The sequence below is a fragment of the Gossypium raimondii genome, chromosome 3, assembly GCF_025698545.1.
Source record: "Gossypium raimondii isolate GPD5lz chromosome 3, ASM2569854v1, whole genome shotgun sequence".
NCBI lineage: Eukaryota > Viridiplantae > Streptophyta > Magnoliopsida > Malvales > Malvaceae > Gossypium > Gossypium raimondii.
The window spans coordinates 18,974,708-19,046,796 of record NC_068567.1 but is presented as its reverse complement, the minus strand read 5'-3'; the positions used below and the strand labels follow the sequence as shown (position 1 = coordinate 19,046,796).

General features: G+C 34.0%; 4 protein-coding genes and 1 long non-coding RNA gene across 10 annotated transcripts; 3 read left to right on the top strand and 2 right to left on the bottom strand.

Moving 5' to 3' along the window:
- Window positions 1-18,930: 18,930 nt before the first annotated feature.
- LOC105795738 (uncharacterized) lies at window positions 18,931-19,527 on the top strand. The gene has a single exon (XM_012625398.1). The coding sequence runs from the start codon at window positions 18,931-18,933 to the stop codon at window positions 19,525-19,527; it is 597 nt and encodes a 198-aa protein (XP_012480852.1).
- A 17,091-nt stretch (window positions 19,528-36,618) lies between these two features.
- On the top strand, window positions 36,619-40,787 carry LOC105793791 (sugar transporter ERD6-like 6). 4 transcript variants are annotated; one of them, XM_012622637.2, is made up of 19 exons: window positions 36,619-36,773; window positions 36,962-37,270; window positions 37,353-37,415; window positions 37,493-37,582; window positions 37,664-37,723; window positions 37,795-37,860; window positions 37,949-38,014; window positions 38,108-38,183; window positions 38,266-38,330; window positions 38,428-38,520; window positions 38,603-38,683; window positions 38,765-38,849; window positions 38,931-38,977; window positions 39,060-39,122; window positions 39,253-39,312; window positions 39,425-39,490; window positions 40,000-40,059; window positions 40,291-40,405; window positions 40,479-40,787. In XM_012622637.2, the coding sequence occupies exons 2-19, from the start codon at window positions 37,076-37,078 to the stop codon at window positions 40,589-40,591; spliced, it is 1,464 nt and encodes a 487-aa protein (XP_012478091.1). In that variant the 5' UTR covers window positions 36,619-36,773; window positions 36,962-37,075; the 3' UTR covers window positions 40,592-40,787. The 4 variants fall into 4 exon arrangements, with proteins under 4 accessions (XP_012478091.1, XP_012478094.1, XP_052484135.1 ...); XM_052628175.1 differs by having other exon boundaries at window positions 36,757-36,773; window positions 37,011-37,270; XM_012622638.2 differs by lacking the exon at window positions 36,619-36,773 and adding an exon at window positions 36,780-36,929 and having other exon boundaries at window positions 37,011-37,270.
- A 479-nt stretch (window positions 40,788-41,266) lies between these two features.
- LOC105793790 (3-ketoacyl-CoA synthase 4) lies at window positions 41,267-43,358 on the bottom strand. The gene has a single exon (XM_012622636.2). It carries the CDS (start codon window positions 43,036-43,038, stop codon window positions 41,491-41,493), a length of 1,548 nt encoding a protein of 515 aa, XP_012478090.1. The 5' UTR covers window positions 43,039-43,358; the 3' UTR covers window positions 41,267-41,490.
- Window positions 43,359-46,305: 2,947 nt separating this feature from the next.
- Window positions 46,306-54,580, bottom strand: LOC105793789 (uncharacterized). Of its 3 annotated transcripts, none has more exons than XM_012622635.2 (9): window positions 54,438-54,580; window positions 54,190-54,261; window positions 54,042-54,116; window positions 53,425-53,505; window positions 47,893-47,962; window positions 47,726-47,817; window positions 47,061-47,102; window positions 46,903-46,983; window positions 46,306-46,663 (listed from the first exon to the last, which is right to left on the bottom strand). In XM_012622635.2, exons 1-9 carry the CDS (start codon window positions 54,462-54,464, stop codon window positions 46,592-46,594), a joined length of 612 nt encoding a protein of 203 aa, XP_012478089.1. In that variant the 5' UTR covers window positions 54,465-54,580; the 3' UTR covers window positions 46,306-46,591. The 3 variants fall into 3 exon arrangements, with proteins under 3 accessions (XP_012478089.1, XP_052484137.1, XP_052484136.1); XM_052628177.1 differs by having other exon boundaries at window positions 54,190-54,275; window positions 54,438-54,525; XM_052628176.1 differs by lacking the exon at window positions 54,190-54,261 and having other exon boundaries at window positions 54,438-54,531.
- A 2,776-nt stretch (window positions 54,581-57,356) lies between these two features.
- LOC105793788 (uncharacterized) lies at window positions 57,357-65,488 on the top strand. Its single transcript, XR_001133575.2, has 7 exons — window positions 57,357-57,604; window positions 63,659-63,799; window positions 63,888-64,132; window positions 64,214-64,414; window positions 64,495-64,587; window positions 64,662-64,763; window positions 64,918-65,488. It is a non-coding gene; the product is annotated as an uncharacterized LOC105793788 (long non-coding RNA).
- Window positions 65,489-72,089: the final 6,601 nt, after the last annotated feature.

Here is a 72,089-nt window from a genome sequence, read left to right as displayed (position 1 = left end):
GAGAAAATTATTTAATTAAATATAAATATTGATGTTTGTTTTGGGAAATAGAAAAATAGAATCAAGGTGGATCAAATTACAAAGTACTGAGTCGAAAAGTCCTGGAAATATTCGTAATTAGACATGATGTGAGAGATGACCAAAATCCCCTCATGGAATATGAAGGGGCAACAATCCTAGTAGGAATACTAGGGGTGTGCTACCCACCCTAATCCTACTCTAAGTAGGAAATGTTTTTCTAATTGAAATAAACTTCCCTAATTCAACAAGGGTATTACCTTCTCTCCCTATAAATAGATGGAACTGGTAGGGCTTTTAACACAACTTTCAGATATTATTATTCTATCCGAAAATAGAGAGACTTTTATTCTCTAATAATTAAATATATTTTCTGAAATAATGATTTTTTCGGTTTCTATTTAAAGAGAGAATTTATCTTTTTCACCAAAAAAAAAACTATTTTGTATTTTTTGTGTTTGATTGGAATTGTTCGAGTGCACACTTGAAGCAATTCGTGGTACGAGAATAGGGAAGAAGATCATTTGGTTGAAAGTCAAGAACAATAAGGATCCATCAATCTGAAAACGCGTGTATGATTTCGGTCTAGAGTTTATTGCTATAAATATCACAAACCGGGTCGATTTTTAAAATTTTATTTTCCGCTGTGCAAAAAAATCATTTTCGAACAAGATTTTTTCTAGCAAACTGTGTGAGTATAATTTCTAGATAGGATTAGTATAGAAATTATGAGTTTTAGGCTTTTAATTCGAGTTCAAAACATATTGCATTTGATTTTTAGGGTTAATTTTTATTATATATGAGCCCAATATTGTATTTATTAGGTTTTATTATTTTATTATTTATTTATTCTAAAATTTAGATATTATTTAATTATTTTAAGTTGGTTAGGGTTTTATTTTTCTTAGTCAAACAAGAAAGTTTAGTTTAAAACTACTTCGTGTTTAGACTAATTAGGGTTTCAATATACTTTACAGTTTTATTTTGATGTACTTAGTTAGCCTATATAAAGGCTTATTCATTGTTCATTAAGGAAACCGTGGATAGTTAGAGGATTTATGTTGTAATTAAACTATTGATATCATGAGTGGACTATTATGGACATAAATTAAATGAAGTTGTGGTTAAAAACAAAAGGTTATAAAAGTAATAAGTAAAAGATGTATCATCTTCAACCTTGGGTGATACCACTAAAATTGAAGAAAAAGAAAGAACATTTAGGGCTTGAAAGCATTCGTCATCTCTCCCTCTTGCATGTAAGCATTTTTCATCTCGTTTTTAATGATTGTTATGTTTTTGGAGTCATTGTAGCTTAATCTAGCTAGCCTAGGGACTAATTTGAAAAAATGTTAAAAGATTAGGGTTTTCCATGAATGTATTCATTTTTTTAAAAGCTTGATGGAAGAAAATGAATTTTTGTTGTTAGATAAACAACTTTTGTAAAGTGAATTTTGTTGAAAATGTCAAATAAGGATTTATTTGTAAATGTGTAAAATGTGTGGTGGAAATTGTGAAATAATGAAATGTATGAGTTGCTATGGTTGTATATGAAATTTGGCTAGCTTGGGTAGGGATGAAATTGCATGAATTTTAATTTACGAGCTTAAGGACTAAATTGTAAAAAAATCAAAACATTATGGGCAAAAGCATAATTTTACAAAAATATGATATTTGGATTGAATTGAATTGAATGATTATTGAATGAATTGAATTTGATTATTTAGATCAAGTTAAGCATCGTACGAATTTAAATCAAGGGAAAGAAAAGTGTCGGACTATTCGATCTTATTTCTTTGTTTGTGATCGAGTAAGTTCGTACGTTTAAATAGCATTTTTTATATCTTTGATTTAAATGTTATTATATTGTTTATTATATCATCTCTCAATGGAAAATCCAATGATGTCTTGACGACTATCGAGCCCCGTTTGAACATTCGGAATGTATAGGATACAAATGACATGTCATTAGGGTTACCATGTCTCGGGTGCTGGTCATGAATGTCCTACTGGTGGCTGAGTTCCGACATGTGTTGCGGATACTTGATAGCTTGTGTGAGTAGCACCATGTAGCTATATTCCGACTGATAACTTGTGTGAGCAGACCCATTTATGGCTCGGGAGAGAGCATCTATGTAAAGGAAAAAGAAAGAAATGGTTTCAACCATATGTTAGCTCACATTGTGTGAGATTCCCACATATCTGATATTATTCTAAGTGGTTCAGCGGGCATATAAATAGAAGGAATGATAAGTGTTCCAATTGACAATGTCATGGAAGTATGGAAATGTATGAGTGGTTGATGATCAAAGTGTGTATAGCCATGTTCATGAAAAGTATGAATGCTTATATGCTATATTCATTAAAGTTATTTTATCATGTGGTGATTTTTGCTAAGTTATGAGTTTAATCACTAACTTGAGTTTTTGTTGATGCTTAGGCTTGTGCCAAGCTATGTTGGATTAATTCATAATTATTTTTAAGCTTATGCATTGAAATGGTAAGCATTGTTGATGATTTACAAACTTACTAAGCATTATATGCTTACTTTGTGTTATTTTCTATGTTTTATAGTTAATCGAAAGATTTTTTGGGTTGGCAGCTCGTCAGAGATCTATCACACTATCCATCGACTATATCAGTAGATTTTCATGTTTGTGAGTCATGGTTATAATGGCATGTATAGGTGTTTTGTGATTGATGATATAGCCATTATGTTTGGCTTGTAAATATGGTATTTTGGTTGTTGAGCTAGTTGCCATGTTAGCATGTATATATGTGGTTTTATGATTGATGATATTTTGGCATTTTGGTGCTTAAATGGTTGATGATGGAATGGTCAAGTGGATGTATGTTTTAGTGACCCATTTGGTATATTTGAGTATGTTTTTTGCATGTGATCAATGTGGTAGTTGGTAAGGAAATTAGGCTAGAAAACATATGGTTGGTTAATGGCTAGATTATGAAAATATTTAAACATGTTTGGTTGTTGCGATTGAGGTGTCTTTTGGGCATATTTGTTGTATAGAAAAATACCATGTTGATCTAGCTTTATTATGAATGTTTTAGGTACATTTTGAATGCTTGAAATAGGTGCAAATGGCTTGTATGTGTGAGCATGTTTTGGGTGAAGGAAATGGCTCGAACATGACCTATTTCTCGTCCACATGGCCTAAGACACAGGCGTGTGTCTTAGCCGTGTGTGACACACGGCCATGCAAGACAGCCATGTGTCCCCTGTAGATTCCAAAGGGTTGCAAGTTAGGCAGTTACAGAGCCTGGCACACGAGCGTGTGGCTTGGTCATGTGACCCAAGTTAGAGAGTTACATGAGAATGGACACGGGCTGGGACACATGCGTGTGTTCCTACTTCGAATGTCAACACAGATTGAGACACGGGCGTGTGTCTCAGTCATGTGAGTCACACAGCCGTGTGACCCCTGCAGTGTAAAAATTCTAACTTTTTCCATGAAATTTTATATGTTTCCATTTTGGTCCTGAATTGTTTCTAAAGTATTTCTAATGCCTCAAGGGCTTGAATAAGGGACATTATGTATGAGTTTGATTGATATTTCCATGATTTATGATATGTTTTGAAATCGAATGTTTTAAGTTTTAAATTTTTGGTAATGCTCCGAAACCCTATTCTGGCAACAGATACAGGTTAGGGGTGTTACAATTTGAGAAGTTTGAATGTTACATTTTGAAATGTTGAATTGATTTATTATTAATGCTAGGTCTTAGTACCAAAATTATGTGCATTAGACTCAAAAGCTTTTGTTGTTAAATGGTGCCATTGAGGCATATTGGTTAGTTGTTTAAGGCAATGGTTTAGGTGTGTTTTGGCATGTTTTGAATAGGTGCAATACTTGATATCAGCATTGGTATAGGTTTTGGTATGGTTGAGTTAGTAACTTGTTTTAAAAAGTACATTTTTGCTACACATGGTTTGGCAAACGGCCATGTGTCTTTGCACGGGCTAGTGACACACCGTATGACCACTAAAATAAGTTATTTTATAGTCCACACGATTCTCAAATGTCACATAGGTTAGCCACACACCCATGTGAGTTTTCTAGATGTAGTCACTTGGTTTGTTACACTGTCCCAGTCTGTTTCACAGTCTAGGCACACAGTCGTGTGACTTTTGTTGAATTTTTACATTTTGGCACACACAGCCTCAGTGAGTTACACAGTCATGCAATTTCTCCTTCACACTGTCACAACTTATTACATGGCCTGGGTACACGGTTGTGTGACCCTTGTTTGTAGAACTTTCATACTTTTTGTTAAGTATTCAATTAAGTCCTGATTTGTTTCTGGGATGACTTAAGAGCTTTCGTAAGCTCATTTGGGACTTGTTTTCAATTGTGAATGGTTTAAAATTTGAATGTGTGAAATGTTTGCTATTTTCTTTAGTTTTAAGATGTTTATCAATGTAATTTATTCTATTAATTACTGTAGCTTCCTATAGCTCAAGTTCGGTGACCGGACCAGTTGGCAAGGCCTTCGGCCCCCCTAAAATGGAAATTTTTATTTAGGCCCTTTGTAATTTATAAAATTTTAAATTAGTAATGGTAAAACTGCACTTTGGCTCCCCAAAATGATAAATTTTTTATTTAATCCTTTAAAAATTATAAAGATATAGACTATTAAAATGGTACAATTGCATTTCTACTACCATAAAAATATACAATTTAATTCCAAACCCCCGAAAAAAATTTTCTAACTCCGCCACTATGGATCAAGTGAGGGGTGTTACATTCCCTTTCTCAAATATGTAAATATATAGACATGCATGTACAGACAAGTTTAAATAAGCATACTAAGTGTTCACCGTCAGTGGGGTATAACCTCCCGTGGGTTTTGCTATAAACCTCTCATGGGATCTTACTTCCACGACAAATGTGATCAAACTACCTTCCAAACTTGTAACCCTCTTGACAGTGAGCTTGTAAACTGCACAAACTTGCTATATCCATTTAGGTGAGGAACGCATATAAGCATACAGTGAACAAACTTGGGTGTTTCTATTGATGGAAAAGCTCCATAGTTTTGTCAATGAACTCATGAAACAAATAATTTTAATTGCGTTCATCACTTCAAGATAGAGGAAAACAACAATTTCAAATTAAATAAGCAAATTTCAAATAAAGGGTAATATGAGAAAGTTCCAACACAAGGTTAATTTAGAAAGAACATGCAAGGCCCTCGTAGGTCGGACTTTAGATAACGGTTTCATATAAATCTTAAATTTAAATAATATTTTTGGGAAATTTATATATATTGATACATGAGTAATAAAATTTAGTTATTAAATATTTATATATATATATATATATGCATAAAATAATAAGTTTTGAGTGCAAGCAACTACATTATAATCATCATAAAATGAGTTACAAACATAAAGATTAAATTTGAAATCTAAATTAAGCTAATAAATTTAAGTCCACGTCAATGTTATTATCACTAAACTAGTGTAATGAGCCACATACCAATGTCGTGTGGTTGAATTGCTTATTGATAGTGTATAGAGGGCAATGATTTGCTTCAATTTAACATATCAATATTTTATATAAATATAAATTAATTTAAACACACAATATATATGAATATGAAATAAATACTCAAATCTACTCTTTCTTTTTGTGTGTGTTTTTGCTAAATTTAAAAAACATTAATTCACAGGACAACTTTTTTTTTTGAGGTACAATAGCACAGGATAGCTTTAGATGATTCTTTAAAGCGCATTCATTTATGGAACTAACCTACTCATATATATATGCATAAATTTCAAAATGAAAAGAAAAAATATTGGATTTGTAGAAAAGACCATAAATATATTAATAAAAAGGCTGTAGAACAACATATGAGCCAAAAACTGATAGCCAGGTTAGACAAACCCATTAAGAAAAGTAACATTAAATCAAATTAAAGCATACAGAGCCTAAGGAAAAAGATAAGATGAAGCATTCACTACTTACTTCACCTCTGTTTACCAAAATTTTATTTTTATAAAAAGATAAAAATCATGGATTCATTCGATTTAAAATATACATTCTATCATTAGTAAACATCAAATGAATCCCTTTCGCGCCTTTTGAGCGAAAGAGAATATCGATTTAATCTATATAATATTTAAAAGGATTAAATAAGATCAAATTGAAAAAAAGTTAACAGCTTTCTATTTAAAATATAATATGAAAATTATTTATCTTATTTATAGTTTAATTCCATACAAAATATTTTATCTACGAATCTTAAAAGCTTTCAAAATATAACTATGTTAAACAATAATTGACATTTTTTAAATAGTAAATGTTAACTCTTTTAAAATTCGATCTTATTTGAATTTTTCAATAATAAAGAGATTAAATTAATTCATTTAATAATAGAGAGGTAATTTGATACTATCCCTATAATAAAAAATCTACCAAATATATTAGAAAAATACATGCTTTATAGGATACAAGTACGAAAAGCTAAACACAACTACATTATATTACATGAATTAAACAATACATGTTTAGATATATTCATATTACATACGGAAAATGACATAAATGGTTCTTATATTTTCCTTTCAAAATGTCGAATTTGATATTTTAACTTTAATTCAGTCAATTAACATGATACATATATTGAAATTTGATATTACTTCATAGGATGCCTTGTTGCACAACTTATCAAAAAAAAATTTTATTCTATCAATTAAATGTACATTGCAAAGTGAAAATTTACCTCACTAACCAAGGCTTAAAAAAAATAGGCTATGGTGAGTTTCCAGTGGGTCGTGCGATTAGTCTGCCGACAATGGGAACATGTTATTGTTCCGATGGCCAGTGTCACAGGTCATAGATCAAAGCCCGTGACAAATGCACACAGAACGTGACATGGAGATCAATTGATTAAATGAGTTCATTTGTCTCGCTTAAACTATTCCAACTCGTACAACATATGAAGAAACACATCTACTTGAATCATGGTTAAATTGGAACACTTTAGTAAATTTTATTTTTACCAAGATAATTAATGTAAATTCTAAGGGATAAAGATGTATAGAGTTTAAATGTCTTAGGACTCTCATCTTGTAGATAGTCACAAATCTTAGCCACCGATGTAACTGAATCTATATCGTTGGTTTTTGGGATCTCAACTATAAATAGAGACCTTGCACTAATTTGTAATCATCCCATTGAATACCATTGATAGTTAAAAGAATATATTTGAAAGCATTTACTCAAACACTTGGTGTGAAATACTTTCCTGTGGCTTTTTCAATTCTCTCGATGCTCTTTCATTTTGAGCTCATTTCCGCTATATTTTTCGATTCCTACATCACCCCGACATCGTGCCTGGAAGTTTTAGCCTCGCAAAGGGAGGGTTCGCTAGTGTTTTGGTGAACTAAGGGTTCGTTAGTACTTCGTCAAACTGGGGAGTTTGGTAAAAGATGTGGTAAGGAGGTTCACCAGTGTGTTTGGCAAGCTAGAGTTCACCAGGTATGTTGCGAACTGGGGGTTCACCAGTCAAAGATTGAGTCAAACTCAAATTAGGGAAAAAAAGATATGGTGTATCTAGGAATACTTTATGTACAAGTAACACCTTTCCTAAGTCAAGTAGGGTATCCTAATATTTCCAAGGCACTTAGGTCTATAAATACAACCCTTATTCCATGAGAATTCTCTCATCGAATATTCTACTATCAAGTCTTTGTTTTGAATCAAGTTCGTAAGACCCTAGGTAAGTCTCTATCCTATTAGGTTTGATTGTCTAGGAAGCTAAGTTCGCTTGCATGTGTGAGTTCTGAAAGTTCTGTCTACTTAGTAATCTACGTGTTTATATTGTGAACCAACCGGACTATCTACTAGCAACGATAAAGGCAAAGTCAAGCTTGTTTAGTTCTCATTTTTTCTGTGAATGGTTAAAAATTTCCATAAGTATGCTAACTAATATGTTTTTCAGTATGAATGTTAAATGTTCGTATCTTGTTTGCGAACTATGATGGTTTTCAAGAACCTTGCTTTTAAAACTAAGTTCCAAAAGTAAGTTTTCTACATAACTCTGTTTTCAAGTTTTAAGACTTTATTTTCAACATATGTTTTAAATATATGTTTTATGCATGCTCGTAAGTAAGCCTATGCTTGAAGATATGTTTTTAAAAGTATGGTTCGATAAACTGCGTTTTACGAGCTTTTGTGCGGGCTTTCTATGATAAGCAAGCTCCCTATATGAGCTTTCTATGAAAAGTCTTTGTGCGTGCTCCTTTGTGAGCCTTATGTTGGATATATTGGTATACTAAAGGATTGTGAGTACTCATCTATAAGTTTTGTGATTTCAGGCGTTGAGGCCCTAGGACATGTGGGGAGATAAGGCAACGTGGAGCTATGCTCCATTCACTGGGACATGTTCGTGTATAGGAGAGTGTACTACCTCGCACTGCACCTATGAGACATGTTTCTAGACTCTTTGAGTCAGTCTGAGATGTTATAAGGAAATCCACATATCCAACGAGATAAGATTCTGAGAAGCGAACTGGTCTTGAGACCTAAGGTAGATCCTGTTCATGTTTTCTGATAACTATGAGCGAATTGGTCTTGCGACCTAAGGCTGACCTTGTTCGAGTTTTTTGAAAAGTATGTGCAAGCTGGCTTCATGATCTAAGGAAAACATAGACTCCAGTTTTGAATGTTTTGTTTAAGCTGTAACACCCCTAACCCGTATCCATTGCTAGAATAGGGTTACGGAGCATTACCGAAGTTTACGTTTCAAAACTAACAAAATTTTAAACATTTTAATTCTCAACATCAATCATAGCAAAACCAATTAATGACATACATATTGTCCCTTATAAGAGCCCTTGAGACCCTAAAAACACATTAGAAACAAGTCGGGACTAAATCAGAAACATATAGAATTTTTAAAAAAAATATGAAAATTTTTAAACTAGAGGGGTCACAATGCCGTGTGGCCAAACCGTGTGACTCACACGGCTGAGACACACGCCCGTGTCTCAGGCCGTGTGGGCATTCGAAGTAGGGACACACGACCATGTCTCAGCCCATGTCCGAGCCAGTGTAACTCACTGACTTTGGTCACACGGCCAAACCACACGCCTGTGTGCCAGGCCATGTGACTCTCGAAATGCAACCTTTAAAAAAAACTACAAAGGACACACGATCGTGTCACATGGCCGTGTGTCACACACGGCTAAGACACACGCCCGTGTCTCTGGCCGTGTGGACGAAAAATATGTCATTTCCAAGCCAATTTATTCACCCAATCATGCATACACCTTCAACCAATTTTCCACATATAATCAAGCATCCCAAAGTGCACCAAACCGTGCAACAACAAGCTATCCAAATAAAGTATATGTTCATACAACCAATATGCCCAAAAGACATCTCAATCACAATAATTAAATATGTATAACCATATGCATAGTTTAGCCAAAACTTACCATTTTGTTCACATATCAAATCCACACTCATACTACCAAATTGACCATTTAAAATTTAGCACCATTAGCCATATATGTCAACTATATTCCATATACCAAAAGTGACCACATTTAACCATGTCAAAGAACATACCATTACATGCATTTTAAATACCATTTCAACTTCCATCATTTAAGCATCATAAAGACTACAAAATCAACCATCATAAGGCCACATACATATATCAACCTAACAACCATTTCAATCACTCAAAATTCCATAATTACAAGCCAAACCATAATGGTTATAATATCAACTAAAACACCTATACATGTGCATATTTAAACATTTATCACCTAACTTGTTTTCATGCCAAAACATAACATAATTGATACATAACAACCATACCATTTTGTCCATTTAAAGATACATTAACACATACCAATTTTGGTTATTTCAAAACATACACCAATTTGACCATATTAACCACAACCAACAAGATATCAATAGTACCTTAAGTATCTCAAATCCAAAGAAACATTACATGCCATAATTATCAACCAAGATGACATATATATACCAAACTTATCAATTAAATGTTAGACGTATTCTTTCTATACATGCCATTATAACCATGACCAAAGCATTAAAATCTACCAATAAAATCGATGGATAGTGTGATAGACCTCCGATTAGCTTCGAACCCGACAAAGCTTTCGATAATTTGAAAAGTAAAGGGAAAATAATCACATAAGCAATGAATGCTTAGTAAGCGCGTATCAAATTTAGTCATATCAATCTATTTCAAATATGAAATTTATACATATCAAGAATAATCTTATTCCAATACCGCAAGATTCATGAAACCATATTCAACAACTCACAAAGTGAATAAATCCACAGCATCACATATATATATCATCCCTGGCATCATAGGATTTTATAAAACTTTAAACCCTTTCCAAATTTTCTTACTTTATTTGCATTTTATTACTTTCCATTGCATTTACTTTCTTTTCTTAAATAACAACATCAATTCAACTCATCATTCTCTTTTTCATCATTTTATACTTCAAATATAAACTTACTATTTCATTACTTTTCCACAGTCGTTTCATATGCATAACACACAAGACATAAGCATGTCATCAACCATTTCCACAAGCTTAAACATAGCTCTTTTGGAATTAACCACATGATAAACCATTTTATAAGAAATTACATGATTTAAATCTTCCCACTCTTTCATGAACACAAGCATATTTCTATTTGGGCACTTACCATTTCAAAGTATAACTTTATAAGTAAACATAATACAATCCAACCAATAGATCGACACATTCCTAAACATCAAACAACAACACATGTTAGCATACTTGAACATATTTCATATGAATTCAACATAGATAACCATTATACTTGAATATGATTCAATTGGATATAACATCCTTCATAACATAACATGCTTACCATATATCTCATCATTTCAATGCATTTCATATATACATATATTTGTTTGTATTGAACATTTTTCATTTCCTTTCCAATCCATACCCGTTGAATCGTTTAGAATTTCGTTGGATACCCAGGATAGCTCACACAAAGTATGCTAACTCATATAATTGTAATTTGTCAATTTTTGTGCATAAATGCTCACACGAGCTATGAAAATGGGCCTACTCACACGAGCTGTGGGTCAGAACATAGCTACACGATACTGCTCACACGAGCTATGGAGTATCCGCAACACATGTCGGACCTCAGCTATCGGTAGGACGTTCAAGACCAGCACCGGAATCATGTAAGCCCTAGTGACATGTCATTTGTATCCTACAAATTCCTAAGGTTCAAACGAGGCTCGGTAGTCGTCGAAACATCGTTGGCTTTCCATCGTTTCATTACAAAATAAATTGCATACTAACATATATATATTGATTTATTCACAATATAATCACATATTAACATTCAATTTAATCAAAATTATACAGAATACAGTTCATACAAACTTACCTGGCTAAATTGCAAAAATGTCAAAGTATAGGGGCATTTTGGTAATTTTCCATTCTATTCGATTTTCTACTCGATCTTGATCTAAATTAATAATTTCATTCAATCTATTAATTTAGATAGTAAAATAATGTATTTTATGCAATTTAGTCACTTTTGATATTTTACAAAATTTCCCTAAAGTTTTACTTTTATTCAATTTAGTCCCCGAGCCTAAAACATGCAAATTAACCATTTTAATGCCAATTTATTATATTAGAATATTAATGGTATCCATATCAGCCCATATTTGCAACAATTTCACATCAAATCTATATAATTTTACTATTTTAACAATTTAGTCCCTAATTAGAAAATTCATCAAAATCACTTAATAAAATACTTTTAAATAAAACTAATATCTGAAATTCATCAATTAACATTTAAATCACAAGGTTCATCAATGACAACATTCAAAATAATTAACAGTTTCAAAATCGAAGGTACGAGCTAGCTAGATCTAGTTGCAACGATATCAAAAACATAAAAATTATTAGAAACAGGGCTAAAACGAACTTACATGCATCTTTAAAAGGAAAGCTGTAACGCCCCAAAAATTTCTTATGTATTTATTTTCGTATGTTTTTGACTCAAATATCTGTCTGCTTCAGTGGATAAATGCTCTAGGTGTGTGTGTGTGAGGTCTTAAGTTCAAGCCTTGTCTTAGGAAAATTTTTTTATTTTTTCTGAACAAAGCCCTATCACTAGTCAGTAGGTTTTTAAATAAATATTAGTAAAATATGTCATAATGGGTCTGCTGGTCTAGTGGTTAAGTGGTGTATTAAAATGCTAGTGGTCATGAGTTTGAGTCTTGGTGTGTGCTAGGGAGTGTTTTATTTTGCTACTAGTGTCGTGAGGGTGTTTTAGTCTAACCGAACTACTGAAGAGTTGGACTGGAATTTGAATTTGGTGGTTGAGGGAAGGGTGGACGGTTTTGAGGAGTGGATTGAGGGATTTAGGGAGAAAAATAAGGATAGAAGAGTTTGAAGGTAACAGAAATAGGTGGTGGCAAATTCGGCTACTCAACTCATTCTCTCTCTTTTTTTTTTTTTGCTCTTGGTATTTCTCTACCACTTTTTTGTATTTTCCCACTCGTGATGTCGTTCCTCTCCTCCCACTCTCCTAAATTCGATACTTTGGCATAGTTTTTTCTTTCTTTTTCAATTTTTGCTACCGCATGCACCTTCTTTGCTCACTTAGTTGAATTTCGGCTTTGTGCTATCCCTTTCTGATGCTTTTCTTTATCCCTACTATTCTTTTCTCCTTCTTTCCTAGTGCAGCCGATTTGGCCCTTGAATCTTTCTTATCTTTGTGCATCCTTTTCGATCGATCAAGACAAGGTGTGTGTTCCTCCCTCGCTGGTTATACGTCGGTAAGTAAGGGGTAGGTTATGATGATTTGGGGTAGTCATTGCTTGGTGAAAAATCATTTCTTTTTATTTCTTGTGTTTTCGTTAGTGATTACGCTTTGTTTTCTACAGCAAATCGTGTGGATCGAGACACTTCCCGTACTTCTTCGTAAGCAAATCGAGTTGAGGCGTTAAGGGTAAGTTTCGATCGCTCTTAAATTAAGTAAGTGGTTGGGTTGGTTAATTCGGCTATTAAGGTGTTTAATAGGGAGTGTGTTGATCAATTTCTTTTAGGTATTACCAAGCTCAGAAGTGTTTTTCTGTGAATCTGTAATAGGTGTGTAAACACAACTCTAGAAACAGAAATCGGCAAAAAGCCAAAAAATGTGATTGACGACACCAGATGAGCATGCGGCCGTCCGTGTGGTAGGCTGTGTTATTGAACATGGGCGTGTGATTGACGAGGCTGGCCATGTATAATTCATGGGTCAAGCCAAATTGGGCCGTGTGGGACACACAGGCGCATGGGCCCTACATGGGTAAACCACATAGGCTTGTAGAAATATTGGGCTAGGCCGTGAGATCCATACGACCAAGACCATTTTGGGTCGTGTGGGCCACACGGGCATGTAGGCCCACATGGGCATGTAACATGAGTCGTGGGCCCATTTTCACTGTTTGACTGTTAAGGTTGCACGGGTCACCCGAATCGACTGTGGACCTACTGTAGGTTCGGTAAGTTTACCTAGGCCCCTAATTGACTGAAATGATTGAAAGACTGTTATATGCCTATATAAGATAGCTATGTATGTCTGTATGTTGAGTATGTTATATACACTATACTGATTATACATGATACCTTGACATGTCTGTATGATGCATTGCATTGGGGTGGGAATTGATATTTATTGGAGGAAGTATACTGAAAGGCTTCAAGCCTAACTTAGTGGTAGCTCAGCTGCAACTACTATCTAATGCAGCATTCGGTACTATTTAGAGTGCAGGGATGGGTGGGTTGATTATATCCCCACATAAACTATAGGGTTGGACGGAGATGGAGTGTAGAGGCTGGTTGGGTAGGATTTTATAACTGTATAAATGTCACTGTTACTGTACTGTGATGGGCTAAGGCCCTAATGCTTACTGTTACTGAAATGGGCTAAGGCCTAAACTGATACTGATACTAATACTGATACTAGTAATGAAAAGGGTTTAGGCCCAAACTAAGATTATATGTTATTGTCTGTTTGTTTGCATGGGGATTACACACTAAGTTTACGTAAACTCACCCCTTCTGTTTAATCTATACAGGTAATCCCCAAACATAGGTGGATCGGTGCGACGGAAGACTCAACGGTGGCCGCACGACTTCTTTTTGCTATTTGATACTTATTTACGATTTTAAGTTTTATTTTGGGGTACTTTTCTGTAATAATGGCCTCTATGGATTTTTACCTATTATTTGGATTTTATACTATTTCTGTTTATATCTGCTAGAAGTAGGTAAAACTTGGGTTTTCAAAAGAGATGAATGTTTTAGCAAAATACCTACAATGACACAAAATGTTTTAAAAGCTTCCGCAATGTATAATATTTTGCAAACTAACGACTGAATAAAAATCACTATTTTAGGATTAACAAAAGACAACGACTAGATCTAAACGGAAAATGTTTCAAGCAAAGTTATGGTTTCAACATGAGCATCGATTTTTAAACACACTATCATGTTGTACCGCCAGATTCAACCATAACGTCCAGGGCGAGTTTGGGGTGCTACATTTAGTGGTATTAGAGCCAGGTTGCAAAACTCAGTTGTGGATTTTGGTTTTAAAACTTGGTTTTTAAAGCACTGATTTCTGAATGATTTGAAACATTTTTACTGAATGTGTGGTACACTGAGTCTCCGGTGCCGATTTTGTAAGTTCTCTGAAGCCTTTATGTGTTTTAAACTAAAATTAACTTGATACTAAAACTACTATAGATAGTAAAAACTGAGACTACTATAGATAGATTGTATGGAAAACACTCAAGTTAGTGTATACTAATACTATTGTAAAACTGATAGACACTGCGTTGGGCAAAAATAAACTTTACACTTTTGATACAGCCTCTCATAAGATATTTGTTAATAAATACTGAAATTTTAAACTAATGCATAAAACTGTTAATACAAATTAACACGAATAGACAATGAGCACAAGAGGCACTCGCGGATAGGGTACGTAAAGGTCGTAGAGGTGCTCGAGCTGGGTCATCATTTTCTAAAAACTTACCTAATTAGGATACTAGTGAGACACCGACTTCACCTGTGACTGAGACTAGGTCTCATGATCGAGTGACTGGGGACGACGCACTGTCCCAAGCCATGTTAAGAATTCTAGAGAGGGTCGCTGGGCCCAATACTGGAGCTAGAGGCCGCGGGTCAGTTACGGAATGACTCCGGCCTAATAGAGCTGAGCTCTTCAGGGGTATTGCTAGAGTTGCCCCTAATCTGGCTGAGTACTGGATAGAGGCCACAGAGAGGATTATGGATGATCTGGACTGCACTCCTGAGGAGAAATTAAAGGGTGTTGTATCGCTGCTACATGATGAGGCGTATCAGTGGTGGCTCACTGTTAAGGAGGGCGTTCAGCCCGATCGACTGACCTAGGAGTCCTTTAAGACCGCTTTTCAGGAGAAGTATATAGGGGACAGTTATGTGGATGCCCGTAGAAGAGAGTTCTTAAATTTGACTCAAGGGGATAGATCAGTAGTCGAGTATGAGGCCGAGTTTTTACGACTGAGTCGCTATGCACGTGGTATGGTGGTGAATGAGTACGAGCGATGTGTTCGCTTCGAGGATAGTCTCCGGGATAATCTGAGGGTTCTGATAGCTCCATAGAGAGAGCGAAACTTTGCTGCATTGGTTGATAAGGTGAATATCATCAAGGAAGTAAAGCGCACTGAGCGCCAAAATCGAGAAAGAAGTAGGAATAAGAGGGATTCGGAGCCCTCGAGTTTTGTTCAGAGGCTTGAAGAAAGGCTAGAGTTGATGGGCTAGTCAGAGTTGGGGATCCCATCAGGCTGAGTGTTGGAAAAGAACTGGTTTATGTTTAAGGTGCGGTTCTCTAGAGCACCGTATTAGAGAGTGTCCACGAAGGTCCGACCAGATACAAGCTCTGGGTAATAATACTACACAACCACCAAGAGTATTTCATTAGCCACCGAGAGGCCAGGATCAGGCCAGAGGTGGTAATGGTTTGGGCCATGGTCGGAGAGTACCGGGCAGACATGCTGGACATACTAAGGAGAGGCAGTCGGCTCCAGTTTATGCTGCTCGTCGTCGAGAGGATGGAGATCCTCCGGACGTCATTACAAGTATGTTCTTTATTTATGAAGTACCATATACTGCACTGATAGATATAGTATTCACTCACTCCTATATAACTTGTAATATATCTGAAAACTTGGATATACTGGTTGAGAGCAGCACGAGTGAGATCACTGTATTGAGTCCGTTGGGCACTCAATAAATTTAGAGATGTTCCTTTAAAGGTTCAAGGAGCTATCTTTTTGGCTGATCTGATGAAACTGCCTTTTGGAGAATTTGATCTGATATTGGGAATGGACTGGTTGCTTAAACACCAAGTGAGCTTAAATTGTGCCACAAAAAAGGTTATAATGAGAACTACGGTGGACAGCGAGGTAGTCGTAATTGAGGAGAGTCAGAACTACTTATCGAATGTGATTTCTGCATTGAGGGCTGAAAAGTTAGTTCGTAAGGGATGTGAGGCATATATGGCTTACATCAGTGCTTCAGATTCTGGGGATTCTTCGATTAAGGATATCAGGACAGTTAAGGAGTTTTTGGATGTTTTTTCTGAAGAGCTACATTGGTTACCTCCAAATCGTGAAGTAGAGTTTGGGATTGAGCTCCTTCCTGGTACAACTTCGGTGTTCATCGCCCCTTATAGAATGGCACCAAAAGAGCTTGATGAGCTTAAGGCCTAGATTCAAAAGCTACTGGATCGTAGGTTTATCCGCCCTAGTGTCTCTATGGGGAGTACCGGTTCTGTTTGTGAAAAAGAAGGATGGATCCATGTGTATGTGTATTGATTACCAGCAATTGAACAAGTTGACCATAAAGAATAAGTACCCCCTACCAAGGATAGACGATCTGTTTGATCAGTTTCGAGGTGCTTCGATTTTCTTTAAGATTGATTTACGATCAAGGTACCACCAGTTGAGAGTTAAAAAGGCTGACATGCATAAGACGACATTTAGGACTTGCTATGGTCACTACGAGTTCCTAGTGATGCCATTTGGACTGACGAATGCACCAACAGCTTTTATGGATATGATGAACTGAGTGTTCCATCCCTATCTGGATTGGTTCGTGGTGGTATTTATTGACAACATACTGGTGTATTCGAGAACTGAGGATGAGCATGACGAACACCTCAGAGTGGTTCTACAGATTCTACGAGAGAAACAATTGTACGCCAAGTTCAGTAAATGTGAGTTCTGATTATGTGAAGTAACGTTTTTGGGACATGTGGTTTCTGCTGAGGGGATTAGAGTCGATCCTCGAAAGATTGAGGCTGTCTTGGATTGGAAACAGCCTAAGACTGTATTTGAGATCCACAGTTTTCTGGGACTGGCAGGGTATTATCGACGATTTGTGGAGGGGTTTTCTCTGGTTGCCGCACCCTTGACTAAGCTGTTACGTAAGGGTGTGTCGTTTAACTGGACTAACGCGCAGTAAAAGAGCTTTGAGAAGCTCAAGATTGTATTGATAGAGGCCCTGTTCTTATACAGCTAGAGTCAGGAAATGAGTTTACTATTTACAACGATGCATCACATATCGGTTAGGATGTGTGTTGATGCAATAGGGTAAGATGGTAACGTACATGTCTCGTCAGCTTAAGACTCATAAGGTGAATTATCTGACACATGGCTTGGAGTTGGCCGTAGTAGTATTCGCACTGAAAATCTAGAGGTATTATCTGTATGGTGAGAAGTGTATCATTTACACCGATCAGAAGAGCCTGAAGTACCTCCTCACTTAGAAGGAGCTGAATCTTAGGTAGCATAGATGGATTGAGCTACTTAAAGACTATGATTGTACGATTACATACCACCCTGGTAATGCTAATGTGGTGGCTGATGCACTAAGCCATAGAGCTATGATTGATCTGAGGACGATGTTTGCTCACCTCAGTTTATTTGATAATGGTAGTTTGTTGGTTGAACTTCAAGTTAAACCGACATGGATAGAGCAAATTAAGAGTAAACAGATAGATGATGAGTTGTTGGATTTTCGTTTTTGATAGGTTGAGAGTGGGAATACCGAGGATTTTAGACTGAATAGCCAATGGGTTCTCTATTTTTGTGGGAGAATCTATGTATCGAAAGATACTGAATTGAGGTAGTCTATACTACGAGAGGTGCACAGTAGCCCTTATGCTATGCATCCTGGCAGAAATAAGATGTACCACAACCTTAGTGAGTTATATTAGTGGCCAGGTCTTAAGCAAGAGGTTGCCGAATTTGTGGCTAAGTGTCTAACTTGCCAGCAGATTAAGGCTGAACATCAATTGCCTTCGGGTTTGTTGTAGCTAGTCAAGATTCTGCTTTGGAAGTGGGAGATAGTGACTATGGACTTCATGAGTGGGTTACCCCTCACACCTTCTAAGAAGGATTTTGTATGGGTCATCATGGATCGATTGACCAAGTCTGCCCACCTCATACCGGTTCGCACCGACTACTCTCTGCAGAAGCTGGCTAAACTGTATGTGTCTGAGATAGTGAGACTGCATGGGGTACCGATTTCGATAATATCTGATAGGGATCCTTGCTTCATGTCTCGATTCTGGAAGAAGCTATATAAAGCTCTAGGTGCAAGATTGGACTTCAGTACTGCGTTCCATCCTCAGACTGACGGTCAGTTAGAAAGGGTGATTCAGATACTGGAGGATATGTTGAGAAGTTGTGTGATTGACTTCTGAGGCAGTTGGGAGGATTACCTACCGCTAGCAGAATTTGCTTATAACAAAAACTATCAGTCTAGCATTCAGATGGCACCCTACGAGGCATTATATGGTCGTAGGTGTCGCACACCTTCATGTTGGACTAAGTTGGGCGAGCAGCGTGTGTTTGGGCCCTAAACTAGTTTCTGATATCGAGGATAAAGTTAGGTTGATTCGAGACCGATTGAAAGTGGCACCTAATAGAAAGAAGTCCTACACCGACCTGAAGCATCGAGAGATTGAGTATTCAGAGGGGGACTTTGTTTTTCTCAAGGTCTCGCCGTGGAAGAAGGTACTGAGATTTGGTCGAAAGGGAAAGTTGAGCCATAGATTTATTGGACCTTACCGTGTGCTTAAGCGAATGGGACCAGCTACTTACCCGTTGGAGTTACCTTCGGAATTGCATCAGATTCATGACGTCTTCCACGTCTCTATGTTGAGACGCTACCGCTCTGATCCCACTCATATTGTTCCTATTGAGGAGATTAAGGTTACGCCAGATGTGACCTTTGAGGAAGAGCTAGTTCAGATATTGGAAGGAGATGTAAAGGTTCTAAGAAGAGAATTCATCCCACTGCTGAAGGTTCTTTGGTGTAACCATAGCTCTGAGGAGACCACGTGGGAGCCTGAGGATACGATGCGACAGCAATATCCTCATCTGTTCTGATCAGGTAAAATTTTGAGGCCGAAATTTACTTTTAGATAGGTAGAGTTGAACACCCCAAAAATCTCTTATGTATTTATTTTCATATATTTGTGATACAAATATATGTCTGTTTCAGTGGATAAGTGTTCTGGGTGTGTGTGAAAGGTCTTAAGTTCAAGCCTTGTCTTGGGAAAATTTTTGTATTTTTTCTGAATAAAGCCCTATCGCTAGTCAGTAGGCTCTTAAATAAACGTTAGTAAAATATGTCAGAATAGGCCTGCTAGTCTAGTGGTTAAGTGGTGTATTAAAATGTTGGTGGTCTTGAGTTCGAGTCCTAGTGTGCGCCAGGGAGTGTTTTATTTTGTTGATAGTGTCGTGAGGATGTTTTAGTCTAACCGAACTACTAAAGAGTTAGAGTGGAATTTGAATTTGGTGGTTGAGGGAAAGGTAGATGGTTTTAGGAAGTGGATTGAAGGATTTGGGGACAAAAATAAGGATAAAAGAGTTTGAAGGTAACCAAAATAGGTGGTGGCAAATTCGGCTACTCAACTCAGTCTCTCAGTTCTTTTTTTTTCTTCTATTGGTCTTTCTCTGTCGATTTCTGCATTTTTCCCCCTCGAACTGCCGTTCCTCTCCTCCCACTCTCCTAAATTCGGTACTTTGGCATAGTTTCTTTCTTTCTTTTTTAATTTTTTCTACCGCACTCAACTTCTTTGCTCACTTAGCTGAATTTTGACTTTATGCTCTCCCTTTCTGATATTTTTCTTTATCCCTACTGTTCTTTTCTCTCTTTTCCCTGGTGCAACCAATTTGGCCCTTGAATCTTTCTCATCTTTATACATCCTTTTTGATCGATCAAGAAAAGGTGTGCGTTCCTCCTCCGCTGGTTATACGTTGGTAAGTAAGGGGTAGGTTATGATGATTTAGGGTAGTCATTGCTTGGTGAAAAATCATTTCTTTTTATTTCTTGTGTTTTCGTTAGTGATTACGCTTTGTTTTCTATAGAAAATCGTGTGGACCGAGACCCTTCCCGTACTTCTTCGTAAGCAAATCGAGTTGATCGAACATGGGCGTGTAATCATTGAGGCTGGCTATGTGCGATTCATGGGTCGGGCCAAATTGGACCGTGTAAGCCATACGGGCGCATGGGCCCCACACGGGTGAACCACACGGATGTGTGGGAATATTGGGCCAGGCTGTGAGATCCATACGGCCAATACCATTTTAGGATGCAACATGGGCTGTGGGCCCATTTTCACTGTTTGACTGCTAAGGTTGTACAGGTCTCCCGAGTCGACTGTAGGCCTACTATAGGGTCGGTAAGTTTTCCTAGACCCCTAATTGACTGAAATGATTAAAAGACCGTTATATGCCTATATAAGATAGCTATGAATGTCTGTATGTTGAGCATGTTATATACACTATACTGATTATACATGATACCATGACATGTCTGTATGATGCATTGCATTGGGGTGGGAATTGATATTGATTGAAGGAAGTGTACTGAAAGGCTTGAAGCCTAGCTTACTAGCAGCTCAGCTGCAACTACTGTCTAGTGCCGCATTCGATACTATTTGGAGTGTAGGGATGGGTGGGATGATTATATCCCCACATGGACTATAGGGTTGGACGGAGATAGAGTGTAGAGGCTGGTTGGGTAGGATTTTATAACTACATAAATGTCACTGTTACTGTACTGTGATGGGCTAAGGCCCTAATGCTTATTGTTACTGAAATGGGCTAAGGCCTAAACTGATACTGATATTGATACTGGTAATGAAAAGGGTTTAGGCCTAAACTGAGATTATTTGTTATTGTCTGTTTGTTTGCATGGGGATTACACACTGAGTTTACGTAAACTCACGCCTTCTGTTTATTCTGTACAGGTAATCCCTAGACATAGGCAGATCGATGCGGCAGAGGACTCAGCGGTGGCCACTCGACTCCTTTTTGCTATTTGATACTTATTTACGATTTTAAGTTTTATTTTAGGGTACTTTTCTATAATAATGGCCTCTATGGATTTTTACCTAAAATTTGGATTTTATACTGTTTTCTGTTTATATCCGCTAGAAGTAGGTAAAACTCGGGTTTTCAAAAGAGATGAATGTTTTATCAAAATACCATGCACACGCAAACTATTTTAAAAGCTTCTGCAAAATATAGCGTTTTGAAAATGAATCACGATTTGAGAATTAATGAAAGATAATGATAAGTTCTAAACGAAAAACGGTTTTAGCAATGATACGGTTTTCAGACGCACTTCTATGTGAAATCGCCAAATTCGGCCATAACGTCCAGGCCGGGTTTGGGGTGTTACAAAAGCCAAAGCTTGAAGCTTCACCCATTCTTTTTCCATGGCAACCTTCGGTGGTGAAAAACAAATGGGGAAGAAAACATTTTGTTTTCTTTATTTTATTAACATTTTATTTTATTTTATTAAATAAATAACATATAAAACATTATAATTAAAAGAAATTAAGCACCAACCACCCCACTCATATATAATATGGTATATTTACCATATTAGTCTATATACTTTCATTCATTAAGTCATTTAATCACTCAAATCAAATAGCGATCCAATTTTACATCTTTTACGATTTAGTCCTTTTTAATTAATTAACTATCGAAACATTAAATTTTTCAACGAAACTTTAATACCACCTTAATGAAACTTCTTAAATATTTATAAAATATTTATAGCTCAGTTTATAGAAACGAGGTCCCGATACCTCATTTTCTAAAACCATTTGACCTTAGGGTCTTACCACTTAAACTTAATAAATTACTTATATAACATAATTTATCAAATCAAAAACCTTTTTAAAACCATATTTGACTCGTAAATATTAAATAATAGTATTTACGAACTTACTCATCAGGTTTGGTGACCCTGAAACCATTATTTTTGACACCGCTGAAAAACGGGTTGTTACATAAGCGAAATAAGCCTTGCAACTTAGGGTGTGCTCTGTTAGCAAACTTTGAGATTCGGCTACTAAGTTTTTGAAACTGTTTTTACGAAACCTATGTTTTCTGATAGAATCTGTGAACTGGGTCTCGCAACCTCACCTTCGAACCCAGCACGCAAAATGATTTTAAAACTAAGTCTCCTTTCTATTTTAAAACTCAGTTTTAAGCATACCTTGTTGATTCCTAATTGTTCACTGGGTTCTCAATGAACTCACCCACTCCTCTCTTACTTCGCAGGTAAGTAGGTCGCAGATAAAAGTGGCAAGGTTGATGACTTAGTGCGGCTCACTCATGTACTGATATTGGCGAACCTGGGAAATTTGGCGATGAGGTTTTTATTATTATGAGGGTTTAGAATTACCATAAGTTGACTCTGTTTGAAATAATATCATTTATGTCTACTTGTTGTTGTGAACCATATTTGGAATATCCTATTATTATCAAGTATTATGAATAAAGATCAATGTTTATTCATGCATGAGTGTTTTGTATATTTCTTCAGCTATAATATGTAAGTCTGATTTGTTATTAAGCACAGTTTTTATGCGACCTCGATAATTACATGCGTACCCCTATAGTTTGCAAACCTATGTATTTATGCGAACCTTGCTAAAAGTATGTTAACCCTTGCTTGTATGTTTCCTTCGCCTGCAAAGTCTGTTATTTATGAAACCATAATGTATGTTGAGATCCTTAGTACTATGTGAACCTTTTTTTTGTGCACAGCTCATACTTCAGGAGTTATGCGAACTCATGTGCTACGTAAAGTCTGACAAGTATGCAACTTATGCCTTATCGTGTAATACAAAATATTCGTATACGTACATCCATTTTCATATGTCTCATAGAATCAATCACTTCATTTCCTTTTAAACAATTAGCCTGATAAACTAAAATAATAAGATATAGATATGCATGTAACTACACCATACTAGATAGCTCAATAGACCACATCAAATGGCTCAATAAAGCGATAACTACACCACACCAAAAGGCTTAATAGAGCGATAATTACACCACACCAAGGCACCGTAGTGCAAAGCCCATAGGCACAATATCGTATCATATAACATATCATCCCTCCAACACACCAAGGTCTTCGTAGAGGCAATGCTCGGTAATCCGCAACAAATGCAGGATTTCGGCGTAAACAGTTATACTTCATCATATCTTTTACTCCACATCATCTTTTACACATATCCCATACTAGCGCATAATCAACCCTATTAGCGTGTCAATTGTATCTTATTCTATGTTCATCTAGGATCTATTAACACATCAATATCATTTATTACAATTCATTCCATTCCTCACATTTTGTACTATTCCAACCACATAATCACATATCATCAATTTAGTCTACTTGATGTCCAAGTAATATATATATTCCTTTTAACAAGATAACATTACCATGCATATATCATACACTTGTATACTAAACTTTACATTCATTCATTAATGCATCTCTATCAATATCTACCACAATCTCACCTTTTTGATGTAGTCCTTTTATATCATAATTCATTAAAATTACATTTGTATATATATAATTAATAAATACAACCACACAATTCAAGCATAATAAGAAATAAGAAAATACAGTAAGTTCCATATGAACTTACCTGGAAAATGACAACCATAAAGTGTCAAGGACTAATCTGCAATTTCTCTTATTTCTCGATAACTTTCGATTGATTTAATGCCAAATCTATAATAATTCATTACAATTTATCAATTCCTACAGCCTTATAACATCTTAGTATATGCATATAACAGTTTAATTTCATTTTACACAATTTTCATAAAGTTTCACATTTTACACAATTTAGTCCCTGAATGGTTTTATCTTTAAGTTCTAAGCTTCATTTTTCAATCTGATTTCAATCTCATCCCAGTATAGCCCTCTAAATACAATAATTATAAAAATTTCATATCAATTTTGACATATTCACATATTATTCCCTATACTCAAATTTAACAAATTCCACTTTACAAATTAGTCCTATTACATTTCTAAGCTTCAAATCCTACCATTAAACATCAAAAACCATCAATGGCAACTTTTAAAAACTTTAACAGTTTTACGATTTAATACCCAGCTACAACGATCTCAAAAATATAAAAATTACAAAAGACCGATTACAAAAAACTTACCATACAAAAGGTCGAAGATCTGAACTTTTAACAGTGGCTTCCCTTAGTTTCTTTTAACTCCAAACGGTAAAGAAAGAAAGAAAGTGAAGATGATCCCTTTATGTTTATGTTTTATTCATTGATTATATTATATTATATTATATTATATATAAAATTTAATATTATACAACAATTAATTATAAACCATCTACCATCTAATGAAAATGGTAATTTGCTAATTAGACTTTGTTTTAATTGTTTTATAAGTTCTTAGGTCATTAAAATCTATAATAATCAATTTTACTACTTTTACGATTTAATTCTTGTACCTTAATTAATCACTAATTCAAGAAAATTTTCTATCTAAAATTCAATGCATCCATATAATCTCTCGATAAATATTTAATAAAAATATTTTCAAGCTCGGTTTATGAAAACGAGGTCTCGATACCTCAATATCTAAAACCACATACTTTTGGATCGATATACTTGTAACTTGACTAACTCTCCACATAACTAAAATTATTAAACCAAATTTTAGTATAATACTGTAATAACCACATAATTATTAATAAATAAGATTTACTGACTCAATCATCAAAAAACGGAGTTCTGAAACTACCATTTTCGATACCAGTGAAAATCAAGTTGTTACATGAACCCTTTGAGATATAAACTCCAACAAACTCAACTAATGGCTCTAATCAACCATCCAAGAAATAATCCTTGGCAAATTGAAGGATGAATAATGAATTCTCACGACTCCTTGAAGAAAATCGATAAGACAAGAAAGAATTCTTGCACAAAGAAACTAACTCCCAGAGTTGAAAACGTTATTAATGAAAAAACCGTTTTCTTAATGAAGAATGTATAAAATATTAATTAATCTAAACAAGAAGTAGTTTTAAACTAAACTTTCTTATTTGACTAAGAAACATAAAACTCCTAAATAACTCAAAATACTTAAACAATATCCAAAATTCAGAATAAATAAATAAAATAATAAAACGAATAAATACAATATTCAGCTCATACATAATAAAAATTAAGCCTAAAATTGAACCCAATATGATTTAAACTCAATTAAAATCCGAAACTTATAATTTTCGTAATAATCCCATCCAAATTTCTGTTCACACAATCTTCATTAAAACAGTCATAACTTGAACTTCCGAACTCAAAATTGAGTGATTCAAAGTGTATTGTAAAGCTAAGAGATAGATATTCGAACTTTATCACGACATCTCAACCTAGAATTTCCTAGGTCCCATCCAAAAAGTTGATGCAAGTCGACTTGTAATACCCCGAAAATTTTTACAGTAAGATATTATCTTTGATATAGTAAGGAAATAAAGTGACAAAAAGGAGAATTTTGAGTTATGACAACAGTGGGAAGTATATTATGACATATTAATTAAAGGATTAAATTACAAAAGTGAGAAAAGTTTTGTTCCCCAAGAGTAAATACTCAAAATTTAAGGGGTTAAAGTGTAAATATGAAAAAGTTGAAGGACCAATAGTGTAAATATTTTAAGGGTGGAATAACCTAGAAACTAAGGAAAATGGATAAATTGGGACCAAATTGAATAGATGAAGAATTATGAGGGACTAAATCTTAATTTTACCAAATTAAGTGATGACTCAAGGATGGAATTTTAAAAGATCTAAAGGAAAAATGATCAATTAGAAGAAAGAGAAATCTAGAAAATAATGATGATGTTGGATATATTTTAGATTAAATAAATAAATATTAGTTTATTAATATTTTAATTTAATTTTAAATGATATTTTATCATTTTATTATTATTTTATTTAGTATATATATATGGAAGAGAATATGAAGAATCATCACCTTCTTCCATGCATTCCAACGTATGAAGAGAAAAGAAAGAAAAAAACTTTCTTTTCTTTACAATTTGGTCTTCTCACTAAAAATTCACCATTTTCACTTAGAAATCAAAGAAATTTCCATAGCCACCAAGAGAGAAAATTGATAAGGAGACCATGGGGAGCTAGAATATCAAGTTAGATTCAAGAAATAGAGGCTGGAGGAGAGAGAAAATCAAGTTAAAGATTGAAATCAATAGAGCAAGGTAAGAACATCAAGATTTGAATATATTTTTGAGTTTGATATTATTGAAAAAGTATGAAATTGATGTTAATGTAGGGTTTTATTATATAAGTTTCTATGTTCTTGATATTTTAGTGAAGGGAAACAAGAGTAATTGATAGAAAATATTGTAGAGAAAGGAAAGGAGCGTGTTATAAATTTGATTATCAACATCTTGCACTAAAACAGTTTTGGACAGCAGCGGTAGGTTAACTTTGAAAAATCACCATAAATCGTAGAAATTGAATTAGAGGATGAAAAATAATATGGAATTAAATATTATTGAGTCTAGTTTCTTATAGAAGAAACGTTGTAAGTAATTGAATTGTAAATCATGAGTTATAATAAATTTCTGAGATAAGGTCAGAATGATTTGGGTTCCTTATTATGAATTTGGAAAATCATAAAAAATTGGATAAAAATTATTATGGGCTTAAATTTATATTTTAAAATATTTAATGAGTCTAATTTCAATAGAAATAAACGAGAACATTATTCAAATCCTATACGATGAGATAATTATTTTTTAGTGAAGAAGGGTCAAAACTGTCAGACAGCAGAATAGAGATGAATTCAAAGAATAAACTGTACTTATTGGTTAAACTAAAATTATAAAAATTTTATAGTAAGAATATATGTGAATCTAGTTTCATATAAAATTAACGGATCTCAATTTGGAGTTACGTAGCTCAAGATATAAATTATTTTGTGACTATGAGTCAAGTGGACAGTTTTGAATGAACAAATAAGTAAATAATGAAATTATAGATAATGTTACATATAAGCATGTTATATACATTTAAGGATGTGGAATGGAGAGGAGGAGGAGAAAACATATGATTATTCAACTAGCATGAGTTTTCATTAAAATGGCTGATTTGCATGTTTTAGGTTCAGGGACTAAATTGAATAAAAGTAAAATTTTAAGGGTAAATTTGTAAAATGTCAAAAAGTGACCAAATTGCATGAAATGAATTGTTTTATTATTTAAATTAATATATTGAATGAAATATTAATTTAGATCAAGATTGGGTGGAAATTAGAAAAATAGAAAATTACCAAAATATCCACAATTTTGGTATTTACGCAATTAGCTTTAGTAAGTTCGTATGAACTATATTTTGTATAATTTTAATTAAATTGAATGCTATTTGGTGATGAATATTATATAAATATGTATTTTATTATTGGAATTAAATTGTTATTGGTAATATGTATAATTATTAGATGCATTGAAATGATTATCGGAAGCTCGATTGGATTGGAAGCTTGTCGGAGATATATCACACTATCCATTGGTTCTATCAGTAATTTTGGATGATTTGATTATGGTTATAATGGTATGAATAAGTTAAATTGGCCAACGTTAGCTCATTAATGTTTTGATTTTTATTGGTTATAAATATGAATGCTTGATGAAATAATGAAATGTTTGTAAATTAATTTGTAAACTCCGGTAATACCCTATAACCCTATTCTGGCAATGGATATGGGTTAGGGGTGTTACACGACTGATTTTCCAAACTTGAAAATTGGTCTCTTCGATAAATGGAATTTAATAAATTTCACCCCATCCGTGCATTTATCACACTTGATTCACAATTATGGACTGACCCAATGGACTTAACACAACTATTTCAATTTTAAACTTCTCTATCGTGAAACTACCCAAACCCACTAAACTAGTGCTAATATAGGAGTGCGTAGACCCGAGACCTATCAATGTATGCACTAGGATATTAAATGTTGAGAATATACATAAAACCACATTTGTAGTGTCGACCTCCTTACGAGCACGTACAATGTATGGTCAATAGCAGCTTTAGCTTCCGGTTGGGTAATAACGGAATCATTACCCTTTCTCTAACAACCACCTGAAGTGGCACCACCTCGTGTAAGACCACGAGTTGGACTAAAGCCTACATATAGGTCAACTGCACATGATGAGACTCGAAGTTTCACACATATAATTACGCATGATAAATTTCGAATCTAGATACTCAAATTTTAAGATTTTTATCTTTACCAACTATGCCAAAACTTTATCGACTTCTTTTTTAAATAATTTTTTTATGTTGTTTTCTTTTTCCTTTTGAAATTCAGATCAAAATAATTTTTGAGTAATACATTATAAAGGTTAACTCTAAAAGAATTATGTACGTAAAATCTTATTAGTTTTTTTTTGGTTGTTTTCTTAAGCTTTTGGAGTTGAATTTCTTTAGTATAATTTTTGCGACATTTAATGGTTTCAATTTTTATAGATTTATTGTTGATTTTGCAAACACATGTTAGTAATATTTTCTTTATTTTATTATTGTAGCGAAGAATATTAAATTTTAATTATTATATAATAGTAGTAATTAACTTGGAGACAGTCGTGGAGTTTAGTAGATACTAGATTCCTCTAAAATAGTAAATTTTAAATTTAAACTATTTATAATTTATAAAATTTTAAATTATTAATGCTAAAATTGTAATTTGACTTTAAAATGATAAAATTAATTTAATCTTTAAAATTATAAAATATAAAATTATATTTTTATTATCGTAAAAATATATAATTTAATTTCGATTTCTAAAAATTATTTATGACTCCACCGCTATTTGGAGGTAACCAAAGTGAAGTGGGTAGCATGTGTGCTAATCTAATATATCTAATATATCTAATATATATATATATCGCTAGATTTAAAAAGATATGTGGTATTGTTAAAATTTGAGAACACGCCAAATATCAATTAAAATTATTAATAGCTATAATTGAAAGAACCCACAAACCCATAAGCTTCAAAATGCTGGTATAGTCTATACAAATAATAATAAATTTCCATTACTTAACGTTGGTGAGTGTCAAATGTTTAGCATACATTAAAGTTTTTATAAAATTTATGAAAATTGTTGATTGTTCTCTGATTCTCCCCCTCCCTCATTGTAGTTATAAGGTATGGTTCTTTAATAGGACATATTAAGCGTTAATTAGGTGTCATGCATAAAGACACATTATATCTCTTAAATCTGACATGTATTCTCAGAGTGGTTCCTCGAAGAGGGATCCTTATAGGTGTACGAATAATGAGATGACAATGTGTAACCATTAAAAGGACAGGAGGATGGCGAGCCATGGACGTAAAAGAAGACAAGTTGTGAACTTCAAGCAGACAGAGAAATGATGAACTGTGAACATAAAAAAGAAAAACGAATTGTTCGAGTTCCTAAATCGGGTTGTCATCTAAACTGAATCGCGAGATATGTAATGGTAACAAAAAATAATTGTAAACATATTGAAAGCATGAATTAGAAAAAGGAAACAAAATAACACTAAAGTCTGTACGCATGTAAGAAATATGAAAACTTTGATAAATGTTAAGCAATTAAAAGTTTTAATAACTCGTAAAAAAATGAATACCTCTTTTCTAACCCTAATAAGTAAAAGTAGTGTGAAATGAGAAGAGATTTTGGGTTTATAAATTTACAGAAGCAATTAAAATATTCTGAATATAAATAAAAATTGTTAATTAGCAATGTAAAGCTTCACATTTTAGAATAAATTGAATTTTGAAAATATAAAATCAACCATAAATTTTAATTTTGATTAGATTACACCATTCACGCATTTCAGAAACAAACTTTTGTATGTTACCTTTAATATTTTACTGCCCTTTTAAATTTAACACCAAAATTGGAGGAAGTTAGCAGATTTTCAAATCTTTTAAATTTAATCTACAGAAATTAAATTTTAAATTTTAAAAAAGTATAAAATTTTTGAGCCTTTCTGAAACTTCACAAAATTTTAAAATAAATAAAAATAATTTATACATACAATTAATTCAACACGTGCATATACTGTTATTTTATTGAAATTATACAACATTAACGTAGTTAGAGAAACAATATAATTTATTTTATTGTTTATCAAACATTTACTTTTATTTGTTAAATTGAAGTTTGTTTGTAATGATATTTTAAAAATTCAAATAAATTTCATTTCATTGTAATTGTGTATCTCAACTTTTTTGTTATGATATTTAAATAAAAATATTTTTAAATCATTATATTTAAAGATTTGTTTTTATTACTACATGCAACCAATTTATGCATAGTGTCACGAGGCTATAACTTTAGTCTAATAAATTGTTCGGCCTTAGGCGATAACTTTGCTTCAAATTCACCTAAATCGGTCAAACTCTCAAAAAATGAGAATTTACAAAAAAGATTCTCTAAGGCATTAAAACTTAACGGAAGCAAACTCTTAAGCAAAGGAGCAACGAACAAAAAGAAATGCTATAAGAAAGTAACACATACAAGGTGTTTGAATAAATCCTCTTAAAGTATTTTATTACTTTTCAAATGATAACTTCAAATGAGGTGCAATGCCTCTGGTTATAGTTGAGTTCCCAGATCAAACGATATAGTTTAAATTACATGACAATTAAGATTAAAGCCTATCTACAAGATGAGAGTCCTATGGGATTTAAACACAATACAATCTACCATGATAATTCTAGTTTACTGGAATGTTTCATTGAGCCACCATTGGACCATTCAAGTGGGTTAAATTAGTCTAATTTAATCAATTGACCTCCATTGGTTGTTCTGGTTGCACCCGTCATTAGTTTTGATCCGCAGCCCGTGATAATAGCACGAAATTAAAAAAATAAAAGATTAATAAAAAAATGAAAAAAAAATTAAAAACAAAATGGAGATGTGTGAGGGAACTATTGACACATTTTACATACCTTATAAACTGATTTATTTGATCATAAATTTTGGAGGACTTTAGTAATTAAACTCATGGTTGACATAGTAAGAACCAACAATATTGGAAAGCTAAAGAATGAAAAATAACACATTAAATAAAAAAAAATCTCAATAATTGAATCAGTCAGCACGGGCATAGGGTAAACTAATTTGCGACCGTTAAAAAACTTGGAGAACATGTTCTCGCTCCGACTTTCATGCAGGACCGTGAGTTCAACAAATACTGAGAGACTCCTCTGCATATCACAATACCTATAAATTTACCCCACATTTCAGTCCTTAACCATTCCCATTCCCATTCCCATTCCCATTCCCATTCCCATTTGCTTTATTAGCAATTCATTTTTCAAACAAAAACAAATATCAATGGCCAAGATTGTTTTGCTTCTGGTATTCTCATTGGTCCTGGTTCTATCAATCAACTCCGCCGTAGGTCACGACGCCCCCGCACCTTCCCCCGAAGAGACAAACCAGGAAACTTCAGAGTATGCAGACGCCACCGGGCAGAATGAAGAGGGTCTTGACGAGATTGTGGACGCAATGTCACCGGAAATGGCACCAGCAAGTTCACCCACAATGGCATTTGAAGAGTCTTTTGGACCCGGACCAGCTATGACCATTGAAGAAGGTGCGGCGGAGGGAGAGGCAGAGGCGGAGGGAGCGCCAGAAAGTTAGATACGCAGTACCAGTATATTTAAATAAGGATCTCGATCCATATGTTCGTTATCTTACTATTTTGGTATTTCATCCCTCATAAAAGAAAGTGAACCATAACTGTAAAGTTCACGACCATAAGTAATATATATTTATTTATTTACCAGCCCACCCACCCACAATTGATTTCGTGTTAATCATTTCTTGAGGATGGAGTTGAACCAGTTTATAAGTTTTTTATTAAATTTTTTCTTATTTATTTAATTATTATTGCGGGGTCGATTAATCCAATATACAAAATCTTAAAAAATTTATTATTTTATATGAAAAGAAATAATCTCTCTATCCAAAAAATCCTAATCATTTTATTTTCTTTTAACCCTCGTTACTTTTATATCAAATTTCTCTCACACACTCTAGTATTTTTACAAGAAAAGTGATCAATCTTTTATTATGTCTTTAATTGGTAATTTTCTTTTCTTTTCAAGCTTTAGTGATTAATCTCTAAATTGTGACTTTACTTGTGATAGATAAAGAATTTTATGCAAGATTTAGACTTTTTTATTGAATGATTTTGGAATATTGATTTTGTATTAGATTCTTAACATCTTGATTGGGTAATAATTTTAGAGGTTAATTAATATAAATCCTTGAAGAAACTAGAATCGATTGTATTTATAATCTTTAATTTTCTTGAATATTAATTAGAAATTTAGTGTTTTTTAGAAATTATTATTACTAATGTGGTTATTGTGAATCTTGTGTTTGAAAATTGACACATTCCATACTCATGTCACCAAAAACACTTAAATAAACTTTATGTTTGTGAAAGAAAATTATTAATTGTATGTTGATTTCATGAAATATTTTAAGACTTAGATTTATTTGTTCTAAGTGTTTAATATGAACAGAAAAATATTTTAAAAGAAAGCCTACTAGTGAAGTGAAATAAAAACAACAATAAAAGAGTGAATAACCAAAATAAAATACAAATCAAAAGAGTGAAAAAAATGGTCAAAAGAGTCAAGTTTAGCCTTTAAAGCCTTCCAACCAATCTAGGATTGAGAGCTAAGATTACAAATTACTATCCAAACGATGGAGATAATATAAGGAACCTTTATTTGCAAAAAGTCATTGTCAACCTCACAATCACAACTTTCTCTAAAAAATTTATGAGTTTGGTTCGAAGTTTTTCAACTTTTTGGTATAGACTGTGTAATAGTATTACATCTAATTATATTATAGATTGTTTTATTAAATCTTAATGAAACTTCAAAACAGTTGCTAAGATATAACCTATGTGCTTGGAAGAAGCGGTTAAGTAAGTGGACACTCCTTCAAGCATTGCGTGAAACAGATAATAAACAAAAGACACGCTACAATAAAACAGGCCTATTGCGACACTTTTTTTAACTTAAGACGACACAAAAAAAACTTAGCATAGGTCATCTTGACGTTTCTCTCGACACTTCTGAAAACGTCGTCTATAGTACAGTTGGCATAGGTCCTGCAACACTTTTGAAAAAGCGTCGGCATAAATCTACATAAGCCGACCTTTATTAAAGGGTTGGCAAAAACATAGTCAAGGCCGACCTTTGAAAAATGTTGGCATAGGAGGAAATAGACGACGAAAAAAAAGGTCGCAATAAAACATACATATGCCAACCTTTAAAGAGTTGGCTCATGCCCAAGTCAAAGACGACTTTAAAAAGGTTGGGATAGATCCGTCTAAGACAACCCTAAAAAGGTTGAGATATACTAGTCTAAGGCAACCTCAAAAAGGTTGGGATAGATATATTTAAGGCAATCTTAAAAAAATTGGGATATACTCATCTAAAGCATTTTTTTCTATTTTTTTATTATTTCAATATTAATATATCTTCATAAACATTAAAATGATAAAACTAAAAATATAAAATTAAAATAAAGGTTGAATATTCACTACAAAAAATCAATCCAACAATCAAAATACACTGACATTTAGTCGAAATGTATACCAACAGCATTCAACTCAATGTACAAAAGTAAATAAATAAAAAACCTAAGACAATGGACATTGGTATTAATATTGTACTACATAAAAGCTAATACAGTCTGAAACTGCAACCAAGGGGAAACAATTGCTTCGGGAATACCGAATGTATAGGTTGTTTCTTGTGAATCTTCAAGTGTGACTTCTCTATCAACTATCTGAGCAACCACTCCAAAAGCCGTATTTAAGCCAACTAAAGTGTGCTCTGTTGTAAAAGCTGAAAAGCCACCCCAAATAAAATCAGACAAAAAGGTAGGTAATACAATTAGTTTGCCTTTATCATTTTTTTCCTGTTCATGTTGTTTACCCTCAAAAGTTAGGGAACCAACAATATATTACAGCATCATTTGTGTGTTTAAACATCTTAAACCATTATGATATCATAATTGCATTCAAAACTTCTCATTTTAAGGGGGGAGAAAAAAGTAGTACAATTTCATACCATCCCAAACATTAGTTGATATCATAATTGCCGATACACCTAAATTAAGATATCTAATAGAATGCAATAATTTGATCTAAGAAAAAATATGTATATTATACCTTGCTTCAAATCTTTGTCCTTTAGAGGCCATTAGAGCACATATTTTGCTGATAATCCAAGGTGGAATATGTGAATCCTTGATTTCAACACTATAGCAAAGGCCAACAGATGAAATTGGTGTGGAACGACCATCGTTCAAGGTGGATCATCCATGGGAAAGAGCAGTACCGTGATCAGCTCTTTTTCCTGTCAGTTGTAGACCAGAAACAATAAGATTCCAAAGCTTTTAAGATTTGATAAAATAAAATTAAACAAAAGAAAAAAACACAGAACTGTTAAAAATGAGGACATTATAAATTTCATTATAAATTCACAAGCCTAAAAAACAGAAGATGTAGCTTCAAATTTCATAATAAATTCACAAGCCTATATAAATGAGGCCATTATAAATTCCGAAGTCCAAACTGTTAAAAGTGCTACTTTAGACTAACTTATTCAAGATCTTAAAACATGTCTAAAACTATATCCACTCTGGATCATTTCAAACCCAAAACATAACTATCAAGGAAATAATAATCACTTACAACTCAAGCCTACACTAAAAACATCAAAATGTTTTTGTAATGCTAATATTATCTGAAGATTCTCATTCCCACAAGGCATCCAAACTACATATATTACATTTGAAGCTAATCAATTGTTTTTCCTCTACAAGTGAAAAACAAGCAATTAATTTAGTGAAGGCCAAATGCATACCATGTATTGTGGAATGAGTGAGGCACCATACTTAGGGTGAGTTTGGATGGGCGATTAGGTGCGGTGCGATGTGTTTAGCTTACTTTTTGTCTCACGCTACAGTATCGCTACAGTATCTAATCTCACTGCCACCGCTATTTTTACACTAATCGCAGGTAAACGCACCGCCCATCCAAACTCACCCTTAGTCTTAAACACTCTCTCCAAACAAGCAACTAGAGTATTAAAATAACCAAATAACCAAATATCCTTCTCAAAATGCACAAGTTTTAAAAGTTAAAAGATAAACTTAATTTTGAAGATTAAAAATGTTGCACTCTAACTCACTGAGTGTGACAATTTATTTCTTTGAAATGAGCATGTCTTATCATCCAATTCGTTTTATTCAAATTTTCAACACTAAGACATTAAACAATCAATTCGGTACCAATTTTGGGCGTTACAAGGGTGCTAATCCTTCCTCGCGCATAACCGACTCCCGGACTTGTTTTCTCAAAATTCGAAGACCAAAATCGTTATTTTAGTAAGTCAAAATTTTTTATTAAAATTTTAAGATGACCCGATCACACCTCGAAAAAGAATTGGTGGCGACTCCATTTTCATTTTTAAAAGTCGATTCCCGTTTTCAAATAAAAAAGTGGTTTCGACACTTATAATTACAAGAATATCACATCTTATCATAATTAACCAAATGTGAAGAAGAAAGAATATTCAATATCTATTTGTACTATAAACATAGCACAACCTGACTCCGATACTAATTGTTGGAAAAATTCGGTCATGAAACTGATTTATTGCTACAATGGAATGTTTTCGACTTTCAACCGAACAACTTTATTTGCTATTCTCGTACCTCAAATTGCGTCTAGTGTGGGCTCGAACAACAAGAACCAAGCACAAAACTATAAACGATCTATTTCTTTTAGTGAGAAAGTAATTCTCTTAATAGAAATTGGTAGAAATTATTATTCCCATAAAATGTAATTTATTTTAAGAAAATAAATTTTTACTACTTTAAATAGAATAACAATAAATGAAACTTATATATTCAAACTTGTATAAATAGCTCTACCGTGTTATCTATTTATAGGAAGAGAATGGTATAAATTATTATGTCCTGAAAGATTTAGAAAATCAGAGAAGACAACCTTACTTACCAAACAATGCCAAATGCCAAGTTTCTGTTGGTTGTTTTAACAGCTAGGACTGGTAGTTGCACCCCCAATCAAACAAGTTCACTTTTAGTCTTCACGTTTGACTTGTAAACCAAAAACAAAAAATGATTTCTTTCTTTCACGTTTAAAAATATAAACTGGAATATCAATCATAGCATAGGAAGCTAAAGCTTTTTCTGACATTAGGTAACAATCTTACTCCCTTCTCTTTTTCTTCATTAAAAACTAGTTTAAATCGGTTCAAGTGGTTACCAGATCTATAGAACAAACGAAATTGGCTCCAACACACCATATACCCCTCTGCTTCATTAATTTGGATCCCTTTTATCATAATAATTTATAGTAAGTAGTAATTTTCTAACTTGTTTTTCCAGGATTCCAGGTATTAAAGTCTTGCTAAACAGCTCCTTATCTTCACTCTAGGTGATCAGAAAGCTTTTGTTCATTGAAAGAGACTGCTGATTACGGAGAAAAAAAAGAGGGGAAACATGAGTTTCAGGGATGATTCTGAAGATGGGAGGGACGTACGGAAGCCATTTCTGCATACCGGAAGCTGGTATCGAATGGGTTCCAGGACGGGATCCAGTATGCTGGGCTCATCTCAAGTTATTCGTGATAGTTCCATCTCTGTTGTAGCTTGCGTTTTGATTGTTGCTTTGGGTCCTATCCAATTCGGTTTCACTGTAAGTTAAAAACTTCTTCTGATTTGGCTTTCGATTTTACTCTCATTTGAAATGACAAAGTGGAAGTTTCTGAATTGGCTAGAATGGCTACTCTTCTCCTACACAATCTGCAATCATCAAGGAACTTGGGTTAACTGTATCAGAGGTATAAATTATTACACTATTGTCCACAACTGTGTTTTGTCTTTGACTTGGCTAATAAGAGTCCTATTTTGGGGACAGTATTCTGTATTTGGTTCTTTATCAAATGTGGGTGCCATGATTGGAGCAGTAGCCAGTGGTCAGATGGCAGAGTATATAGGGCGAAAAGGGGTAATCCAATCCATCACTGTTTTTTTTCTTGTTATGATGATTTTGATTGTTACTAACTTCAGTTCCTTATTCCCATTGCAGTCTTTGATGATTGCTGCTATTCCTAATATAATTGGATGGCTTGCTATATCTTTTGCAAATGTGAGTTCTCTAATCATTATATTATTATCCAAACTTCATGTAGCTACTTACTTGATTGCTGCATTTTCCAGGACGTATCTTTTCTTTACATGGGAAGGTTGCTGGAAGGTTTCGGTGTGGGAATAATCTCTTACACGGTAACGATGAATTATGCTTCGGTAATTAAGATCGAAATTTGTAGCAAAGCATTGCTGAGAGTATTTGTTGCGTCTTCTTCATATGTAGGTGCCTGTGTATATAGCTGAGATAGCACCCGAAAACTTGAGAGGCAGCTTGGGTTCTGTGAATCAGGTTGGCTCTGGATCTATTCACCAATCACCATGTATGCTGTTGATGAACAATTGAATATTAATAGGAGGCTGCTATACATGTTATACTATGTAGTTGTCTGTTACAATTGGAACAATGGTTGCCTATTTGCTGGGACTTTTTGTGGGGTGGAGGATACTTGCAATTTTAGGTAATCATCTAGCAGTGGCACCTTCCTTCATTCTTATCATTTCCAGTTTACTTGTATAAATTGCTAACTTGTTGTTTGGCAGGAATACTTCCTTGTACAATTTTGATTCCAGGTCTATTTTTCATTCCAGAATCTCCTAGATGGCTGGTAAGCTTGAGAAGTAGTAGGTTACCAGGTTGTACTTAAGCATGTTCACTTCGATAGATAATGATCGCCTGATTCGAGTTTCCTTCCCTGATTTTAGGCAAAAATGGGAATGACCGAAGATTTCGAAGCTTCTCTTCAAGTTCTCAGGGGTTTCGATACCGATATTTCTATCGAAGTCAATGAAATCAAGGTAATAATACTATGATTCATTTGTGCAATTGCCACTTACACTTGTTTATGTTAGTTTTTATCTTTATTTTTTAAATTGACAGAGGTCTGTAGCATCAACAACTAGAAGAACAACGATCCGGTTCGCAGAACTCAAAAAAAGGAGATATTGGTTTCCGTTGATGGTATTTTTAATTGCTCACAAAATCTGCAACAATATCATGACTTGGTCTTGGTAACAACCACACAGTATTTTTCACTTTCAGGTTGGAATTGGGCTACTTATGTTGCAACAACTTGGTGGCATTAATGGTGTTATATTCTATTCCGCTACCATATTCGAAACTGCTGGTAAACATATGTTAGTTTTCACATTATGGAAACATTTACCAGACAAGAATCCTTTAACTTGATGATATGAACCTCGAACAGGAATTAAATCAGGCAATATAGCTACCTTTGGAGTTGGCTTCATTCAGGTACAAGTTCCACCAGCCTTTTCTGGGTTCACAATGAAAAAACTTGTGAAATAATGTGATGGTTGAAATTGTGTATGGTTAGGTCATTGCTACTGCTTTAACCACATGGTTGGTGGACAAAACAGGCCGCCGGCTTCTGCTTATTGTAAGTTCACTCGCTGAACTGCATACCAAATGGATATCAATATATCACTCGCGCCTTTGAACTGCATACCAAATGGATATCAATATATCACTCGCGCCTTTGTTTGTTACTGCCCTTTAATTTATTTCAGGTTTCCACTTCTGGAATTACTCTCAGCCTCCTACTTGTTGCACTCTCATTCTTTTTAAAGGTAACAATGTGGTGGATTCTTTTGTTCACAATTCCCCTGCAAACACCTAAGTTTTATCTGTATGCTACTCGGGTTTCGGTCTAAATTATGACCATTTTGATGATTGAACCAGGATGTTGTGTCTACTGAGTCTAGCCTTTATAGCATAATGGGCATCTTGTCGGTAGTTGGAGTTGTGGTATGTTACTTTTCCTTGTTCTAATATAGTGGTTATTGGGTTAAAGTTTACTACCGTATGATTTTAGTCCCTCTATTATTAAAAGAAACATTTTAGTTTCTATATATCTGAAAAGTCGACATTTTAGTCCTCACATGTCAAGTTTGTTGTTAATGAAATAACATGACTTAATAGTGGCTGACTTGGCATTAAGTCAAATATTAAATTAAAAAGACAGTTTTGAAGAATTAGTAGAGGTAAGAAATTGATTTTGCTTTTATCTCAAATTGTTATCGGTTTTATTTGGATTTTTTTTTTTTTTACATAATCTTTAGGTTTAAACTAGTTATAGTTTGGTCCATCTCAACCATCATTATTAAGCCACGTTATTCTATTTGTTTTCAAAATTAGTGGGACTGAAATGTCTTTTAATAGTAAAGGAACTAAAATAATGGTACAACCGTGGTTATTGCTTTGATTCTTTGTTGGTAAAAGGCGAATTGTTGAACTTGCTCCTTTTTTTATTCCAGACCTTGGTGATAACTTTCTCTCTGGGAATGGGGCCCATTCCTTGGATTATAATGTCAGAGGTATCAACTTATTACATTTTATAGCATTGCTATTCAAATCAAGCAGTTCTACTTCTTTCAAGTGCAGTGCAAGACTAATGTCTGATCTTAAACAAAATGCTGGTTTCTTTTCAAATGGCTGTGGATCAATACTACTTCCATGCCTGATTCTTACAGCATAACATCCAGTATGGTAGATAAATAATGATGATGATCTCCCTTTAAACTTTAGCATCTTATGATTTGATGCAGATTCTTCCAGTAAGTATAAAGGGTCTAGCGGGAAGCATAGCAACACTTTCCAATTGGTTCTCTGCCTGGCTGGTTACCATGACTGCCAACCTGCTTTTGGATTGGAACAGTGGAGGTACAATTTACTCCAACTCAAAATTTAATTGAGCTATGGTATTATTAACTCAACCTCCCTTCACCTGCAACAGGAACCTTTACCATTTACATGCTTGTAAGCGCTTTCACTATTCTATTTGTGAGTCTTTGGGTCCCTGAGACTAAGGGCAGAACACTCGAAGAAATCCAACGCTCTTTTAGATAAGCTTTTCTTCTTTTCCCCCCATTTTCACTATAGAATAATTCAGTTCCTGCAATTTTCCATTCTTTTATAATCATCTCTAGCTGTAAATTTTTTGTTTATATATTTATCTTTCCATATTCTCTAGCAAGCATCTCTTCTTCCTGGCATCACTTGTATAAATTTCACCCTCAAAATAAAATATATGTACTATTGTCTACTTATTTGAGTGATTAATTCCTTCATTTGGCATATGCATGCCATATATCCTTACCATGGCCATGCCAAATTTTCTGTTATTAGTAGCCAGGCAGAATAAGTTCATCTCCAACTCTTCAATTTTGTCCAGGTATCTGTGCCTAATATTCATGCCAAATGCATATCCAGACATTGGTATGAAAATATAACTCTTTAAAGATCATCCAATACATGGAAAAACTAGAAAAAATTGAACATGCATGTGTTGTACATATATACCAATTCAATTCGAGTAACAAAGATTCAGCTAAATGAGTACGTCACTCATCATTGCTTCATGATGATTACAAGTTTTGAACAGCAGGAAAGCAAGCGTCACTAATCAGTTCTAGCCATTGTGGTCCTCGCCACTTTTACCCACAGCAAAAAGGTATTATATATCAATGATATCTGAGTAATAACTATTAGTAATCACAATAATAAACAAAACAAAAAACAAACTGAACAGGATGAAATGCTATGATGGTACATTGATGAAAATTTCTATAAATGTTGGTATCGGACATGTCATTGACTAGTAAATACATTGAGAATTATAGTACAAAATGAGCAAAGTCTACATGATAGAAGTCCAAACATGCAAGAAATGCAAAAGATGAAACACAATGGTAACCAAATTTGACAACTAGCTGAGAAAAATTGAATCTAACTCAAAATGTTACCAGCTAGGAGCTTATTTTCACAGGATACTTATCAATGCAATCTTCCCAGGGACCATTACTAGACGGCTTTACATTCCGGAGAGCTTGCCAGACTGCACTGTTACATTTGAAACCACTTCCAAATGCAATTTGCCATATACGGTTGCGATTCCGAATCCTCCCCTTAGCCTCGATGTATGCCAATTCATACCAAATGGAGCTTGAAGAGGTGTTTCCGAAGCGATGGAGAGTCATTCTAGAAGCCTCAACATGTATCGGTAGCAGCTGCAGATTCTTCTCCAGTTCATCAATCACAGCCCTCCCACCAGCATGTATGCAGAAATGATCAAATGCCAACTTGAAATCCGGAATATAAGGCTTGACACTTGCATTGAACAATTTCTTCACTGCCAAAGTTGTGAAGAACAAAAGCTGCTCACTGATAGGTAAAACAAGAGGACCCAAGGTTGTGATATTCGTCTTTAGCGCACCACCAGCAATTGCCATCAAATCTTTGGACAGCGATACGCCTGTCTTCCCTGCATCATCCTGTTCTTGATACACACACCTAAATGCCTTATCGTCTGCTCCGCGATGAGTCCTCACCACATGAATAAGCTTATACTTAGCTCGCCTCCTATCGTTGGACTTGTTCGAAAGCAAAACCGCGGAACCCCCAACTCGAAACAAACAATTAGGTATCAACATAGACTTGTTATTCCCAAAATACCAATTCTGAGTAATATTCTCAGTACTCACAACAACAGCATACGTATTCCTATGAACCTGCAACAAGTCCTTAGCCAGATCAACAGCGATCACCCCAGCACTACACCCCATTCCACCCAGATTAAAACTCCTAATATTTCCCCTTAGCTTGTACTTGTTCACAATCATAGCAGACAATGAAGGGGTTGGGTTAAACAAGCTACAATTCACAACAAGAATACCAATATCCTTGGGACTAACATTCGTGTTTCGAAAAAGAGTATCCAATGCCCCAAACATAACCTCCTCAGCTTCTTCCCTTGCCGCCGCCATAGACGGCGTCGGAGGAATACTATGCATTGCTTTAGGCACATAAGTCTCTTCTCCCAGCCCCGAGCGCTCCAAAATCTTGCGCTGGAACTCGAGTGACGACTCATCAAAATCCCCGGTCAACCTAGAGTGCTCCAAGAAACGACCGTACGGGGCTTTAAGATGGTCGGGAGGACGGTAACAAGAATAATCGACAAGGTAAACTGGTCGGGGTCGGGTCATGATATAGACTGTTAACCCGAAGACTAGAATAGCAGAGCAAATGATGATGCTGACTAGATTGTATTGAAGGTGAAGCCACAATTGGCGTAAATCATCAAGATTCATTTGAGAAACTTGGATCGATAGTGCGGCGATGGCAGGGATAAAACAGAGGGTTAAAAGATTGGAAATTAGATAGTGGTAACCCAATTTGACGTACTTGAGATTAACGCTTTGGAGGAAATCCGGTAGCCTTCGGGATTGTTGGATCCGAACACCGACTGAGCCGCTTCCGGAGCCACCATTTGTGGTGGCTACACCCCCTTGGTTCATGATGCTCCGTTAAAAGTGATGAACCGGGGGTATGGCGGGGGGTTAACGGTCAAGAGGGAGTGGTAAGTGTTTGTTGCTTGGGACTGACCCAATATACTAATAGATTTGCAAATAGTGAGTCGTCACCCAAGGTTTAAACTTAAAAAAAAAAAAAAACAGAATAACAAAAATGTGGGAAATTTGAGAGAAGAAATTTAGTTTCTGGAGAAAATAAAGATTAAAGATGGGAATCTAATGCAAAGAGTGGTGCGGAGAAAGGAAGGGAATAGGAAAAGTTATGAATGTCAAGAGTCAAGTGGTTGCTATTATTGAAATCTTTGTTGTTGGTGGAAAGAGTTGAATTTTTTGATATGGTTTTGAATCATCTTTGTATTCTAGTTTCTCCATTTTCTAGAATCACGTGGCTAAAAATGATGTCATTCTTATCCCCTTTTTTTGCCTTACCCACATTCAAATTGCACGAATTTTGAAATTATTTGGTCAAATTTTGTGTTCCGTAATCTAAATGTTTTTATTAATTTGCTTTTTTTAATTAAATTTTAAACGTTTAATTTTTGATGTGGTGTATATGACAAATAATGTCATGTCATTATAAAGTACACGTGGATTACCATATCAATATTATTAAAAATTAATATTTTAGTCAACATTTTGATAAAAATTATTGACTTTTTTCGAAAAATTAATGGTCAAATTTAACTCAAACAAAAGGATAAGTACCAAATTGATAAATATTGAAAGTTAGGTTTATCATTTCCCCTCAAACATAAAAAAGAAAAAAATTAAATTCTTTAGCTTCCTTCTCAAACAATTTTCAGACTTCATTCTAGTGTTACGGGCCGCAGTTCAAAGCCCTTGACCATCGCACCAAATGCATCCAATGGAGGTCTATTGCTCAGATGGGGATCATTTGGCCCACGAGAACTGGCCCGATTCAAAGAGCTATTAGAGAAGCCTGTCAGAGTGAAGCCTGGTTAGCCCGATAATGAAGATATAGCAACTTAGGCTGATATGGTAACTAGTCTTAGAAGATAGAGGGAATCATATCTTGTAAAGATTAGATTAGATTTGATATGGCATATCTTGTAAATCCCTAAAATAAAGGTAAATGGTTAATCTCGTCCGTCGATGTAAATGTATCTTGACCGTCGGTTTTGGGGGAGCTCAACTATAAATAGAGAGGCTCCCCCTTAGTTGTACTGACTCTATTCATTGTTTCATTATTCTTTGTGAATAAGAGAATAGAGAGCATTTACTCAAATACTTTGAGAGCGTTCTTTCTGTTCTTCTTCTTCTTTTGGCATAAATCGTTTCCGCTCTTCAATTTGGTGCCTTGGAGGAATTCTTAAGGAATCCTCACTTGAGTTAAGGTTGACTTAGGCGAGTTTGGACGAACGGATCGCCTAATGCCGCACGGATCGCAAGAGAAAACTCTAGCCCCGTGACACTAGAGCGAGGACACTCATTAGATTAGTGACCTAAAAGGTTTTGGTATTTTTTACAACGGTGTTAAGTCTGGTACATGTGATACTTTTATATAATGACATGTGGCAACGATAACATCATAATGATGTCATAATTCTAATTTTTTAATTTAAAAAACTAAATTTTATTTGAAAACTAAAAATGTATATATAAAAATCATAAAAAAATTAAATACAAATAAAATTATATATTAAATTAGAGAAAAATGAATTAAAATAAATATGATTTAATTATAAAAACCATATTTGACAACAACCAATCAGCACCCAAAAGACATTAGGGATAGAGCACGTAGAGGGATAAGATGGGTTTGGTTGACAACTCCTGAGCTTTGTGGCCAAGGTAAGCAGTAAATTGGCGACCAGAATTGCCATCGGATTCAGATAACCCTCATTTCACAACCCAACTTTTCTTCTTGAAATTTTCTTTAATTTTTTGGATATCTGTTTAGTTTTCCTTCAAATTTCTACCATGACTCCTCATCCTATTTCCATTGGACAACCCCAACATAACCCATGCATTTTCAAACACCAAACTTACTTACAGAACCATAATGCCCCTGAACCCACATACCCGATTCAACCCCAATCCTGTGTCTTCTTATTCCTCAGTACTCTACTAAATCTCACCGGAGAAGAATCAAATTATATTCTACTGTTGTCACTGCTAGAAGTCACAATCACATTGAACAAGGACGATCATCTTTGATGCTTCGTAGGCTTGCTTTCCATGCTAAAGGCTTGATAATCAATATTAGAAAATTTGTGCTAAGGGAAATCAAAGTACCCCGGCTGACCTAACAAAAGTAATTAACTACTAGCTATAGCGAACAAATTTTTGTTTTATTTTTAATTTAATTTTTTTAAAAATAATATTTTGTTTCATTTAATATAATTTAATTTTTGTAACTTTTAAAAAAATAATACATTTTTATTCTTGTTTATAAATTATTTATGATATTTATATATTTTTAGATTTTTTAATAATTTAAAAATTGAATTATGATGTCCTTATGACATCATCATTATCATATGTCACTATCTGGAAGTACCACCATATACCAAACTTAATACCGTTACAAAAAAGTACCAAAATCCTTCACCGAACGAAAATTTAAGTACCAACTTGAGACAAAAATTATAAATATCAATTTAAAAGAAAATGATAAATTCAGGGACTAAATGAGTATTTAAGCCTTATTTGTACTCAATTTCAAACTCAAATTTGCGTTTAAATTAAAATATCTCAATACAAATTAAAGAAAAAAAAAGGATTAAGTTTGCAACTCAAATAAGAATATTAAAATAAGAAAGAGTAAATGTCATAATATCCGGACCCTCTCAAATTAATTGATGATTTAAATTTAAAATATATGGATTACGGGGACATTTTTTTGTTTGATGCTGACTTCTTTTTTAAGTACAACACAATGTCAAAGAAAATACTATTTGGTATGAGAAAACCTGCTCCGCCATTGACCACGCTTCATCAACCCTTTTGTCTTACTTCACAAAATAATTCACTTTCTAGAAATCTTCAATCTCATGATTTTGACGAAAGCCCCCTTTTACCGAAAAATAAACAAATTAATCCATATATGTTAAATTAAAGTCAGGTTGATCCGTTCTATTAAAAATTTCATCATTTTCCATTATTAAAAGCTGAAGTTGCTTACTGAATAACAATACAATTACATATGACAAGCCATGCATACCTCACTCTAATATGCAGGACCCAACTTTTATCAATCAAAATACCTAATTTGCTTTTTGATTTAATATATAAGGATTAATTTATCTATTTTTGATTAATTTATCGAAAAACATGTTTGATTTTGTCGGACCACATTGCCAACTGTTCAAAGGTGAAAATCTCCTCTTAAGCTACGCAACTACAGCATCTTTCAAACCAAAACAAAAAAATAATAATAATAACAATAATAAGGGGCATGTGGCTGTAGTTTATTTACCAAAAGTAGCAGCTTGGGGAAATAAAACGAGTGACAAAGATAATATACGGAAGAGAATAAAAGTGAAATAAGTTCCACTGGAATCAAATGGTGTGGCTCCTAGACAGCTTCCTTTATGAGTTTCTCCGTGGGAGCTTTCGGCAATCCCATCACACTGTCTATTGTCCCTACCTGCAAAACCAAACCCACATCTCATGCCCCAATAAATCATGCTCTTCAGATCCGATTGAACATACCCGTATGCAGGACTCTAGCCTAAGCTGAGTAACACAAGTTTTGGAAAAGGTTTGTCGGTAATGTCGAGGCTTCGGAAGTATTCATGCATTAAAAGATTCATATGTTTAAGTTGCCTAGGCAATATGGTGCAAGAATCATATTTACACTAGATTCGCAAAAATAATCAAACTAACCACTTGTTTAATGTATGGCTTTATCAAAGGATGTTCGATCAGCAATCCCCCGGCAACATGTAGTACATTCCCTTCCTCGATCTGATCAACAAGTAAAGAACAATGACATTGCCCAGGCCGTAAGCAAAAGGAGGGAAAAGAAAAACAAAAACTCTTACCAATTTCTCAATGACTTCGTCTGGTATTTCATGGAAATGTATCTGCAGGGCATTAAAAATGAAAATTAATAACAACAAAAGAAAGTGTTAAGCCACATTATGGACATGCTTAAGTGCAGCAGACTGTTTTTTTACCCAGAAGGGAACATGATGAATATGGTGACGGAAGCATGCATAAAGTGGGTAGAGTAAAATATGTTGTTCATTACTATTTCATATTCTGTGGCTACTATAGCTTGATGCAAGTGTTAAATAATTTGACTAAGAAAGCTGAAGAAATATACCCACCACACACACACACACACACACCCCAAGGTATGAAAGGAAGATGGAATGAGAGTGGGGTCTGAACCAAAGCATTTTCATCTATAGTTCTACAATGCACTCTGACATTTATGCTTCACAACAGTGTTTTGGTATGTTCTAGGGTTCTTAAAATATATTTTTCTCCTAATGAAACCATAAACTCAAGACACTGAACCCTTAACTCTAAGCCCTAAAAATCTGATGATTTTTATTGTCTTTCCAGCAATATTGAGGTTTCCTATAGAAACGGCTCGCCAAGATCTTTCTAACAGAATGTGCGGCAGTTCATTCGGTCGAGCAATTTAGGAGAATATAATTCTTGGTTAGCAAATTCAGATAAAAATTAGAGCCATTAATACCTCCACTCTATCCCATTCTCCTTTTCTGAATCCAGTTTTAAGGTTTGTAACTAGAACAGATCCCACAGTTGCAGCATGCCCACCTGAATAGCCTGCGCAAACGGTTAATCAGTAAAGTTTTGAAAGAGTAGAACAGTAGAAATTGGATCGAGAATATTATCACAAACCTTTTATAAATTGATGTGCTTCTTCCTCATTGGCCGGTTTTTCCCTTATAACACCTTCATAGACCACCACCTCCGGAACATTTAACAATAACAGTGAGATATCAAAGTAAAAATGTTTCTTACAGCATGAAAATATTATTAAATGTGCCTACGCTTACTGTTAGAGTATGGCTGAGTTAGGAATTAACCTCAGTTAGAAGTCTGCTGAGTATAAGTGGCAGTTGGCTGTTAGTTGCAAATAGTTGTTAGTTGTTACAAGCAGTTATCAGCTGCATGGTTCTATATATAGTGCAGTTCAGATACTGCTAAAGTAGGTTTTTCTTTTGTATGATCATTTCTTATGTTCTCAATACAAGTTTTCTCTTTGGTATAGAATTTAACATGGTATCAGATGTAGGATCGTTCCTGGGGTAGTTGTTTATGACTTCTCCTTCCAGTCCATCTGTAATTCAGTCTGTTGCACCGGCTATGTCGTCCGTTTTGTCAGATGAAGTGGTAGATAGTAGGTTATTCTCTATCAAGAAGATCAGCGTGCTTCTTGATGATCATAACTACTTACTATGGCGTCAGCAAGTTCTATTGGCCGTAAAAACATTTAAGCTTCAGAAGTTTCTTGATTCGCAGTTTGTTCCTCCTCCGCAGTATCTTCTTGATGATGATGGAGTTTCGCAAGAAAATCCAGAGTTTGCTCGTTTTGAATAGCAAGATAGTGCTCTTGCGTCATGGTTATTGTCATCTGTAAGTGCTACTGTTCTTCCTCAGCTTATTGGTCTTGATACGAGTCTTCAAATTTGGATTGCTTTGGTTAGGTTGTTTGGTAGCAAAACTACGTCTCAGTTAATGTTCTATAGAAGGGCGTTACACTCTCAGCGTAAGGCTGATTTGTCTACGAAGGAGTTATTGATGAAGATTAAGGGTTACTGCGATAGTCTTGCTAGTTGTGGAGAGACTATCAGTGAAAGAGAACATGTTACAGCCATACTTAATGGCTTATCATCTGAATATGAGTCAGTACTTACCATTATCACCGCGAGTTCAATTCCTTACAGTGTTCAGAGTGTTTCTACTATGTTGCTTGATGCTGAAGCCCGTCAGCAACTAATTGTGTCTGATGCTCCTTGTTCCGCCAACATAGTTACACATCAATCTACTGACTCTAGCGATAATAATTCTTCTCTACCAGCTTATCGACCCTCGTCAGGAGCTCGTGGCCGCGGGCGCGGTCGTTCTTCAGGTTCAAGATTTCAGTGTCAGTTATGAGGAAAGACTGGTCATCTTGTTGATCGGTGTTATTCCCGATTTGATACCACGTATAAAAGTACGAATTATAGGCCACCTCCTCAGGCAAATGTTTGTATGGTTAGCAATGCTGCTTCCCCACATCCTTGGATGAATGCCTATCCTCAACAGCAATGGTATGCATCTCCCTCGTCTACTCAACTATGCACTAACCCGTTTGCTGTTAATCCCATGCAGCATATTAGTTCATCTGCTCCAGGGTCATCATCTTCAATACAGTCTCAGGCTCTTATTGCTACCCCTGATACTGTGGGTGATAATGCATGGTACCCAGACTCCGGTGCATCTCATCACCTCACCAATTCCTTTGCTTCTCTAAGTGACAGTAAACCATACACTGGCCCAGGTAAGGTGTACATGGGTAATGGTAATGCTCTTTCTATCAAGGCAACTGGTCAGTCGTCTCTTCGTACTCGATCACGGTCTTTGTTCTTGAAGTCCCTGCTGTGTGTGCCTGGGATAACCAAAAATCTATTATCAGTATCTAAGTTCACTAAAGATAACAGTGTAATGTTTGAGTTTTTGCCTACACAGTGTCGTGTCCGCGACCTTCAAACCAATGAGGTTCTGCTCACGGGTTCAATGCATGGCGGACTGTACAAGCTCAACCTACCTGGCCCATCTCAATCGGTTGATTGTTCTACTTCGACTCGGTGTTGTGCTGCTGCAAAACTCCTTCCTTTCAGCCTATGGCATTCTAGGGTAGGACACCCATGTAATGCGACACTTAAAAAAGCCTTACAACGTTGTAATATAGAATTTGGCTCCTCTACAGACTCTTTTTCATGTGTTGCTTGTCATTTAGGCAAAGAGTGCAAATTGCCTTTCTCTAAGTCTACATCTGTATATTCTACACCATTGCAATTGATAATAGCAGATGTTTGGGGACCTGCTCCAATCCCATCTAATGGTTATCGCTACTATGTAGCCTTTACTGATGCTTGTACCAGGTACACGTGGGTTTATTTTTTAAAGCAAAAATCTGAAGTGCTGCATGTCTTCCATTGTTTCATAAACAAGCAGAACGATCTCTTGGGTGTAAACTTCTTGCGTTACAAACCGATGGAGGTGGTGAGTTTCAGGCCTTAAGGAACTATCTATCTCAACAAGGCATTCAGCAGAGGGTTTCATGTCCCTATAGCTCTGAGCAGAACGGCTTAGTTGAGAGAAAGCACAAGCAGATCGTGGAAGTTGGCTTATCCATGTTAGCGCATGCTGCTATGCCCTTGTCCTACTGGAATGATGCCTTCAGCAGTTCCGTATACTTGATAAAGAGGTTACCTTCTTCTCCTATAGGAAATATGTCACCTTATGAAAAATTATTTCAAGTCCCACCAGACTATTCTTTCCTACGTGTTTTTGGATGTTTATGTTTCCCAAACCTTCGACCATACAATACTCATAAGCTACAGTTTCGTTCCATTTCCTGTACTTTTCTGGGATATTCACCTCTACATAAAGGATACCGGTGTCGAGATTCTAATGGCAAGGTGTATATTTCACGCCATGTTTCATTTTGTGAGTCAACATTTCCTTTAAAAAAAGAATCAACCAAAACTGAATCTATCACAACTGACTCGTCAAAGTTTAGTTTCAAGCTACTGGTCATGCTACCTCGGTCCCCATTACTCACCACATCAACTACAGTTCCCAATATTTCTTTGGTGCCTAGTAACAGTACCTTCCCTAGTTCATCCTATCAACCCACTAATTCGACTTCTCCTCCACACATTTCCCCTAGCGAGTCTTATCAACCAACAACTTTGCCATCCCATCCATCTGAACCATATCCACCTGTTGCACCCATACTACCATCCCCTTCTACGTGTCATCCTATTATTACTCAACCCAATACTCAACCAAACACTCATGCCATGGTAACACGTAGCGAAGTAGGAATATTTAAGCCTAAGGCATATCTAACCACAACCACCTGTTCATCAAGTGATACACCTGATAACATTCATGAAGCAATGAAGAATGAGCAGTGGCAAAGAGCAGTGCGAAATGAGCTACAAGCACTCCATAACAACAATACTTGGCATTTATGCTCTCTCCCTGTTAATCGTCGAGCAGCGGGTTGCAAGTGGTTATTTAAAGTCAAGAAAAAGGCTGATGGAACAATAGACAGATATAAAGCTCAGCTAGTGGCCAAGGGTTTCTCTCAAAATGCAGGAGTTGATTTTTGTGACACATTCAGCCCAGTTGTCCGTGCAGCAATCATTCGAACCATACTGGTTGTTGCTGTTATGAAAGGGTGGTCCTTAAGGCAGGTCGATGTTAATAACGCCTTCCTCAACGGTGACTTGATGGAAGAAATCTACATGGAACAACCACCTGGTTTTGAGGTGTTCGGTGAAAATGGGGAGCAACTTATTTGTAAGCTAAACAAAGCGCTTTATGGCCTGCGTCAAGCTCCTAGAGCATGGTTTCATACACTTAAACAATGTTTGGTTACTCAGCTTGGTTTTAAGACATCAAAGGCTGATATTTCATTGTTCACTCGTATTTCTTCAGGGAGCGTGGTGCTACTTATCGTATATGTGGATGATATTGTGATAACAGGGAGCTCGAATGATGAAGTGGATAGTGTGGTTCATCAATTACATAATAGATTTGCTCTAAAAGACATGGGGCAGCTAGATTTTTTCTTAGGTATTGAAGTTCAACATATATCGCAAGGGATAGTGCTCAGTCAGAAGAAATACGTGTCAGAAATTCTCTCTAAAACGGGTATGATAGGAGCTACAACTGTTCCTACACCAATGGTAGGTACCCCAAAATTAACTGCCGAAGACAGTAGCCCTCCCTTCACTGATGTGCCCCTATATCGCAGCATAGTAGGGATGCTCCAGTATCTGTGCATCACTCGACCAAAATTATCCTTCTGCGTCAACAAATTAAGCCAGTACATGAATTGTCCAAGTGAGAATCACTGGAGAGCAGTCAAACGTATGTTAAGGTATCTCGTTGGAACTAGGGATCATGGTCTATTTTTCACTGAAGGAAATGTTGAAGTTGTTGGCTACTCAGATGCTGATTGGGCTTCATCCATGGAAGATCGTCGTTCCACCACGGGGTATGTCGTGTATCTCGGGCCAAACCCTGTTGCATGGTGCTCAAAGAAACAAAATGTTGTCTCCAGGTCGTCTTCTGAGGCTATATACAGAAGTCTCGCCAACTGTGTGTCCGAGCTTTTGTGGATAAAGCAACTGGTTGATGAGATTGGTCTGTCCCAATCGATACCGGTCATCTGGTGCGACAATACATCAACAGTGGCTATAGCAGCAAACCCCACGCATCATGCACGAATGAAGCACGTAGAAATTGACTATCATTTTATTCGGGAAAAGATCATGGCTGGAGCTCTACAAGTTAACTTTGTTCCATCATCAGATCAGATTGTAGATGTTCTTACCAAGCCAATTACACCCAAGCAGTTTGAGTCATTCCGCAAAGCATTTCGAGTCCCCACACTCAATGAGGCTATCAAGTGTTCAAACAACAAAGAAACGGGGAGAATGTTAGAGTATGGCTGAGTTAGGAATTAACCTCAGTTAGAAGTCTGCTGAGTATAAGTGGCAGTTGGCTGTTAGTTGCAAATAGTTGTTAGTTGTTATAAGCAGTTATCAACTGCATGGTTCTATATATAGTGCAGTTCAGATACTGCTAAAGTAGGTTTTTCTTTTGTATGATCATTTCTTATGTTCTCAATACAAGTTTTCTCTTTGGTATAGAATTTAACACTTACAAGCATGGATTATCACCAATTTCCATCTATGAGATGATACATCGTACAAATGCATTTAGGCAAAAAAACAAACGTTTGCAAGATAAGCCTACACGATAGTGGTGCATATCTTACCGCACTTCTAGCATGAGGAAATGGTAAATCTGACTATTTGTGAGACATTAGCCTCTTATAAGTATCGAAAAATTACAATCAAAAGACTTCTCATTAATCATGAAAAGGAACAAATCCATTGCAACATCTATTTAAGGAAGCATTAAATTATAAGGACCTATTAAAAAGTTTAAGATAGAAATTTATTTACCTATATATGGTTTAAAAATGAAATTTCCTCCAAAGAGCCAAATAACATTTATAATAGAAATAAAATAGATTTTCGCGATCAAAGAAGCATTATTCAAAATTTTGACACATGCAACAAAGACTACAACATAATTAAACATTTCAGAAACTCTAAAGCATGTCCAAGAATAGATATTTACTTGATCAGAAGTGATTAGTAATGTTGGCTCAGCTTCCTTTACATAATCACCGACAGGAAGCCTCTGTAAGATTGCGTCTGCCTGAAAAAATTCATTCCAGCTAAGCCGAAGCAACAGAATATACGAACACAATACCATGCAGCAGGCAACAGAAGCAGTGGCAACAATGAATAAGAAAGATTATCCATGTAAAATTAATGATCTGAAAGGGAATGTACAAAGGCTACAGTTTGAATGTATGCTGTCGCAAACTTGACCGGTCTCAGTCCCTTAATTATTTTGAAATACATCTAACACGGATCAAAACCAGAATTTCACCAAGAGAAATATGATTCAAACTAAGCATCCTATTACACTTAAGTTGCAATAACAACATGATACTGGAGCCCTAAATAGCACTTTGCAGTTTTATTACTGTGGAATTGATAAAAGAAACTCGAAAATTTCCCTCCAATTTACAATAAAACACCCAGAAGCACAATAAAGAAGAAGAAAAGATGAAACACTGCTCACAGCAAGCAAATAAATACATCGATTCTAGGCTCTAAAATTTTTCAGTCAATCAAAACAATCATTCCAAATGAACACAGCAAGATTAAGTAAAAGAAGAGGAAAACCTTTGCTTCAGCAAGGGCCATGACCAACTCCTCTGGCTTCTCCTTTCTGATACCTTTCTCGTCAATGTCTGCACTCTGCAAAAATAACAAAAAGTGAAACTTTTTTTTCCCCTAATATATTAAAATTTCCAAAAGAAATGAAAATTACCATGAGTGTGAATTCATATCCCATTTCAGTTAATATTTTACGACGAGGTAAGGAAGATGACCCCAATATTATCTGCAGTGAAACAACTATCAAACAGTTAAACTGTCAACAGAGTTTTTGGAAAGCTAATATTCGGGGGTTTTCCTTTTATTTTTATTTTCATTTTTAAATTGTTGATATAAATTTGTTTTTAAGACAAGCAAATAGAAACAAAGATGCTGTCAAGTAAGTGACTAGTTTTGGCGTACCTTGAACTGAGAAGTTTTGTCTTCCATTTTTGTCTCTGCAAAAAGCGGAGCTCTACTGATCAGCGAGTATGTAGGGAGCAACAGTGAGTTAACGAAGAAAAGAGACCGAGTCTGAGATGGTGCGGACCGAAATAGGACCCTGGTGCCAAGCCCTATGGACCGCTAAGCCCGCCAATGCTCCATAAAATTTGTTCTAACGTGAAAGCCCAAGCCTAGAATTGTCAATACTCGTGAATTGACTGTAAAAATTGATTTTGCCATGATTTGTAAATGTATTCTTTGTTTATTTTTTGGGTATAATCTGTCTTCAGTTACTGTTTGTCAACAATTTAAATTTTTTCTTCAAATTTAATTCATTATTTTATTTTTCTTGGTTGTCATCTTTTAAAATAGAAATAAATATTAAAATTACTCATAAATTTAGCTCTAATGCTATTACAATAATTTTGATTTTATGCAATTGTATTTATAAATCTTTTTATTTAATTTTCATAAATTACTTACATTGTTATCGATGTAACATCATTTTATATTTACATGTACTATCCAACAAAGATTATATTTATCTAATATGAAAACAAATTGATGCATTTATCTTTTAACTATATACAATTGAATTAAATTTAAAGTTTCATGTATACGATTGAACCAAAATCAAAAGTTAATGTATATAATTTTCGTCAAATCAAAATCCATGTATTACATTGCATCTACACAATTTATAAAGTTCTTTACTGAGTTGGTATTACCCATCAACCGAGCCTCAAACTCAATTAAGAAATTACCAAAAAATCATTTTATTTACAAAGTAAATTATGAACGATCCGGTTTTAGCCGGTGTCGAAAAATGCAGTTTTCGAAGTCGAATTTCGTAAATTGAAATAGTGAGAATATTAATCGAAGAATTTATGCATTAAGTATGAATCCATAATATGGATTTAATAAGTATTTAAATCAAGTAAGTCGTTAATTATAGTACATGGATTAAATTGTAAAAGTGTCATCATTAGTGAGAATCAATTTAGGAAATGCAAGAGGTCTTATGTAGCAATTTAATCAAGGTCTTAAATGTAATATGACCATTTTGAAAGTGTGATTAGTGGCTAAGTTTCATCTTTGCCATCAATCTCCACTAAGTGGGATGAGCATGAATCATGGCCATTCATAAATGATTAATTAAGTTTAATTAAGATTAATTAGGATTTTAATGACTTATATATATACCATCACTACAACAATTAAGATTAATTAGGATTTTAATGACTTATATATATACCATCACTACAACAAAATAGATTTTTAGCAGCACTTTTGGTGGCGTTTAGACAAAAAATGCTGCTATATATTGGGAATTAGCGGCGATAGTCGAAAAACGTCGCAATATGTCGTGCATTAGCGGCGCTTGTTGAAAAATGCCACTATAGGTTGAGCATTAGCGGCGCTCTTTGAAAAACGCCGCAAAAATTTAAGCACAATGCCCTCGTTTTATGTTGAGCTTTAGTGGAATTAGCGGCGCTTGTTGAAAAACGCCGCTATAGGTCGAGCATTAGCGGCGCTCTTTGAAACACGCCACAAAAAATTAAGCACAACGCCTATGTTGAGCTTTAGTGGCATTAGCGGCGCTTTTTTGAAAAATGTCGCTATATGTCGAGCATTAGCGGCGCTTTTGAAAAACGCCGCAAAAAAATTAAAAACATCTGTTTTAACTGGTTTATTTATATTAATTAAAATATAATTTATTTTTAATTGAATATTTAACTTCTTCAGTAAAAAATAATTACACGTTGAAAAAATTTAAAAGTAAAAACATAGAAAAATATTTGTTAAAAATGAAAAAAAAATTAAGAGACTATTATTTAAAATAATTTTAAAGTTTTTTAGGTACACATTGATTGTTTTTAATTTATATATTAAATAATTTCTTATATAATCGTTAAAGAGATAGTATTAATTTTAAAATATTGAATTAATTATCATTATAGTTTAGAATTTATGGTTTATGGTATATGGTTTAGGTTTTAAGGTTTAAGGTTTAGGGATTATGGTTTATGGTTTAAGGTTTAGGAGTTACTATTTTAAGGTTTATGGATTATGGGTTTAGGGATTATAGTTTAGGGTTTAAGGGTTGTGGTTTAAGGTTTAGGGTTTAGGAGTTTAGGATTCAAGATTTAAGGGATAGGGGTTAGGGGTTTAGGGTTTAGATTAATTAGTGTTTCTTAATCAAGCCTTTTTCACCCTTACTTGTAGGGTTCTTAGAATGTCATATGTTCGTGCTCGTTTTGAAACAAGTTTCAGACACGAATACTTGAAGTAAAATCAAGAGTCAAAGGAATAGAATTATCCTTTCTATTAACCAATCATGTACTTCTTTCGTGTTGTTTTGATCCTTCTAATTTGTTCGATTCTATCATAACATCATAAGCTTAATTTGTCTTCTTTAATACAAAAAACTACGTATTCTTCATCAGGAAGACATATCCAGCTCGAGTTTTCATATTATTTAAAATTATTTTCATACACAATTATAAAGTTTTACAAATTAAATATATAGTGTGGAACAAAACAAATTTAATTTAAAGGAATTTAAGAAATAATTAAACCTTTCAAATATAGATAAGAAATAATTAAACCTTTCAAATATAGAAACAAATTTAATTTAAAGGAATTTTATTTTAATAAAAACGGCACCGTTTGATAGGATTTGTTAGTAGCGTTTTTGGTGAAACGCCGCAATATATCGGGCTATAACGGCGCTATACTAAAAATGCCGCAAAAAGTTATTCTATTTTTATCAAAACAGCGCCTTTCTATTTGCTTCTTTAGTGGCGTTTCTGATAAAAGCCGTAAAATGTTATTTTATTTTAATCAACACGTCACCATGTTTGTAGGTTTTTTAGTGGCGTTTTAAGTTAAAAACCGCAATATGTAGGGATTTAGCAGCGCTAGTGGATAAACGCCGCAGAGGTTGATTTCTTTTAGGCAAAACTATTTTCCCCCTTTTTCCCAAGCCTGAAATCGTCGTTCATTTCCCCGAAATTTGCAGCCCAACTATTTTCCCCAACCTTTTAGATTTTTTTCTTTTTTCCCCCCGAAATCCCTAAGTTCCACCCAAAATCAGCAGCCCAACTATTTTCCCCAAATCGGCAGCCTTGAAATCGATATTGAAGGTTTGTTCTCGTGCCTTGAAATCTAGGGTTTTCAGTTTCTACCAGGTCGAATTGGAAAGGCTTTGGTAGAGTTAGATTCGTGATTATTTTCGTTTTTTTTTTCACATATTATCTTTGAATTTTATTATATAATTAAGTTTCTTTGTTGTTTTTTTTTTCACTCTGCAATTGTAATTTTCTATTTTTTTGACATGGGATTTAACAGAAAGCTAGGATTTTCAATTAGTTTTACAATTTAATTTTCTATCGTATAGTTGTGAGTTAGAAATTAATTTCCAGTTTGATGCCATCGAGTGCGGTATCAATTTAGGGGTTCTTTTAATTTTTTTTGTTCTTCCCGGCCGTTGATTTTTGTAGTCATATTTAGTTGAGAAATAGCCATTGAAGTGACAGATGCTAGTAGTTTCAGTGTATTTTTCAATCTAATTTGTTTTGGGAATGTGATCAATGTAGCTATTTTATTATCAATAAGGTCAATTCTTAGATTAAAGCGTAGTGCTCAAATCGATTCTCATTATGCTCAATTAGATACATTAGAACAGCTTCAGGAAATCATTTGACAGCATAACCTGATTCAGCTTTTTTTTACTCAGTTTTGTTCCTTCTTTCTTGATAATCTGTGTTGCATATAGGTTTGAGTTGTTAACAAAAGCAATATATTTTGTTCTGGTTTGGAGATTTTTCCTTTAAAATCCTTTTGTTTTCTGGGTTTTTCTTGTAATCATTAATTGTGTGTTAGTACCTGTATTAAAAATGAAGCAATCTGTCCATTAACAAGGAATTTGTGTTCAACTATCTGATATGATATAACCCTTGTAAAGAACTTTTATTTGTTGAACAATAATATGGAGGTTTGAACCATAATTTACTTCTGTTATTTTTAGAGAATTTCTATTGCATTTCCATGTTCTCTTCACTTTGATGGTTTGAACCATAATTTACTCTTTTTTCCAAAAGTTTGTTAACAGTGAAACTATGTTTGACTTGATTTTATACTTTTATCTTTTATTCGTACTTCTGTTTTTTTTCTAGAAGTTTGTTTGAATTAGAGCAAATTTAAGGTATTTATTCCTATGTTTCCTAAATAGTTTTCTTAAAGAACATCTCCAATTGTTTAAATTTTTGTATGGTTATATTTTAGCTTTATATTTTAATTATTATTTTGAGTTTTAAAAGGAGTTTTAATTATCATTTTAGCTTTATACATCATCTTAGCATAAAACTTCAGCTTTATATTTTAATTATCATTTTAGCTTTATATGTTTTTGGCTCAATTTGCACGTAAATTTGCAACTTATTACATAATTTGAGGTTTAAATTATGATTGTGACTTCTCCACGTATTATTTACCCAAGTAAAAACATATACACAAATTATTAAATTTGGTATTCAAATTCTTAAATTACTTTATATATTTGATTAATTGAATAAATTATGTTTGATTAGTTTATTCGGTTTAATGTGAATAAATTATCGATTATCGATTAAATTGAATAAATTATGTTTGATTAGTTTATTTGATTTTATGTCAATAAATTATCAATTTTTATGTAATTTAATAAATTATCGATTTTATATTTGATTAATTGATTTAATTTAGTTTGATGTTAATGATTAAGAATCTTTTACATACAAATAAATGATCGATTTATCATATATAGGTTATTAAATATATGCCAAATATATTTATTTTGTAATGCAAACTCAAAGTTTTATTTTTTTAAATTTTACTTATTTTGATCAATATAGACAAATTAATTATATATTGTAATGCCAACTAGAGGTGCTCATGGGCCGGGCGGCCTGGCCCGGCCCGATCGAAATATGGGAGGGTTTGGGTAAAAATATAGGCCCGAAATATGGGCTTGGGCAAAAAAATAAGGCCCGATTAAAAAAGCGGGCAGACCTCGGCACCACTTTTTGGCGGGCACTGGCTGGCCCTACCCTACTTTGAATATAATAAATATTTTTATTTTTTTATTTTTTTAATTTTAAAATACTTTTAAAATACTTTTTTTAAATTTTTAATTTTTTTAAATACTTTTTTAATTTTAAAATATTTTTAAAATACCTTTTTTAATTTTTGTTTTAATTTTTAAAATAAAATTTTGATATTTATTTAAAAAACGGGCCGGGCTGGGCCCGGGCTTATGAATTTTTTTCGGGCCAGGCCTGGGCAAAATTCTAGGCCCATATTTCGGGCCCGGCCCATGAGCACCTCTAATGCCAACTCAAAGGCTTATTTTTTTTAATTTAACTTATTTTGATAAATATAGACAAATTAATTGTATCTTGTAATGCCAACTCAAAGTCTTATTTTTTTTTATATTTTACTTATTTTGATAAATATAGATAAATTAACTATATTTCAATTTCTTCCCCACTAATACAAGGAAAGCAAAATTGAGTTTACTCAATCATATAAAATAAGATAAAATATATCATCACAAGATTATTAATAAAAGCTACAAAATGATCTTTGAATTATTCGAAATTAAAACTTCTATTTTAAATGAATATATAATTTACGTAACTCATATAATTTACATTAACTCACATAACTTACATAACTTAATAACCATATCATAACTTACATAATTTACATACCTTTAAAGAATTAAAAAAACTTTGGATCTTAACTTAATAACTTTTATATATATATATATATATATATATATATATATATATATATATATCGATAATAACTTAAATAACTCACATACATACATAACTTATTAACTTATATATATCATACCATAACTTACAAAACAACACATAACTTACATAACTTACAAAATGCATAAATATATATCATATCATAACTTACATAACTCACATACATACATAACTTAATAACTTATATATATCATTTCATAACTCACATAACTTAATAACTTATATATATCATACCATAACACAAAACAAATACATAACTTACATAACTTACATAACTCACATACATACATAAAATTCTTAAATTACTTATATATATCATATGATAACTCACATAACTTACATAACTTAATAACTTATACATATATATCATATCATAACTTACGAAACTCACATAACTTACATAACTTACATAATACATAAATATATATCATATCATAGCTTACATAACTTAATCATACTTATAACTTACATAAATATATATAATATCATAACTTACATAACTTACATAACTTAATTATACTTATCCTTAAACCCTAAACCTGTGTAATTTATTGTTAACTTTAGACTTCAAGAACTACGAAATAGACCGATCCTGGATGAATTTGTCGACGGTAAGCAACAACTATTGAAATGGAGTACAAACTTTTCTAAATTTTGCATTTCAAAATGCAAGCCAAGAGAATATGATTCTTTGCCCGTGTAAGAAGTTTGACGACATCAATTGGCATTATCGTGAAGTTCTCTACGAGCATCTAATTGTTGATGGGTTTATTCGGGGTTATAAAAAATAGATTTTCCATGGAGACCTAGTACTTCCTCTTCAACGATGGATGTATCTTATCCTCGTATTACTTACCATCGGTTTTAGAAAAGATGACATGGAAGGTATGCTGCGGGATGCATTTAATATGCGCAATCATGGTTTCCAATCGTTTCCACCTGACTTTGTGGCATTCGATGATTGTAATCTCGGTGGAAATGCTTTTACCAAAACGGGAAGAAGTATACCTCATGAAGAGTCGAATGGAGAAGCGGGGAAGTTCTACACGTTACTTAATGAAATGAATGAATAACTTTATGAGGGATCAAAATTTTCAAAAATGTCATTCTGTATTCGTCTTTTTCAGTTAAAATGTTTGGGAGGGTGGACCGGAAACTCTTTGACAATGCTGTTAGAGTTTTTGAGAGATATGTTTCTGTTTACAAAAATCCCTCATTCATGCAAAGATATGAAGAAATTGATAAAAGGTTTAGGCCTTGGGTACAACAAAACTCATAGTTGCCCAAATGACTGCATGTTGTATTGGGGTGATCGGAAAAACCAACAGTGTTGTCATGTATGCGGCCAATCCCGTTGGATGAATAGAAACACAGAAGATGGAAATGACGATGAAAATGATGCACAGTCAAGGAAGAAGCCAATTAAGATTTTGCGATATTTTCTGCTAATACCAAGGCTTCAAAGGCTTTTCATGTCGTCAAAGACAGCCGAGTCTATGACGTGGCACCATGATGGACGAACCAATGATGGATTATTAAGGCATCCGGCGGATTCTTTAGCTTGAAATCATTTGACAATAAATTTCCAAGCTTTGCAAGCGATCCTAGGAGTGTGAGGCTTGGGCTAACATCTAATGGATTTAATCCTTACAAAATCATGAGCACTACGTACAGTACTTGGCCTGTAGTGCTTGTTCCTTACAATTTGCCTCCATGGATTTGCATGAAGCAATCTTCCTTTATCTTATCTATCATTATCCCTGGAGAGAAAGGTCCCGGAAATGATATTGACATTTATTTGTAGCCACTTATTGAAGAGTTAAAACAATTATGGGCTGGTGTTGAGACATATGATGTACTGAGAAAGGAGAACTTTAATTTACGTGCAGCTTTGATGTGGACTATTAATGACTTCCCGGCTTATGCTAATTTATCTGGTTGGAGTACCAAGGGAAGTTATGCTTGTCCTTATTGTGCTGCGCAAACATGTTCACAATGGTTATATAATGGGAAGAAGTTCCCTTACATGGGGCATCGTCGGTTGTTATCGGGAAATCATAGATTTAGATTTCAGAGTACTCTATTTGACGGTAATGAAGAGTTCAGAGAAACTCTTCGCAGATCGGTGGATCTGAAATCTTATTTATGTTGAAAGATATGAATTTCAGTTATGGGAAGATGAATCAACCGCCCAACACACAAAGAAATATAAGATTAAAGGATGAATCTGATGATGAATCTGTTGAATAAGATGATCCTAATGAGGCGGACTTATGGAAAAAAAGAAGTATTTTTTTAGTTGTCTTATTGGGAGCATCAGATTTTACGACACAATCTTAATGTCATGCACATTGAGAAAAATGTTTGCAAGAACATCATTGGGACAATTTTGAATGTCGATGCAAAATCGAAAGACAATATTCAAAGTTGACTTGATTACAACATCGAGAGATTAATAAGTTATTCACAGAATCTTTTCATGAATGGCTAAGCCAAACGGTATGCAATTGAAGCTTTCATTAACAAATAATAATGTTTTCTCATAACATTTATAATTACTCAATTTACTTTTGATTCAATGGGTTTGGAGTGGGAAAGACGTCAATGACGAAGTTAAATGACTTTCCCAAGGTTCGAATCGAGTAGGAAAAATATATAGTGCCTTCCTTATCAATGGATTCAGATTTCATACAAAATATCAGAAGAGATTGAGGAGAACTCAAAATTGTGGAATAGTTGTTAATTTTTTAATTACAAGTTATGCTAGTGCTAGGGACAGTAATCCTGTTGAGGGAAATGTGGAGTATTACAGACTTCTTACTGACATAATTGAGTTGGATTACTATGGCAAATGGAAAGTTGTCTTATTTTGATGTGATTGGGCTGATATTAATACTACTCGCGGAATTAAACAAGATCAATTTAGTTTTACAATGGTGAACTTCTCTCGATTGATTCACATTGGACAACAATTGATAGATGAGTCGTATTTATTTTTTTCTCATGTGAAGTAAGTTTTTTACTCAAAAGATCTAACTGATGAGGGTTGGTACGTTGTACTCCGTAACATCCCTAGAGACTTGTTTGACATGGGCAATGGAAGTAGAGATGACATTGACGACAGATCATAAGCTTTGCCTTTTCCAGAACAAAACTTAAACGAAAATATCCCTAGTACTAGTACACAATTTCAATGGGTTCGCTAGGATGTGGATGAAGATATTTATGAATTGTGATGTAGTAAGATTTTACGATTTTTTAATTATATGTAATATCATAATTTAAATCTTGGTCTTATTAAATATTTCAACTATTTTATATGTATTGTTATTGTTGTAATTAGTTACTAAATTTTCAACTATTTTATTTGTATTGCAGATAAAATGCCTAAAAGAAGATTGCGAGATCTAAGTATTGTTCAAAATACTCCAAACTCGGAAGAAACAATTAGTGAATAACAAACTGCTATTGGATCTTCGAATGTTCCGAATACACCTGACGAACCTACAGAACTTCAAAGTAATGTTAAATTTAATTTGCATGCGTGTTGACTTTTATTATTGATTCCCTTTTTCAAATTCTTATATTATAATATATCATTTTTCAGCTGAAAGTGGTGGGATGCGCAGAGGTCGAGGATGTACGCTACTTAAAGATTTATACGAGTTAGATCCTGTCGAGTGTGTCAAAATATGTAGAAATATTTTTGGTCAGCCTGTTGGATCAGAAGCTCGACTTTTAGCAGGATATTTGGGCATTATAGCACGAAATGCCAATATGTTGCCTATCAACTACGAGTCATGACATCAAATGCCTGATAGTAACAAAAATCAAGCTCTCGATAATATTAAGGTAACATAACATTAATGTAATTTATAATACTTTGGTTTAAGTTTCATTTATATTTACTTTCTAAACTTGTGTTTTTTGTAGGCGAGGTTTGCTTTAGAGGTCTCGGATAATTATGTCAAGAAGGCATTAGGAAAAAGATGGAGAGACCATAAAAATACTTTAAAGAAAGAATATTTTAAGACAAAAACAATCCTCGAAGAGAAATTGCGAAATGTTCCACCGGGAATGCTGAGGTACCAATGGGAAGATTTGGTTAGATTTTGGAATTCAAAGAAAGGAGAGGTATTACATACTTCCAAACTCTTATAATTTTTTCGGTTTATCGTATTTACTATATACGTAAAAATAATTTCATAATGTAGGATCGTGAACGAGTTGGAAAAAGTAGCAGGCAAAAATAGAAATTCACTCACACAGCTAGGTCGAAAAGTTTTGCTTGTGTACTTGAGGCCGAGGTATTTTGAATTTATTAATAGTGTCAAATATTTATTACTTTCTATTAAATAATATTTTTACTACTATATTGTAGGAACTGTCGTCTGGTCAAAAAGTTGGACGCCTTCAACTTTTTGACATTACACATAGGAAGAAAGATGGATCTCTTATGACTTCTGAAGCTGCAGAAATTATGGTATGTTTAGTTAATAAAATTTAAATTATTTTAAATATTTATAGTGTTTAATTATAATGGTTTAATTCGTCGTTTGTAATGCAAATAATATTAAGTTATGTTGCATTTGTTTTTATTATATATTTCGTTTCTAACTCTTTGATTAATTTATTAGGAGAAACTAAAGGATAAAAAGGTGGAGTATGAAGCGATTGCCTCGATTGATAGTTTTGTTAATGTTGACGAAATTGATAATCAGATTATTATTGAAGTTTTGGGTCTTGAAAGGTATGGTCGGGTTCGATTTCAAAGATTTTTTGTTAACCCAACCCAATATTTTAGATCCAGCTCGCAGTAAAACATGTCTTCGGGGAGTCAGGCTCAAGTTGAAGTTCAGAGGTTAAGAGACCAGATGGCTTAGATGCAAGCGAGCACAGTTGAGTGAATTACTCAACTTAAAGCGGAGGCAGCATCGAGAGAAGCTGAAGTTTAAAGAAAATATGAAGAACTCCAGCTACAACTTAAAGCAGAGGCAACAGTGAGGGAAGCAGAGCAGAGCAGAAAGTACGACGCACTCCAAAAATAGCTTCAGAATATGATGAAGATGTTTCAGCAGTCGCAAAATCCGCCATCTTAGACTATTGTATGAATAATTTTAACATTTTAATTTTTAACATTATTGTAAGAATAATTTGAATTATACTTCATTTATCATTTTATATGATATATCTTTCGTTGAATTTGAAGTATCATTTAGATTTGTTGTTTTTGGTTGGTTTCCATGCTACAGGAAAGGTTGCATATGGATGAAAATTGGATTTTAGAAATATACCAAAGTTAGTGGCGTTTTTAGTAAAACGCCGTTAAAGAACAGTACTTTTAGCGGTGTTTATGAAAAAAGTGCTGCTAAAGGTCATGTTCTTTAGTGGTGTTTGTTATAAAAGCGCCGCTAAAGAACATGACCTTTAGCGGCGTTTGATATAAAAGCGCTGCTAAAGGTAATGATCTATAGCGGCGTTTATGTGAAAAAACACCACCAATATTAGCGACGTGGTCTATAGCGGCCTTTTTTGCGGTGCTTCCACAAGCGTCGCAATATACTTTTAGCGGCACTAAAAAGTGCCGTTATAGGCCTAAAAAACACTGCTAAAAGCATATTTTACTGTTGTGCATGTTAGTGGGAAACAGAAACAAAAATTTTATCATCATCTTCTTCACATTGTCGTACATGCATAAGGGAAAAGAAAAGAACAGCAAATTTCAAGGGTTTGTTTCACCATTGCCGTGAGCTTCCAAGACAAATTGCTCGAGACGAAGCTAGAACATCGAGGGACTAAAATGATAACGATTGGGCAGTAAATTTGAATAAAGTAAAGATGTTACTTGTCTCCTGAATGTTAAATATATTTGTGGTATGATGATTGTTGAAATGTATGAATATGTAAGAGAATTCATTCATGCTATGATATAATGAAAACTGCGATGATTAGATGAACGAAATTAATGCTGCATGATGCTACTCATTTTCTACTAAAAAAAATTAATGCTACATGAAAATATAATGTATATATATATATTTTTGCAAGATGATGAAATTAAAGTGATATGATTTTTCTATGTAATTAAATAAATGATAAAGAGAAGATGTGGATATTATCATTATGAGTGCCCTATTAAATGGTCTCGAATAGAGTTACGGGTATAGTTGACATGTTATAGTATTAGTGTATGGAGATACTGTAGTGCCAATTGCATATTGCTTCGATTACATACTGATGCTCCAGGGGTGGATATATGAGTGCTAAACACGTATTACTTCAATTACGTACCAATGATCTAAGGCAGATATGAGGTGTGTCGATGGTTTAATTTGTGTATCTAGTCTTAAGTCTGTGTTTGGTTAATAAGGGCTAAAACATAAATACTGCAAGGTTAATTTTATAAGTTGAAATGTGAATTGAATTATATGAATAGCTCATGTTTGATTTGATCATTGAATCTTAATGTATTATTTTTGAATTATGTTAGCATCACTAAGTTCATTTGCTCAGCAAGTAAATTTATTTATTTTCGTGTGCAGGTGATTGATTTGTTGTAATTTGACGTGTCAAATTAGGCTCCTCATTACACTTGACAAGCTTGTTTCCGAGCAATTTATATGTTTTTGTCATGTTTTTACTTAGTTTTTGTTTTTGGTTTTAATAAATGAAATGTTATGTTTTTTTATTACTTTTGAGACCCGAAATGGCCAAATGCACCATCGAAGACCTAATGATTGGTTGAGTGTTGTAGGGATTCATCGGAGGCCCGAATGTAAGCAAAAATATCGCCTAGAAGAAGGGTATCACTACATCAAAGCATGGAAGTCGTTATACCCTAAATAGTGTTGAATTGAAGATGATTGAGGCCCTTCACAGTGATATCTCGATACCCAAGCATGGGTATCACGATATCCAATTCCTAAGGAATCGCATAAGTTAAGATTGATAAGGATATCGCGATACCAGACCATAGGAATCGTGATATCCCTGATGAGGCAGACAAAAAATGACCACAGGGGCAGCCATTGTCCGACTCCTACACCAATCAAAGAAACATGCTTAGGGGGATTTTGAGCATAAAAGATGGGGTAGAAACATTGCTAAAAGAAGCCAAAATTGGCTTGGAGAAAGGAGACTAGATAGACTTAGGCATTTTTCATTAGTTTTAGCTAGTTTTTCATTCTCTTTTCATATTATAAGGTTTAGTTTTCTCCATAGCTTAGGGTTTTATTTTTCTTGCTTATTTTTCTGGTGTTTCTTAGTTCATATTGTTGGAAAAATCCCGATTTGAAAATGATTTTCCTACACAGCGGAAAATTAAAATTTTGAAAATCGACGTAGTTTGAGATACTTATAGCCATAAAACTTAACCGAATTCGAACCTGTGTTTTTGGCTTAGCAGGCGTTCATTGTTTATGGCTTTCAACCAAACGATCTTCTTTGCTTTCTTGTACCATGAACTGCTTTAAGTGTGGGCTCAAACCAATTGAATCAAAACACATAATTAGAAAAATTTTCTCTCCTTTTGGGGTGAAAACAAAAATTCTCTCTGCTTTAATAGAAACTGGTAGAATTGTTATTCTGGAAAAATAAATTTAAAAGTTAAGAATAAGTTCTCTCTATTTTTTGATTGAGTAACAATCTCACAAAGTTGTTTCAATAACTCTACCGATGTTATCTATTTATAGGAAGAGAAGATAGAACCTTTGTAGAGTTGTAAAATTTTATTTCTACTAGAAAAACAATATCCTAGTTTATCAGGATATAGGGGGCGGAAACCCTAGTTAATAATACTAGGGTTTTATCATCTGACCTCCTTATATGAGGGGTTTTGGGCCTCTATCACATCAGGTCCAATTACTAGTATTTCTTAGGCCTTTTTGACCCAATACTCTGTAATGTGATTCAACCCGATTCAGTTTTTCTATTTTCCAAAATAAACTTTAATATTTACATATTACATAATTTTGTCATCCCAATTTCACCCCAATAAAATTTTGACGATTTTACTCCCGGTAAAATTTTGATAAAATTCGTTCAATATGTCACAACTCAACATGTTCACTACGACCGAATGATTTATTTTCAATTTTGGGCTTCAAAGCAGTCCAAAAACATAAATTCATTCTTCCATCATTTTTAAGTAATCCTATACAGGATTGCAAATTTCCATTTCCATTTTTGGAAACCTACATGCATTTCCAAATGATTTCATTTCTCTATTTTCGAGAAAATCATAATCATTCCTGAATGTTTCCCATTTCTCTTTTTCTATGCATTCCATCCATTTCTATTCAAATAAGCATTTCACTTCTGGTTTCAACGAGCTAACGGAGGGGTCGATTGGACATATGTAGTTGAGGCTTAAATGATTTGTAATTAAGTTTTGGCTTTTCGCCTATTAGTTATAAACAAATTTAGTCACAAAGTAATTCCACTATAGTATCATGACTGAGCTCTCCCCTATAGCATACCATGACAAAAGTAACTACTCACTGCTCGTCCAATAGCCTTGTCATAAGTGTGTTACCCTCATAGGATATCCTTGATCTCTTTGGGATAATATTTATTCTCCCAATATGATCCTGTTTTATCTCATGGTAACCATTACATCTTGCTTCGAGAAAAGTCAATCACTATAAAATAGTGATCAAGTCATCTATCACAAAGACGGACGACCTATTGCCACATTTACATTTCATCAACCATGTAATGCCAATAAGAGGATATCATTTACCCATATTTTTGGCTATGAATTCCACTGCTATGAATGACGCTACATACCATAGAAGTCGTACACCCAATGCACCAGCTCTCAATTCCTTATCTATTTGAGCTCAGACTTTTACTTACATCAAAGTATACGAGTCACACATACATAGTCTGTCATCACATCAAGATTTAGGCATGCCACACTATAAACGTCACTAGTGAATAAATCCATGAACAGATTCAGGATCTATTTTGATTGGGGTCTTGTTCGATGTACTGTTAGTCCAGTCAGTCACATCTATGTCTCTATCTTCTGAGAGTCATCTGCTCTTATGCCTAAGACAAGACATCTCCCCAATTGAACTTGATAGATGACATATTAGTCATTCAATCAGTTTGCTCATTTCCTAGTAGACTAAGGACATGTTTAGGTTTGTCTACTAATACAAGTTGTCTTTCCGTACTACAATTTGACCACATAATACCATTTAGTATTAGTTAAACACTTAGACAACCAATGAGCAACATTTGCTTCTATTTTGTTTTGCATGAAAAAACCATGTGAGGGCAATTATACAATGTAACACCCTAAAACCGAACCAATGAATTGGATCCAGATCTTAGGTGTTACCACTCTTATACAAATGTCAATCGATTTTGTAATACCCAATTTTAGCCCGGGCCCATATACCTTATATAAAAAAACCAAATAAATAAATAATCAAAAAATAAAATAAATGTCCCATAAAACAATCCATTTACAAACTATTAATCCATTAAAAACCCAAATAGCCCAATTAGCCCAAACCTGAATTACAAATACATAGCCCAAATCATTTCAACCTAAATTACCCAAAACAAACCCAATCAGCCTGACACCTAACCCTGGCCCAAATCTCCTAAGCCCAAAACCAAAAATCACAAACAGAAACCCTAGGGTTTTTGGAAACTAAGCCGCCTCCACAGCAACTTAGCAACGCGCCACCTTCGACCTTCCTCTCTACGCGCACCATCACAAGCCTTCATACACTCCAGCTGGCCTTCGTACCTGCAACAAACAGAAGCAGACAAAACAACAGCAAAGGATAGTAAGAAAATACAGTAAATAGTGCAAGATTTTTCTGTAATTTTCTTTTGATTTCATTCTGTATTTTCGGCTATATAAAGCCAGTTGATTTGTTTTTAAAAGGGTCACGATTTTGAATGAAAAAAGAAGAAAAAACAAATCAGATTTTGAAGGTGATTTCGAGTTTTATTTTCTGTTTTTTCTTGATCTTTTTTTTTCTTTTCGATTCTTTGCTTTCTTTTTCTTTTATTCATTGTTGGAAAAAAAGAAACAAAGGAAGAGTGAGAGTTTACCTGTCATCTGAGCGACATTTACTTCGCTGCAATCCGAGCCAGACGATCGTTTCGAGAGCCCTTGGACGGCCAGTCTTTGGAACGGCGCAGAGAACCTTTAGGGTTCTTCAGTTTCTTTTTTAAAAAAATGATAGGGGGCTGATCTGTTTAGGTTTTATTGTAGTTTATATATGATTAAGAAAATGACGCCGTTCAGAAGCCCTCGACCCGCGCGGTGACCCGACCCGGGGAGGATCCGCGCCTTTTCCAACACTTGGGTATATTGTGGAAAAGGCCTTTCTGCTCTTGCATGGTTTTTAAATCGGTCCTTTTTATTTTTAATTTTTTGCCCAGAATTTCGATATTGTCTCATTTCGGTCCGCGTCATTGCGCTGCGTTTTGGGGAATGGAATAATTTCCAATCTGGCCCCCCTTTGATTTCCCGAATTGTAGTTTGGACCCTCCGTGTTTTTTAAACTACATTTATGGCCCGTTAATTCTGTTTTGACTACAGTTTAGTCCCTCTTGCGTTTTCTAATCACTTAATAATTTTTATTATTATTTGCAATTGTTAATTTTTTATCACCTATTATTATTATTATTATTATTATTATTATTATTATTATTATTATTATTATTATTATTATTATTTCTGTACTTTAAATTAAGTCTCAATTCAAATTTAGTTTTAATAGCATAATTATAAATTGGATTAGTATCTATTTTAAATTTATTTATAGCATATTTTAATATTAGTTTGACATTGTTTTTAAATTTATTAATATAATTTTAAGATGTGATACATTATTTTTAAAATTATTTTTTAAATTTATCATACATTATTAAAAATCTATTATATACTTTTATTTGCAAACTTGGCATGTTATTATTTATTTTGTCATTCTTTCAATATATATACATATTCATAAGAATTTGATATACTTTATATATTTCAATATTTTATTTTATGCTATATTTTAAAATTCATTTTTTTACATAATAATATTCTTTAAATACTATTATTTTACACACATATATATATAACTTATTAAATTGTTCATTTCTAAAATAGATATATTATTGTTTTGATCTTAACGTGATTTTTTAATATGTTATGTATTTGTGTTAAATCAATTTTATTTATCTCTCTTAAAAATTTCACTTTGAATATTTTATTTTTGTGTACATATACTATACGTGCATTATTGCAACTATGTTTTTATATTACACGTATTTCCTATATTAAATTAATATATGTAGGTTATTTGCTTCAAAATTATTTTAAATTCGATTATTCAATGGTTATTTTAATTTGAGTCTATTTTGAATTCACATATGTAATTTATTTCAAAACTTATGTATAAAGGACATTTTTATTATTCTCTTTTATTATCTTGGTGTATCTTTTAAAATTGATGATAGATTTATTTAGTTTTTGAGTATTGGCATCGATATTTGTATAATATAACTAAGATTATTATTGTTGTTAGCATTTACCTATTATTTGTTTGTCACTTCTTTGTGTATATTTGGGTTGTTATTTATCTTTTACATTGTGTATTACTATTCAATCATGTTCCATTCGTAAGAATTGTATCTTATTAAAACACTACAATCATTCTATTTTATAATTTTCAAAAAGCCTGATTTCATAGTTCTCGAGATAATTGTGCCCTAACTTCTTGGGCTTCAATTCTTCTCTATGAATTTAAATAATCAAGTGAACATTTTATTAAAACCATATGATTGTTAAAAT

Excerpts from the sequence above, each read along its gene's own strand:
- LOC105793789 (XM_012622635.2), bottom strand. The coding sequence starts at position 54,464 with ATGGAAGACAAAACTTCTCAGTTCAAG. Across the intron at positions 54,117-54,189 it reads GATATGAATTCACACTCATG|AGTGCAGACATTGACGAGAA; the intron begins GTAATTTTCATT and ends TTATTTTTGCAG. Across the intron at positions 47,963-53,424 it reads TACTAATCACTTCTGATCAA|GTGGTGGTCTATGAAGGTGT; the intron begins GTAAATATCTAT and ends AATGTTCCGGAG.
- LOC105795738 (XM_012625398.1), top strand. The coding sequence starts at position 18,931 with ATGGTCGTAGGTGTCGCACACCTTCATGTTGGACTAAGTTGGGCGAGC.
- LOC105793790 (XM_012622636.2), bottom strand. The coding sequence starts at position 43,038 with ATGAACCAAGGGGGTGTAGCCACCACAAATGGTGGCTCCGGAAGCGGC.
- LOC105793791 (XM_012622637.2), top strand. The coding sequence starts at position 37,076 with ATGAGTTTCAGGGATGATTCTGAAGATGGGAGGGACGTACGGAAGCCA. Across the intron at positions 38,684-38,764 it reads GATATTGGTTTCCGTTGATG|GTTGGAATTGGGCTACTTAT; the intron begins GTATTTTTAATT and ends TTTCACTTTCAG. Across the intron at positions 39,491-39,999 it reads TGTCGGTAGTTGGAGTTGTG|ACCTTGGTGATAACTTTCTC; the intron begins GTATGTTACTTT and ends TTTTTATTCCAG.